This window comes from Sminthopsis crassicaudata, chromosome 3, assembly GCF_048593235.1.
Source record: "Sminthopsis crassicaudata isolate SCR6 chromosome 3, ASM4859323v1, whole genome shotgun sequence".
Taxonomy (NCBI): Eukaryota; Metazoa; Chordata; class Mammalia; order Dasyuromorphia; family Dasyuridae; genus Sminthopsis; species Sminthopsis crassicaudata.
The window spans coordinates 593,021,751-593,092,780 of NC_133619.1; the positions used below are offsets into that span (position 1 = coordinate 593,021,751).

A 71,030-nucleotide genomic window follows, 5' to 3' on the forward strand; every position below is an offset into this window, starting at 1 on the left:
AGGTAGTGAAAAGATATCCATAGAAACAGCCAAGTGATACAGTGGATAAAATGCCAGGAAGATCTGAATTTGAATCCAGTTTCAGACACTTACTAGCTATATGACCCTGGGTAAATCCCTTAACCCTTATTTGCCTCAGTTCCTTCATCTGTAAAATGAGTTAAATAAAGGAAATGACCAAAATCACTTCAGTATCTTTACCAAGAAAACCCCAAATGGGGTCATGAAGAATTGGACACAACTGAAAATGACTGAACAACAACAACAAAAAGATAGTCACTGTATCCCAAGACTTTTGGATCACTTTGCATAAACAGGAATCACTATTGGTATTATTTGTTCCAGAGCCTAGGAACACAGATGAAGGATTCCATTTCAGCTCCACCCCAGAGGGTACCCTCCCTATCCATCATAATAACTAAGAATACAATACCATCCTTTATATTGTGCTGGAACCTTACCCAGCAGGCTCTCTAGGGTTTTCTCTAAGATCCTGAGACTTTCTGGCATGCCTGGCCCATCCACTTCCCTGCCCCTAGTAGGGTCTAGCCCCAGACTCACCCTCTCCAATGGCTTCACTCACTTTCTCTGCATCAGAAGACAGATAGAGGTTGGTGTGGTAGGCCTTGAGGTAGCAGATGGGACTGTTTCCTCCCGTCATACAGAACCTTTCAATGAACAGGTCTAGGAAAAAGAGTTAAAGGGGAGACTGAGACCAAGCCAAATAGCAGCAAGCAAGTTAAATCAGCTCCATCTGATGATAGAGTTGTGATCAAAATTTAGAACTTCATGGCCAAATCTAATGGGCTAGTGCTACCATCCTGGTTCCGTTGTCCATGAATCATAGAGTATTCTCTGGGTAGTGGAAGGAGAGAAAGGTTAGCATAATGGATCCACATGCAGAAGTTTCTCAATAAGATGGGTCAATAGCACCTTTCTCCTGATGTCCTCTCCTTCCAAGAGACAGCAAAAGATTTATGTTCAAATCTGGATCTTGAGGCTAGATAACCTAGACCAGTCTAGACAAGCTTACTAGTATGACCTTGCATAGTAATATGACTTTTAGTTTCATTTTCCTCTGCAATAAATTGGGGTTATATCAACTGTTGTGTCAGTCTCCTGTGGGCTATTTAAATGATCAAATGGGAAACAGATTGAAAGTGCTTTGTAAACATAAATAAAAGCTTATAAAATTATGAACTGTTATTATTATTGTATGAGGTTATGGGGGAAAGGGTTGGACCCAAAATGACAAATGTATAAAGATCATTCTAACCCCTTGTTCTCTTAGGGTAGGGCTTTGAAATGATATTCCTAGGGAACCTTGTGGGGATGGCATGTAGTTACTGAGTATATGGTATAATCATGCTTTAGTACCCTGATGAGAGGACTGTGGGAAGTGAGTAGAGCTATGCTAACACGAGGGCTCTTAGACTTTATCTTGCATTGTCAAGATCATTGTTACAGGAAGTCATAGATGACCACGGACAAGTCATTTAACTCCCATTTCTGGAGTTTTAATAACAATAATTCACATTTATCTCAATGCTTTAAAGTTTGCAAAGCACTTTATAGACTATCTCTCTGTAAGGTGGGTATTATTATTATCTTCATTGTACAGAGGAGGAAATGTATATGTGTATACATATAAACATGCATATGAGAATGTTAAATCCTATATATGCATACATATTTATACAATTATCTTGCTGCACAAGAAAAATCAGGAAAAAATGAGAAAGAAAATAAAAACAACAAAAAGAGTGAAAATGTTATGTTGTGATGCACACTCAGTACCCATAGTCCTCTCTCTGGGTATAGATGGCTCTCTTCATCGCAAGATCATTAGAACTGGCATCAATCATCTCATTGTTGAAGAGAATCATTTTCATCAGAATTGATCATAATACAGTATTGTTGTTGCTGTGTATAATGATCTCCTAGTCCTGCTCATTTCACTCAACATCAGTTCATGTAAGTCTCTCCAGGCCTCTCTGAAATCATCCTGCTGGTCATTTTTTTCAGAACAATAATATTCCATAACATTCATATACCATATCTTAATCAGCCATTCTCCAACTGATGGGCATCCACTCAGTTTCCAGTTCCTTGTCACTACAAAAAGGCTGCCATAAATATTTTTGCACATGTGGGTCCCTTTCCCTCCTTAAGATTTCTTTGGGATATAAACCCAGTAGAAACACTGCTGGGTCAAAGGGTATGCACAGTTTGATAGTCCTTTGAGCATAGTTCCAAATTGCTCTCCAGAATGGTTAGATCTGTTCACAATTCCACCAATAATGTATTAATGTCCCAGTCTTCCCACATCCCCTCCAACAATAGTCATTGTCTTTTCTTATCATCTTAGCCAATCTGAGAGGTGTATAGTGGTACCTCAGAGTTGTCTTAATTTGCATTTCTCTGATCAATAGCGATTTAGAGCACCTTTTCATATGACTAGAAATGGTCTTAGTTTCTTCACCTGAAAAATGTCTGTTCATATGCTTTGACCATATGTCAATTGGAGAATGGCCTGAATTATTATAAATTTGAGTCAATTCTATATATATTTTAGAAATGAGGGACAGCTAGGTGGCTCAGTGGATAGAGTACCAGCCTTGAATTCAGGAGGACCCGAGTTCAAATCTGGTCTCAGACACTTAACACTTCCTAGCTGTGTGACCCTGGACAAGTCACTTAACCCCAGCCTCAAAAAAATAAAATTAAATTAAAAAAAATAAAAATTCTGATGATTTATGTGGATTTATTTTGTATCTTATTTGCTAAAGTTGTGAATTGTTTCTAATAGTTTTTTAGTTGATTCTCCAGGGTTCTCTAAGTACACCATCATATCATCTGCAAAAAGTGATAATTTGGTTTCCTCATTATCTACTCTAATTCCTTTAATCTCTTTTTCTTCACTTATTCCCAAGGCTAACATTTCTAATTCAATATTGAATAGTAATAGTAATAGTGATAGTGGGCAACCTTGTTTCACCCCTGATCTTACTGGGAATGGTTCTAGTATGTCTCCATTAAATATGATGTTCCACATGCTGTCTCCTTATGACTTTTTTGAGACAGTGGGATTAAGTGACTTGCCTAAAGTCATATATCTAGTATCTTTAGTCAGATTTTACCTCAAGTCTTCCTATGTGAGTGATTATCCTTATTTTACAGAAAAGTAAGAGCCAGAAAGATTATCATCATCATCATCATTTAGTCTTATATGTTACAAGGCCCCTCCTACCTCTGACATTCTATATTCTAATCTTCTAGTTCTAACCTTCTAAGATCCTTTCCAGATCTTCTATGATCTAAACTTCCAGGTCTAATATTAACAATAGGAGTAAGAATAAGCCACATCCATGTGGTACTTCTAGGTTTATAGAGTACTTTTCTCATGACTGTTTTCTGAGTTAGGCAGCATAAATATAATTAAATCTCCATTTTACAAATGAAGAAACTGAGATACTAAGAAAGTTAGTGAATTCTCATGATTACACAGCTAGTAAGGGTCAAAGCTAGATTCAGAACCAACAGGGCTCTACTGAATACAAATCTGGCACTTGTGTCTATTACCCTGTGCTGCTAAGGTCCCTTCCAGCTGAGTCTTCAGTGTTCTATAATCTCAGGTCACTTTCAATGGGGAGTGACATTCCATATTCTCAGGCCACAGAACTGGTAAATCACAGATTTGGAAAGGTTTTTGAGGAATTGAATGAGATGCTTCTTTATAATAACTTCAAGAAAGGGTCATCCAGCATCTGACAGTGAAAACCTTTACAGTCTAGAATCAGCTCAGGACAGTCCCTGTCAACCTCCCATCCTCAATGTTCTGAAATCCTATCCAGTTCAGACATACTGTGTTATGATCTCTTACATCTCTAATGTTTTATGTTCTATAGTTTATTCAAAAGGTGCTTTCATATCCCATTATTCTATATGTGCAGAGCAAATTCAGAGAAGTCTTGACTCTAAACGATGGGAATTCCCCATCATGCTCTTTCCTTGAACAGAATATAACTCAAACTCGAATTCCCTCAAATCCGACCTTAATCCTACCCTTTTCCCTCCTCAACAGTCTCTCTGACTTGATCTCATGAGATCCCATGAGTTCAGTGAACATCTCTAAGTAGATGACTTCCCATTTTACAAATACAACTTTTTTTTCTGAGCATCACCAAAAAGATTACCACCTGTTTTATCCCTGAAAGTCCACTGGTCCTTCCTACTTGAATGTTTCTAGATGTCATCTCAACTTCAAAATTTCCAAAACAAACATCATAATCTTCCATACATGTGTAGGTACACAGAGAGGAGAGAGAGAGAGAGAGAGAGAGAGAGAGAGAGAGAGAGAGAGAGAGAGAGAGAGAGAGAGAGAGAGAGAGAGAGAGAGAGAGATGGGAGCCTTCTCTAAAGCTTCCCTATCTCTGTCAAGGATCCATTAATTTTCTACACACACAGGTTCACAATCTCAGTCATCTCAACTCTTCCTTCTCCCCTTACTTACTTACCATAGCCAATCAGATGCTAATTCTTTTCCTATTCTGTCCCCATAGAAGTGCTGTGCTCCTAATCATCACCTTCTTCTATTAATATGGCCACTACCCTAGTTAAGACCCTTAACATCTGTCCCTTGAAAGAGTGCAACTGCCTCTCAATTGAACTCCCTCTTCCAATTCCTCTCTAATACTTTCTCCACATAATTGTCAAAACAATCTTCCTAAAAGCACAGGTTTAACGATATCACTCTCTACTCAAGAAATGTCAGTGGTTTCCATTTTTTTCCAAAACATACTGAAGGCCGTCTGAGGTTGACATTTAAACCTTTTCACAGTCGGGCTTAAGTTCACTTCTTCAGATGGACCACTCCACTTCATGCACTCTGTGTTCCAACCAAACTTATTTGCTATTCATTGAACTCATTCTGTAATCTGGAATATATTCCTGCTCCCATCTGGCCTCTTAGAATCCCTATCTTTCTTCAAGGTTCAATAAGTACTGTGTACAATTACTATGGAAAACTTTCCGTAATTCCTTATTGATTATTATTGCTCTGTCCTTTCTCCCCAGACTATCCTGTACTTGTATTGTTTTGTGTTGTGTTCCCTTTTCTCCACATCCCGGAGATAGGAATTAATTGCTTTTTACTTTGATTTTCTATCTCTGTGCCTGGCTTAGCTCCTGGAGTGCAGCAGATGCTCCATCCGTGTTTACTGGGCCCGACAGTTTGTGGGGGAGTCCTGACTACATTTTCTCCCTCACACTTACTGTAGTGGTTGATGCTGTTGATAAGCCGGACCCCAACTTGCGCGTGGTTGTTGGTCATGAGGACGATATCGAAGAGGTCTTCGCTGTCAGGGTACAGCTCCCGAAGCTGGCTGTTCACAGCCTCTAGGGCCTGATAGAGGAAGAGAGAGGCTGTAGCTAGTCTGTAATAGGGTCTCTGACCTCAAGAAGCCCCTCAACTTATCTGGGCCTTCCACAGAACAGGGTCACTGCACACTAAGGTGGTAACAGAAACAGGATCATTTCAGCTCCTCTCTGCATCCAGGTCCCAATCTAGTCACATTGGGAACAATCTTTCAAATCCTATTAATTAGGTATGTGAACATTCCCGAAGCCAAGTGGTACCCAGTGGTGACCCTCCCTAAAGAAACCCTCCAAAATAAAACCCAATCTGTTTATTCTGTCCTGAAAGTGACTCTAAAATCTCCCTAGTTCAAATAGGTTTTTGTTGTGACTTTTTCCCAAGGTCTAAACTCTGAAATTAAAGTGCCTTGTTTATTCTATCATCTGTTTTAGACTTTATTCCCCCTCTAAGGTCTTTGTTAGATGGCAGCTTTCCTTAGCTGATCTTCTAGGGCCACCCCTACAAGACACTAGGAGAGCCGCATCCTTTCTGTTGTACAAAAAGAAAACCAGAGATCCAAGGGCACACAGGGAGTCTGGGTTAGAGTACAGAAGGTTCCTCCACATCCCCCATCTATGACCTGTGGCCATCACAAAGTGAACGCTCGGTGAAGTCTTTCCTGATCTCTGTCCCTCTCCTCCTCCTGACAACAACTTTGTCTTTTCAATCTCACGATTTTTGGGTGCTTCTCCAATGTACTTGTCATGTAATTTTATGCATTATGGTTGCCTATATTGTGTCTTATGCTCCTGCTACACCATGAGCTCTACTGTGCCTTACCTAAACTAGTATCTCCTCCCAAATCCACTCATAGGGCTCTTCACACCATAAGATTATCTAGCCCAATGATTTCATTTTCTTCCTTCCTTCCTTCCTTCCTTCCTTCCTTCCTTCCTTCCTTCCTTCCTTCCTTCCTTCCTTCCTTCCTTCCTTCCTTCCTTCCTTCCTTCCTTCCTTCCTTCCTTCCTTCCTTCCTTCCTTCCTTCCTTCTTTCTTTCTTTCTTTCTTTCTTTCTTTCTTTCTTTCTTTCTTTCTTTCTTTCTTTCTTTCTTTCTTTCTTTCTTTCTTTCTTTCTTTCTTTCTTTCCTGAGGCAATTGGGGTTAAGTGGTTTGCTCAGGGTCACACAGCCAGGGAGTGTTAAGTGTCATATTTGAACTCAGGTCCTCCTGACTCCAGTGCTCTATTCACTGTGTCACTGAGCCGCTCCTGGTTTCATTTTCTAGTACAGGGAACTGAGACCTGGAGAAGGGGAATTATTTCCCCAGTTACATAGATGGTAAATAGCCAAGTCAAGATTTAAAGTCTTATCCTCTGATGTCACATGTGGGGTACTTCAGTCTTTGCTGATGGCTTGGATGAAGAGAACTTGGTATTCCAGTCAGATTAGAATTACCTCTGTATCCTCCACATTTGCAGCCTTTTATGCCTTCCCTCAACCTGTTCCATATTCACAATTTTATTTCTTGTTGTTTAGTCATTATTTGCTTAATCTTCTTGATTCAGGCCCAACACTCAATCTACTGTGCCACCTTGCTGCCGATACCTTGTTATGGTATAGAGCTGGCTCTGGCTTCTCAATGTACAAGTTCCTGTAGGTCCTACCAATCTGGAAAGGCTTGGGTATTGGTCCAATAAGAGACTATAATATATGCTACCTAAGGACCAGTGTAGCTCAGTGTAGGGATAGCACACCTACACCTATGGGCTACCTTCAGGGGTCTTCATTTTTTGGCCATACATGAAAGCTATCCAGGAGACAGCATAAAGGGGTCAGGATATTTGTCCATGGAGCGTTTATAGATATAAAGTAACTGCTTATGAAGCACTGAAATGATGTGTTCCATTATCCATCATCTCATATTAGACTTGAAGTTCTATGAGGGCAGGTATCCTGTCTTATTTAAGTTTTGTATCTTCAGTGCCCCCAAAAATGTTTTGCATACAGCAAGTGATTAATAAATGTTTGCTACACAAATGAGCCTCAGTTTCCTTCTTTGTATCATTAAACTAGATAAACTCTGAGGGCTTTCCCAGCTCTAAATTCTAGGACCCTAGAATGAACCCTCCCCACTAATTCACAATGTGGGATTATATTGTCTCGCTCCAAGTTGGGAGAAGGGAGAAATGAACCGAGCTCATTCACACTTACCCTCACGAAGGGAAAAGCAGGACCTGGACTGAGTGGTTCACTTTCATGCTCCAGTTGGTACCGAACGTACTCCTCCACCCCCTTCTCCTTGTAGATGCGCTGTTCCTCCTCCATTCGGAAGAGGGCCCTGGATGACACAGCAATGGTGATGGCATTTTGGGGTTTGGGCTGCAAAGAAAGAGAGAGAAAGTGACTCACTAGGCAAAGAGCCCTACTATGTGCTGGGAAGACAGAAAGAGAAGACAGGATTATTCCCATGGGGACCTATCAGCCTCAGGGAGAAACAAGACTGCCCTCAGAGAACACCAGAACAATGCCCTTCTGGAACACCATCCTCCAGGATCTCTACCTCATCCAGAAATAGATACTATCTCTTCCACCTTAAAGGGAGAAAAAGGCCAGAGCCTCCTTCTTTAGGCAATTAAATGACACAGATAGGTCACTATCTGGAGTCAGGAAGAGTTGAATTCAAATCTGTACTTGGACACTTGCTAGCTATATGATCCTGCCAAGTCATCTAACTCCTGTTGCCTTGGATTCCTCAACTGCAAAGTATATATTTTTGATTAATAGTAACTACCTCCTATGCTTGTGGTGAAGATCAAATAATATAATATTTATAAAAGGTGTTTAGCACATAGTGGTGCTACATAAGTGCTTATTTCCTTTCCTCTCCTCTTATCTCAGGAAAGACATACTTCTGGCCTCAGGGGGCCTCAAGTTAGAAGTTGTATCTTTTTTCTCTTCAAGCTAAAATAACATCCAAAATTTACATAATGCTTTAAAGTTTGCAAAATATGTTATCAATGTCATCTCATTTTATCTGCACGGCAACCCTAGGAGATATGTGCTATTAGTATTCCAATTTCACAAATGGGGAAACTGAGGAAGATAAATAACTTGGCCACAAAACTAATAACGATCTAAAACAAGATTTGAACTCGGCTCTTCTTCATTCCAAGTGACACACTCTATTCACTATACCATTTAACTGCTGGGAGAGGAGATGACATATATTCAGGCTCAGGGTAGGATCCTATCTCTTCCTTCCTAATCAGGGTCTCCCAGGCTCCCCTTTGGTACATCCTGATTTGGAGGAAAGAACATAGACATATATCATATTTACACACATGGAAGCACATGTTTGCTCACATGTATACAAGAGATAATAACAAGCCTAATTATATTTATGTAACACTTTGAGCCTTACAAAGCACTTTTCTTATAGCCGCCCTATGGAATAGGTAGTCCAATATTATCATCATTTTATAGAGGAGGAAACAGACCTAGGGAGGTAAAAGAATGTGACCAGAGTCACATAACTTGTAAGTTTGCTTTGAATTACTGTCTCCTCATGTAGAATAGGTATCATATTGTAAGTCTTCTCAATGAGTTAGGGAAGGGGACAAGAATTTAATCTCAAAATTAAAATGCATATTAAAAATGAAAAAGAAAGAAGAAAGAATTACTATGTTCTCTGGCCAGCTGACAAAAGTAATACACTAGTGGGGGCTCATGAAGTACTACTGAGTATCAGAAAAATCCAAAATGAGTTTTCTGGGGGCTCACATATGAAGGGATGAGCATATATACATATATTCATATATCTATAAAAATACATATATACATACACAGATCACTTGATTAATTTTTTTCTTTCTCTGTCTCTGTATCTCTCTTGTACTTCTGTATCTCTGTCTGTCTTTCTCTCTCCACTCAGACATGATAAATGGCTCATTTGAAGAACAGGTGAAAAGCTCCTGAAAAGCTGCTTTTCTCATGACAATACAGTGAGAAGAGGAAAAAGGAAGGAAGCAGCTGGACCAAGTGTCCAAAGAGATGTCAAGGAGTAGCTCGAGTTCCCCCACCCTATTCAGGTCAGTTGGTCTCACATGGTTTCTTGGTTCTTCTCTGGAAGGTGGGAGGTGGGTTATTCCCCAACTGTCTCTTGCTCTGACTAGATCTGGGATTATGCTGTCTTCTCTTACTATTTGTCCCCCACAAAACTTATTCCAAGTATAAGAATTATTTGTAACAGTCCTGGGAAAGAGATTCCAGGTTCACTCTTCATTTACCTTCTAAAATCCTTCTCTGAGGTGATTAACAACAAACTTGGGGCCTTAGGCCAGAACATGGTCTTAGGCTGGGCCATGAATTTGTAGAGAGAAAGGAGGATCTTGCATATAGAACTGGACTTGAAGGGCTCTTTAGGAGAACTCAGCCTCCTGTTCTCTTGTGAGGTAGAAGAGAAGGAGGTGATAGCAACAAGAGCCCCAGAACCCTTCCTTTCAGTCCCCCTCAGGGCTTGGAGTGGGAGAAGTGGAAGAGGGACGAGGCATCAGGAGCTAGAGGATAATACTATTGGAGGGAACGCGAGACATTCCCAACTCAGGGAGTCCTGGGAGACAGCACTGGCCAGGAGCCCAGAGGGTTGAGGTCTTGGGAAATATACTGAAATCCTAGCCATGGGTCTTCCTTGGGCCCCAACTGAGCACGGCTGGTCCAGGAGGAGTTCCAGGGCTAGGTTGGGTCAACTGGGGGTGGGGTCTGTGGGCCTACCCTGAGAGCAAAAGGAAAGAAAAGTAACAGGGGCAGGGGGACGTGCTCTGGGCTCTGACAAGTCCCTGAATGATGGATGGTCCTCTAGATGTCCTTAATCCCTTATCTGTTCCTACTCAGTATCTGCTGTCTGTCAGAACTGTTTTCATTTTGGACCATATTCAGTCAACTGGTCAGTCAATAAACATTTATTAAGTGCCTATTATATGCCAGGCCAGTACTGTGCTAAGCATGGGGATGCAAAAAGAAGTAAAAGACAGTCCCTATCTAAGGAACTCACTATCTATCAGGGGATAAATAGGAAATAATTAAAGGGGAAAGCACTAGAATTAAGAAGGGTCAAAAGGCTTCCTTTCCATTAGAAAAGGCTTCTCTCATCTTTAGAAGATAAGATTTTAATTAGGACTTGAAGAAATCAAGGATGGGCACAGAATGGGTGATAGCCAGGAAAAATGCTGAGAATCTTGTAGAAGTTTCAGTAAGAAAGTCAGAGTTACTGGACAAAGTCTATGAGTTGGTCAAAGAGTAAGTATGAGAAAATTAGAAGAAGGGGAAGGAAGGTAGGTAATGAAAGGCTTTGAATACCAAATGGGATTTTATATTTGATCCCAGAGGCAACTGGGAGCCACTGGAGTTTATTGAGATGGAAGATGACATGGTCAGAACTGCAGTTTTGGAAAATCACTCTGGCAATTGAATGGAGATGGACTGAAGTGGGGAAAGACTTGATCCAGCAGACCCAGCAGCAGGTGACTGTAACAGTCCATTCCTAAAGTGCTGAGAGTTAGCACCAGGATGGTGAAGTGTCAGAGGAGAAAAGGGGGTATATTGGAGAGAAGTTGAAAAAATTGATAAACCTTGGCAACAGCTTGAATATGGAGAGTGGGCATATGAAAGAGTGTTCCAAATCACTACTGATCAGAGAAATGCAAATTAAGACAATTCTGAGATACCACTACACACCTGTCAGATTGGCTAAAATGACAGGAACAAATAATGATGAATGTTGGAGGGGATGCGGGGAAACTGGGACACTGATGCATTGTCGGTGGAGTTGTGAAAGAATCCAACTATTCTGGAGAGCAATCTGGAATTATGCCCAAAAAGTTATCAAACTGTGCATACCCTTTGATCCAGCATTACTGTTATTGGGATTATATCCCAAAGAAATACTAAAGAAGGGAAAGGGACCTGTGTGTGCCAAAATGTTTGTGGCAGCCCTTTTCGTAGTGGCTAGAAACTGGAAGATGAATGGATGTCCATCAATTGGAGAATGGTTGGGTAAATTATGGTATATGAAGGTTATGGAATATTTTTGCTCTGTAAGAAATGACCAGCAGGAGGAATACAGAGAGGCTTGGAGAGACTTACATCAACTGATGCTGAGTGAAATGAGCAGAACCAGAAGATCACTATACACTTCAACAACAATACTGTATGAGGATGTATTCTGATGGAAGTGGAAATCTTCAACATAAAGAAGATCCAACTCACTTCCATTTGATCAATGATGGACAGAAATAACTACACCCAGAGAAGGAACACTGGGAAGCGAATGTAAATTGTTAGCATTACTGCCTATCTATCCAGGTTACTTACACCTTTGGAATCTAAATACTTAACGTGCAACAAGAAAATTGGATTTGCACACATATATTGTATCTAGGTTATACTGTAACACATGTAAAATGTATGGGATTGCCTGTCATCTAGGGGAGGGAGTAGAGGGAGGGAGGGGATAATTTTGGAAAAATGATTACAAGGGATACTGTTATAGAAAAAATTACTCATGCATATATACTGTCAAAAAATTTTATAATAAAGTGACTTTGTTTTCAATTAAATAAATAAATAGATAGATAGATAGATAGATAAATAAATAAATTTTTAAAAAATAAGAAGAAGAATATGGAGAGTGGGGTGAAGAATAGTGAGAAATTCAGATGACTCCAGAGGGACTGAAAGCATGGTGCTGCTTTGTATAGTAATGAGTCCTAAAGAAATCTTTAAAAAGGGAAAAGGACACACACGTGCAAAAATGTTTGTAGCAGCCCTTTTTGTAATGGCAGAGAGCCAGAGCTTACGTGGATACTCATCAGTTGGGGATGAATAAATGTATATAATGTATATTATATGTATGTAAATGTAATGGAATATTGTTGTTCTATAAGAAATGAGCAAGCTAATCTCAGAAAATCCTGGGAAGATTTAGGTGATGCTAAGTGAAGTGAACAGAATCAGGAGAAAACTGTACACAGCAACAAGATTATATGATAATCAGTTATCATAGACTTAGCTCTTCTCAGGAGAAGGTACTATTGAGAAAAAAGAAAATTAATGAGTTCAGTTTTGAACGTGTTGAATTTGAGATGTCTGAAGGCAGATTGGAGAAACTGGTGAGATTGGAGGCCAACAGAGAGGTTAGGGCAGAATGGATAGATTTGAGAATCATTAGTACAGATTAACTTAAATCCTTATTAAATCCATGGGAGCTGAAGAGATCTCCAAGTGAAATAATATAGAGGGTGAAGAAAAGAGGGTCTAAAACAACCACAGCTTTTGGGAATAACTTGGATGAAAATTCAGTAAAGGAGACAGAGAGGGAGAAATCACTTAGCTAAGGAGAGAATGTTGAGGAGAGAGCGATCAACAGTGCTTTGAAGAAACCAAGGAGAAAGGATAGAGAAAAGCCATTAGATTTAGCAGTTAAGAGAACACTGGTGACTTTGGAAAAAGCAGCTTTGGTGGAATGATGAGGTCAGAAACTGTAATGTAAGGGATTAAGAAGAGCGTGAGACAAGAGAAAGTGAAGGACCTATTATAGAGGCTTTTTCAAGGAGTATGACCACAAGGTCAGAGGAGATAGTGGGATGATAATGGGGCTAGAAAGCTGGCAAGGTTTCTTGAGGATGGAGGAGACAGGGGCTTGTTTGCAGGCAGCGGGAAGGAGCCAGCAGACAGGGCCACTCAGCCTCTCCTCCAGATCGGGAAGCAGGCTTGGCTCTGATAGCCTGGATTCCAATACTGGATCTGCCATTTATTCTCTATCAATTCACCTCCATTTCTTCATTTGTAGAAGGAGGTGATTGGATTAAATCACCTTCTACTTTAAATCAGAAAATAAATCTGTCTACAGTGTGAGGGTCCACAGTCTGAGCCGCTCCCTTCCTAGCCCAGCTGCCTAACCGTCAGTGCCCGCCATGTTACACCAGGGCTCCATCCAGACCTAGATTCTGGAACAGGCAATCTGGAATGGGAATCTCAATGGTTAGAGCCCCCAGTGAGCCTGGATTCAGGCTGTATGCTCCAGAGAGCCTGGGGCCATGAGTCTGGACTGGGAAGCCATTCTCCATTCCATTTATTTAGATTTAATTCAATTGGTCAAACGTGTGCTTTGAGACTCAACTGCAAGAAGCCGGTTGTGACCAGGGGCTGGGGGCTGTTAGCAGGAGGGAAGGGGAGGGCACTCTGATGGGGAAGAAGAGAAGCACAAAGCCCAGGCCAGAACTGAAATAAACACCCAGCCCCTGCCAGAGACTGGGAGGGGATAGGAGGGAGGGAGAGGAGGGAGAGAAGGAGGAGGAGAAGGAAAGGGGAGGGAGGGAAGTAGAGATTGCACTCTAGCAGTTTTTCTGATTGGGGAAACGAGGATTCTTCCACCTCCCAGTCCCTCTCTCTCTCCCTCATCAGGGTTTGGAGTCCCCCTCTCTCAGGCTCACACAGGGCTGCATCTTACCGATTTGGGCTTCTTTTTCGGTGCCAGGCTGTCATAGAAAGTCTTGGCTTCCTGCCAGTTTGGTGGTTTCCCCCCAGATTCTGGGGTCCCCGAGGGTCCCCGTGGCCCAGAGTCCATGATGAGGGACCAGAAGACTCTAGAGGAGGAGAAGGAGAGAGTGAGAAGAGCAGAAGAGAAGGGGAGGGGAAAAGGGGAAGAGAAGATGGAATGAAGGAAGGGAGAAGAGGACGAGGAGAGAAAGCAGGAAGAAGAGAAGAAGAGAAGGGGAGGAAGCAAAAGGGAGAGCTGAAGAGGAATACGCACAAGCCCAGGTCCGGACCAAAGCCAGCTGCTCTGTCCCAGGGATAGCTAGGAAGGTTGTTCCGTAGCAAGACAGCCTGTGGTGACAGGAGGGAGGGAGAAGGGGAGGAGCTGCTTTATTTGTGGGGGGCGGGACCTGGGCGCTTGCGCACCCAGCCAGGGGGTGGGTTTCTCCTCGCCGGTGAGCCCCAGCCTCCTGTCATCCTACTCTGGGAGATATGGAAGGACATATAGAATACATAAGCATATTATGCATTACAGATATATACACATAAACATGTGTCAAAACATACATATAGACACACGATATATGTATTTGTCATGCAAATACATGCAGTTCAACCATACGTGCATACCACGCAACATATCTATTCAATGCATGTACAAGCATGTGTATCGATTTGTAGGTGCACACAATCTGTAATGGCTAAAGGGCGAGTCTTCCTCCTGACCCTCTCCCAACCTAGAGCTATCCTAATCTGGGCAACTGAAGGACCCCCCCTCCCCACTGTCACCCTCTCCCTCCAAGGACACCCGTCCTTCCCAGCCTGAGTGGACAGCTGAGGGGAGGGGGAAGCAGAGTGGGAGGGGCTGAAGAAGGGAAGAAGAAGAGGGAATCACAGGCTCCGGATCCTCTCCAGAGTCTTTAAGGAGGAAGGGGAAATCCTCAGGAGAAGGGAAGAAAAATGATTTTGCAGAGAGGATGGAAGGAAGGGAGCCGACTGGAGATCGTATTATAGATGTCCCGTCCCCTCTCCCTTGCCGGGCAACCTCAGGGCCTCTGGCCTGTGTCCCAGGGAACTGGCAGAAACAGCTGAGGGAGGGGGGTGGGCCCGATGGAAGGGAGGGGTATCTGGACAGAGCTGAATCCTGGGATCTGAGCCCAGGAGAGCAATACTGAAGGACTGCAGCTTTTTAAGGCCTCCTGTGAAGAGCACAGCTACAAACCAGGGTCTAGGCTTGCTTCTACTGGTGACCCCTGGATTCTTTCCATTTTGGGCCTCAGCTTTCTTATTTCTAGTATGGGGGTGCTCAAATTTCCAGGGTACTCAACACCTCCTGCCCCTGAAAATCACTCTGCTTTCTTTTTTTTTTCTCCATAGCACATCTATATCTTCTGTTTCTGTTTCTGCCAGATCGACATTTCTTGGGTGAATCATCTCACTCCCTACTCCCAACATCCCTTGGATTTCCAGGGGAGGGACCTGAGTCCACCCCAATCCACTCAGAGTCTGTGCTGTGACAGAACACCAAAAACCGTTGATAACCATTAACAAGCAGCCTGGTCTCACAGAATGAGCCCTAGAGAAGTGCCATGGATAAAGGGAATCTCTATTTTACTAGAAATCAGTAAAATCTGAGGTCTGTCTCTGCCATTTTGGAATATGTTAGACATTGGCCAATTCAGGTAATTGTCTAAGATTAAGTTCTAGACTACAAATTTGCTTTGCTGAAAGGAATTTATATAACAGGAGTTCCCTACAATGATAGATTCAGCAAATTAAAAGAAAGAAGCTTGAATTTGGAGTCCCAAGTTTTTGATTTTGAGTGTTAGCTCCTTACTAGACTCTGAACTTTATTAGGCTAAATAATACTTCTCTTTTTAAAAATAGTATTTTATTTTCCAAACACATGCAAAGATAACTTTCATCTTTGCAAAACCTTGTGTTCCAAATTTTTTTTCCCTTTCTCTCTCTTCCTCTCCCCTCTCCAAGAGAGCAAGCAATCCAATATTGGTTAAACATGTGCAATTCTTCTAAACATATTTTTGTATAGATCATAGTGCACAGGAAAAATCAAATCAAAAGAGAAAAAAACACAAGCAAACAAACAACGACAAAAAAAAAAAGGTGAAAATATTACATTCAATGTTCACAGTTCTCTCTCTAGATGTAGATGGTACTTTTCATCACATCACCTCATTGTTGAAAAGAGCCAAGTCCATCACAGCTGATCATCACATAATCTTAAGAATATCTCTTTACCTTGTATTTCACCCAAAGCCCAGCACAGGACCCACACACAGTAGGCATTTAATGAACATGTGTTCATTTGACAATTACAAGTTATGTGACCTTGAGAAGCTAATCTTCCTTTCTCAGTTTTCTCCTTGGTAAAATGAATGAACGAAAAAGAATTGACTGAGCTCTTCCTGCATGTCAGATATGGTGCTAAGCATTTGGAATTACAGACACAGAAATCTAGCCAGTCCCTGGTTCCAAGAAATTAACTTTCTAATGGGGGAAGACAACACTTCCAGGAGACTGGCAACCAAGAAGGCATGCTTGGCTCTAGCAAATGGCAGGGATGGTAAGGGATTAAACAGTTCCTTCCAGGAATGGTGGTGAACCATGCAGTTCCCAGAGCCAGAGGCAGGAAGAGGTATAATCACCTTATCGTGTTATTATCAGGAAAACGTTCGGGCCCTCTGTTTATCTGCTCCATATTTCATTCAACAAGCATTTAGAATGTGCCTACTATGTGCTAGGCACTAAGTAGGTACACTAGATACTAGGAAGGCAAAGATAAAAATGAAAGTTCCTGTTGTCGAATAGCTCACATTTCCTGGCAGAGTGGCTGTGATCAGACTGTCCAGTGGACTGGCCACTTTCAGTTCTCTATTACAGGGGCAGCTAGGTGGTGCTTTGAATAGAGTGCCAGCCCTGGAATCAGGAGGACCTGAGTTCAACTCCAGTCTCAGATACTTGATACTTACTAGCTGTGAACCTAGGCAAGTCACTTTACTCCAATTGCCTTGCCAAAAAAAAAAAAAAAAAAAAAAAAAAAGAAAAGAAAAGAAAAAAAGGAAAATTCTCCATTACCACCACTTCTCCTTCCTCTCACCCCATCAGAGCAAGGATCGATGTGGGTTGGATGAATCACCCCTTCCCTAGGCCTCACTTTCCTCCAAGAAGCTTGGCCACAGTACTCCAAGCAGTGATTTGTTAGTGCTAATGTTATTTGTTCTATGGGTGATGTATCTTCCCATCTCAATTCTTGCTCTATAAATATGAATTTCGAAAGTGCTTTCAGATTTGCCAATCACTTTCCTCACATCAATCTTTTTCTTTTTTAAAAAAAAGTAAATTTTAAAAATTTGTTTACTTTTTTTAATAATAGCTTTTTATTTTCAAAATACATGCAAAGATAGTTTTCAACAGTCACATTTGCAAAACCTTGTGTTTCAAATTTTTCTCCCTCCCTTCTCTCCACCCCTATCCCTAGATAGCAAATAATCCTATATGTGTTAAATATGTAATTCTTCTATAAGTATTTTCACATTTATCGTGCCCCACAAGAAGAATCAGATCAAAAAGGGAAAAAATGAGAGAAAAAAGCACTTAAATCATAACAAAAAGATGAAAAAAAAATATGTTGTGATCCACACTCAGTTCCCACAGTCCTCTCTCTGGATGCAGATGGCTCTGTCCATCACATGTCTATTGGAACTGGCCTGAATCACCTCATTGTTGAAAAGAGCCACGTATGTCAGAATTGATCATCACATAATCTTGTTTCTGTTACAATCTCTTGTTCTATTCACTTCACTTAGCATCGGTTCATGTAAGTCTCCCCAGGTCTCTCTGAAATCATCCTGATGATCGCTTCTTACAGAACAATAATATTCCGTAACATTCATATACCATAACTTGTTCAGACAATCTCCAATTGAAGGGCATCCACTCAGTTTCCAGGACCTCACCACTACAAAAAGGGCTGCCACAAACATTTTTGCACACTCACATCAGTCTTTCAACAAAAATTGTAGACTACACAAATGCTTCCATTTTGCTGATGAGGAGTTGAGAAGTTAAATGATGTGTCCAAAGTCACACAGATGGCATGTGTCAGAACTGGCACTAAAAACCAGGAGTAATTTTGATTACTTTGCTTCTTCAGAATGAAGGGTGACCTTTACTTTGGATCCCGTGATTTCTCTCATTCAGAATCCTGAGGCTCTGAGTCTCTTCTAAGCATTTGAGATTCTCTACAATTTGTTCCCAGCAGTGTCTTCTACTTCCCATTATTCCCCCAAAACCAGATCACTCTATGCTGCCTTTTTTCTTACTCCATTCACTTCCTGGAAATTCCACCTTGACCCCTAGTTTGCCATACTTAGAACCCATCCTTCAAGGTCCACTCCAGGATCTGGGAGAAGGGCATCCAGGTCTTATAATCACTCAGCTGGGTCCCTCACCCTCCCTCCCTAAAATCAGACAAGATGGTGGAGACAGGGCAGTCTCCCCTTCAGGAAACCATCCCTCAGCATAGGAGAGCAGTTAGTAATGGTCTTGCTTATTTGGAGTCGTCCACCCAGAACCGGCCTCTTAGCTGGACGAAGGCCAACTGACCTATTCTCAGTCCTGGGTCATCCCCCTCCCCACCTTAATTACTTCCTGCCCCTGGGAGACTCTTGCCCTCTGAGAGTCCTTGGTGAAGCTGTTGGCAAACAAACCAGCTCCATCCCACCTCCATCTCCAGCCTCAGGGGGCATAGGTTTGAGTCAGGCTAATGAGCTGGGGAGAGGAGGAGGGGGGGAAGGCAGAAAAGGTGCTGTTTTCCAACCATGCTCCTGCTGGGTAGGGGAATAGATCTTTAGAGCTGGAGGGGGTTTCAATGGCTCATTTTATAGATGAGGAAATTCTATGAGGCTCGGAATCTGACTGTCACACTCAGAAGACATTCAAGAGAATAATTTTACAGATGGGGAAAAATGAGGCTGAGAAGGAAGAAACTCTCCAAATGGTGGGCTCTTATGACTTGGTACACTCTACACTGATGTCTCCCATTTCTCCTTTCATTGCACAAATACTGAGTGCTGAGAATGAACTCCTCATATTTACAGAGAGGGTAACTGAGGTACAAAAAGGAATTAGGATTTGGCTGAGCACAAGTCTAGATGGCATTCAGGAAGTCATGTGGGATTAATGGGATGGATACTTCCCTGCAGAAGGAGTTGATTAGATTTCACCGACTAGGACTGACTCTTGAGCAATGGAAAGTCTGGGAAGGAGGCTGGGGGGGCAGGGTGTGTGAATAGGGACTGGACCGATCCGCCTTCTCCCTTCCTTCTGTCAGTGTCCCCTCCCTTGATTCCACTTGTTTCCCTGTCATCCTAATACTGTTCACCTCCTGCCACCATACCCCTAAGCTCATGGGTCTCCTCCCCTCCTCCCCCCCCAAATCCTATCTGGGAGGCCATAGTAGGACCTATCAAGAAGCCAGCATTATTACACAGGCACTGTTACACTTTTTATTATTTGTCTGTTAGAAAAATATCACACTGCACATGGTCTACCAGTTAGGACAGTCACTCTCACATAGACACAGCTGGAAACTTCACATCTGGCTGGGAGGGGACCTGGGCACGTGGGTCTGGTGCTTTGGAGTAGAGCGGGGAAGGACAAGCTGGCACCCTTCAATCTCCAAGCACCCCAATCCCCCACGGCTCCCTGAAAGAGGTGAGGGAGGAGAGGCATCTTCTGGGGATTTCTGATTCATGTCCCTGCCGTAGCTGGGGGAGGAGGGAATGAGGGAACCATGGCCCGTTCCAGTCTCATCTGGCCAAGCCCCTTGGAATGGGCCTCCAACCCAGCAGGGTGAGGCTCTGAAGCCCCTCTACTCCTAGGTCTGCCTTTGGTGCCCTGGGCCCCTGTTCCAGGCACAATCTCTGAGTGATATCAAGACCATTCTAGAGAGACATATTGGAAGGTCCCCAAAGAAAAACTAATGTGTTTCAGAGGGAGAATTGTTGGGGTTTTTTTTTTTTGAGGACTCCAGATTTCACCTTCTGGAAAAACCAAAAAATATTGTACTATGATTATTTTTTACAAGTATACTATTTAAGATGAGGTGTTCATGTCTTGCCATCTAGTCATTACATTCCTAGAATGAAAGTCTAAACAACGATGCACTAGGAAAATTTTCATGTAAAAAGATCCCTGTTCTGAGATCATTAGGGTCTCTTTCCCTGGAGGACAGAGAAGTTGAAGACCAAAGGCAGGGACCTTCCTCTGATCTGAAATAAAAGGATTCAGTACCTTCCTTACCAAGTGGGCTTCCTTGTGATTAACCTGGTCTAGAGGTTCCTGGGTATACATCTTGCCCTCCTGACTGGGCCTCGGAGAAATGGAAATAGTTTGGACAGTGGCAGTGATATCCCTTTGTTTCTATTCAGATAAGATTCAAGGCAGAGACGAGGGGCAAGTCTGGTGAATTTGGGACTGGAAGGCAGCCTGATAAGGTGCCCCTTAACTCTGGGACTTATAACTCCCTCAAAAAGGGAGGAAAGAAAGCTGGTCTAAAATGCATCTAAATTCTGCAAATTAAAATCTCTTCTAGCAGCATCCCGTGGTGATGCTTCCTTCCCTGTTACCCCAAGATAAGGATTTGGAGTTCTTGAGGGAGATGCTAGAAGGAGAGAAACTCTGGCAAATCCTACCGAGGAGGAAACATTTCAAGTTGAAGGTCCATGATGGATCCTGTAAGTCATTTGATAATCAGTCTGGCTAGGAAATTTTTCACCAAGAGATAAATTATTTGGACACAACCACTTATGAAGACAATAGAATAAGGCAGGGATATATGGGATCTTCTCTGGAAGATGGAAGATCTTAAAAAATGGAAGTCAGTGTGTAGTACCTGGGTACAAGAAGAAGTAAAGTAAGGGAACCTGTGAAGAAACAGGAAGAACTTTGCTTATTCGTGTGATGGCAGATTTCTGATTTTGAGATTCTCCACAAGTGAATGGATCTGTTGGATGACAAGAGGATTATCTAAATTCAGCTTGGCCCCAAAGGGCAGAAGTAGGAACACCAGTTAGAAACTTGGGGAGGAAGATTTTGGCTTCATAAGGAGAAAAAACTTCTTAACAATTGGAACTGGCTTAAAGAGTAACAGATTGCCTTCAGAGGTGGCAAACTCTCCGTCATTGGACATCTTCAAGTAAAGCGTAGATGGACAACCTGTTGGGGATATTGTGGAGGGAGAAATCCCATTAGTTGTGGGGATTCTTCCAATTAGATGTGCAGTTTCTTCCATTTCTGAAATTCTGATATTCTTCAATATCAATAATGAGGGACTTTCCTTTCATTTGACTGAGTTTTAAAATATACATCAAGCTTGATTTTTGGGAAGATCCTTTCCCAAAAAGAGAACATCGCAGATGTCTGGACTGGGAATGAAGGCTGGGGTTCTACCAGGAATATCCATCTTAGAACAGGGGCCACGGTCTTTGCTCAACCTAAGTTCCTCTGTTTAGGAAGTTTTGCTGCATCTTTTGCAGCACATCAAAAGAACTCCTCCTTCTCTCCCTCCTGTCTCTTTCTCTCTCCTCCTTTCCTTTCTCTTTTCCTTTTTCCCCCTCTGTCTCTTCCCTTTTTCTCCTTTTCTCTTATTTTTCTTTCTCCTTTCTTTCTCTCTATCCTCTTTCCTGTCTCCTTTCTTCTCCTCTCTTTTATTTTTCTCTCCTCTTTCTCTTCCCCCTCATATACACACCTCTCTCTTTTCCTTCTCTCCCCCTCTTTCTCTTCCTCCCTTTAGCTCCATCTCCCTTTCTCTCATTTTCCTCTTCTTCCTTCTCCTCTTCTTTCTTTATCCTTTTTATCCTCCTCCTCTCTTTACGTTTCTTCCTCTTCTCCTTTTCCTCTCCTTCTTTTTCTCTTTTTCCTTTTTCTCTCTCTCTTTTCTTTTTATCTCCTTTTCCCTCTCCTCTTTCTTTCTATCCTTTCTCTGGTTTCCCTTTCTTTTCTCCTTTCTTTTTCTTTCTCTCCTCCCCTTTTCCCTCCCTCCCTCTCCTGCTTCCTCTCCCTCTCTTCCTCTTATCCTTTCTTTGTCTTTCTGTCTCTGTACCTCTCTCTCTCTTTCTCTCTCTCTCTCTCACATACAGGCCTCTCTTCTCCTTTTTCCTTTTCTTTCTCTTTCGATTTCCATTTCTCTCTCCTCCTCCTCCTCTTCCTTTTTCTCCTCCTCCTCCTCTTCCTTTTTCTCCTCCTCTTTCTCTTCTTTTTTCCTCCCCCTCCTCCTCTCTGTCTCTTTTTGTCTCCTTATCTTTTCCCCTCCTCCTCCTCTCCTTTCTCCTCCCTTTTTTCCTCTCTTACTTTCTTTCTCCTCTCTCCTCTCTTCTGTCTTTTTTCTCTTCTTTCTCTCTTCTTCCTTCTCTCTCTTCCCTCCCCCCTCTCTCCCATACACACTTCTCTCTCTTCTTCTTTCTTCCTTCTTCTCTGCCCCTCCCTCAATCTTCATTTCTAGCTCTCTCTCCCTCCTCTTCTTCCTCTTCTTGTTCTTCCTCCCCTCCTCCTCCTCCTCTGCTTTCCCCTCCACCTTCCCCTTCTCTCCCTTCCCCTCCTCCCCCTTCTCCCTCCTTCCTTTCCCCCTCCCCCTCCTTCTCCTCCCTTCTTCCTTTTCTTCTTCTTTCTCCTTTCATCCTTCTCCTCCCCTCCTCCTTTCCCTCTTCTTCCCCTTCCTCCTTTCCCTCCCCTCCTCCTCCTGTCTTCTTCCTCTTCTCTTCCTTCTCTTTCTCTCCTCTTCTTCCTTCTCCTCCTCCTCTCTATCTCTCTTTTTGTCTCTTAATCTTCCCCCTTCCTCTTTTTCTTTCTCCTCTCCTCTTTCTTTTTCCTCTCTGCTTTCCTCTCTTGCTTTCTTCCTTCTCCTCTCTTTCTTCTGTCTTTTCTTTTTCTCTCCTCTTTCTCTCTCCTTCCTTCTTTTTCTTTCCTCCCTCCCTCTCTCTCACTCACACTTCTCTCTCTTCTCCTTTCTCCCCTTTTCTCTCCCCTTCCCTCAATCTCCATTTGTAAGTCTTTCACTCTTCTTCCTCTTCTTGTTCTTCCTCCCCTCCTCCCCCTCCCCCTTCCCCTTCTCTACCTTCCCCTCCTCCACCTCCTTCTCCCTCCTTCCTTCCCCCTCTTCATCCTCCTCCTTCTCTTGTTTTTCTTCTTCCTTCTTCTCTTTGATTTTCTGTCTCCCATTACCTCTCTTCCTCTTCTCCTTCTCTTTTCTCTCTCGGCCTTTCTCTCCCTTCCTCCATCTCTGTTTCTGTCTCTCCCTCCTTCTTCCTGCTCCTCTTCTCTCTTTCTCTCTCTGACCCTCTCTCCTTTCCCTTTCCTCCTCCTTCCCTCTCTCCCTCCTTCTCTTCCTCCCCTCCTCCCCCTCCCCCCTCCCCTTCTCTACCTTCCCCTCCTCCACCTCCTTCTCCCTCCTTCCTTCCCCCTCTTCCTCTTCCTCCTTCTTCTTGTTCTTCTTCCTCCTTCTTCTTTTTGCTTTTTTGTCTCCCCTTACCTCTCTTCCTCTTCTCCTTCTCTTTTCTCTCTCAGCCTTTCTCTCTCTTCCTCTGTCTGTTTCTCCCTCCTTCCTCCTGCTCCTCTTCTCTCTTTCTCTCTCTGACCCTCTCCTCTCCTTTCCCCTTCCTCCTCCTTCCCTCCTCCCCCTCCCTCTCTTCCTTCCCTCCTCCTCCTCCTCTTCCTCCTTCTTCTTGTTCTTCTTCCTTCTTCTCTTTGCTTTTTTGTCTCCCCTTACCTCTCTTCCTCTTCTCCTTCTCTTTTTTCTCTCAGCCTTTCTCTCTCTTCCTCTATCTCTGTCTCTGTTTCTCCCTCCTTCCTCCTGCTCTTCTCTCTTTCTCTCTCTGACCCTCTCCTCTCCTTTCCCCTTCCTCCTCCTTCCCTCCTCCTCCTCCCTCTCTTCCTTCCCTCCTCCTCCTCCTCTTCCTCCTTCTTCTTGTTTTTCTTCTTCCTTCTTCTCTTTACTTTTTTTTCTCCCCTTACCTCTCTTCTTCTTCTCCTTCTCTTTTCTCTCTCAGCCTTTCTCTCTCTTCCTCTATCTCTGTCTCTGTCTCTCCCTCCTTCCTCCTGCTCCTCTTCTCTCTGGCTCTCTTTCTCTCTCTGACCCTCTCCTCTCCTTTCCCCTCCCTCCTCCTTTCCTCTCCTCTCCTTTCCCTCTCCCTCTTCATCTTTCCCTCTCCTCTTCCTTTCCCAGTCCTTCTCCTTCCCCCTTCTCCTTCTCCCTCTTCTTCTCCTTCTCTCTTCCTTTCTCTGTCTCTCTCTGACTCTGTCTGTTTGTCTCTCTCTTTTCCCCTCCTTTCCTCTCTTTCTCTCCCTCCCTCAATATAAATCTATTGCCTGTTTCTCTCCTTTGTGAATTGCCATTATTTCTGATATCAAACATCTGCTGAGTCCTCAATGGAATGAAAGCTCGAGGGCAGGAATGGCAGCCTTTTTTGCCTTTCCTAGAACCTTTGTTGAATTGCTTGAGTGGTGTTCCTATGGGCCTCCAAGAATCCAGGATGTCTGACTGTCATTGAGCAGCAGCAACTCAGGCTCCCTCCATTGTAATAAAAATGCCCATTGACTAGCAGATTCACTGTGGTGGTGGCAGTGAGTCAGCCTCTGGGCAGCCTCAGCTTTTTAACTTAATCTGGAAACCAGAATTAAGCAAATGTTTCACAAGAGACTTTCACTTAAAAGAATAAAGTGGCTCTGGATCAGAAAAAGGAGAAGTGGGTCTATTTAAGTTTCCTCCAGTTTTCACTTAATTCCTCAAAGTGGAGGAAGAATCTCACTGATTTCCTACCTCCAAATTGATTTCTACATCTCCAGATGTCTATGTGTGACTTTCTTGGCCATCAAATAAGCATGAATAGGTCATCTTCCTTACATGTGATCCATCTGGAACTGTGTTTGTACCTACCATAACCCCGCAAGGCCCTGTACCTCTCCTCACTTCTTCCTTTAAATAAATAATCCACCCCATTGGGTTAGAGCCAAAGAGAACCCCCCTAAGGAAGGTCTAAGCCAAAGCCTCTGCCTTTGAGAAGTATTAGAACCTAGAAATGGAAGACCAGGGATGTCACCTCCATCTGGGAAATTGAGCTTTGGGCTTTCAGAGTCATTTGCTATTGGATAAAACTGCCAATGTTTAAAATAAAATGTGGGGAGAAGTAAGAACCTGTACCTACTGCTCTTCCCAGCATTGTCAGCATTCAGGCCCTTTAGAGGGTCCAGGCCCATCCAATGAAGGCCTAAAACAAAAATCAGAGACCTGCCTTGGGGGGAAGGGAAGTGTCATCGAGATGGGAACAGATGTTCAGTTCAGGCCCAGTTGGTCCCATTATCTTCTCCCCACCTCCAATGGGTTCAGTCAGGAGTGAGCAGGTCCATTTGGTTTAGGATTTGGGGGGTTTCCCATGGGAAGATGGGAAAGGAAGCACTAGAAAAGATTCTTAGGCTAGTAAGATTGAGAGCTAAAAGTCCCTTAGGGATCATCTAGTCTAACCCCCTCATTTTGCTGATGGGGAAACTGAGGCTCAGAGTGACAAAGTGATTTGCCCAGGGTCACATAACCAGGAAGGAGCAGAGTCAGGTCTTAAATCCTGGCCCCTGTCTCTGAATCAAGGACTCTATATTATACCAAAGTGTTTCCTGGGGGGATTCCCTTACCAGGATCAGGGACATCTCCCTGGGAAAAAATCTGGCCAGGGACCCAGTAATAGAGTATTGGATCAGGATGTGATGGACTGGGGCTAGGAATATCCCCCTCCTCAAGGCCTGCCCCTAAGCTCTGCCAGCAAGTTCAAAAGGAAAGGAGGGGGAATCAGGGGCAAAACTGTAGGGTTGGCAGAAGAGGTAACAGTAGGAAGGAGCCCAGGGCTAAGAGGGCTGGGCCTCTGGAAGATCCCAGGATGAAGGGGACCCATAGAAGGGGTACTGTACACCACAGCCAAGGCCTAGGAATCCCTGGGGAGAGGGAGAGCAGAGGTGGCCAGAGGCTCCAGGGAGGGGAGGTGGAAAGGCTCTGAGGTGGGAGAAACCTGGGGTAAAAAGTGTGGGAAATTGGAAGACTGTGGGGAGAAGAATGTCCAGGGCCAGGACAATTAGAAACAGGGTGGCTCTGAGGAGGGGGATGCCCTGGGCATGGGGTTAGGACCCAGAAGTGCCCTGGAGAGGGTGGAGGGGAGGACTTAGGTATAGGAAGTTAGGATACAGAGATGCCTTGGACAGAGGGTTTAGGACCCCAGAGACAGGGAAGCCCAGGGTGGGACACAGGGACCCCAGAAACAAAAAGGCCCAGGGTAGGATATAGGGACAGAGGGGTTTAGGACCCCAGGGAGAGGGAAGCCCAGGCTAGGACACAGGGATGCCCTGGACAGAGGGGTTAGAACCCCAGAGTCCCTGGGAAGGGGGAGGGCCAGAACAGGCCCCCCCTTACTTCTGCATGTCACATTGCAGCAGAAGCACAATGGATGGATCACTCTTGGCAGCCTCCTTGAATTCCTCCAGGGTGATCTGGTCGTCCTTATCCTGATCCATCTTGGTGAAGATCTTGTCCACACGCTGCTGAGGGGTCAGCCCATCCTGGTTCATGCGCATCATGATTACCGTACCTACCATCTTGTAGATAGCCTGGAGAAACAGGAGAGCAGTGAGCCCTGGCCTTTCAGGGAGGGGGCGAGACGTCACTCAAGGCATCTGGATCAGCCCCTCATGGCCATGCTGTCCAGCCTCCTGGACAAGGCCCTTGGATTCCCTGAGATTACCCTTCTCACTATCTGACCTCTGACCTCTAACCTCTCCGGTCATCCAGACTCCTAGATTTCACTACTTCCCCCTGATATCTGACCCCATGACCTAGGGCTTCAGGGTCACATCACCTAAAAACTGGCCAAAAGAACCAGGGATGTTTAGCTTTCATGGAGCAAAGGGACTAGCCTTGTTCTTGATTTAAGAGGGCAGAACTCGCAGTAATATGCAAAAGTTGAAAAGACACAAATTCAGGCTTGACATAAGGTAAAAGTTCCTAATGATTAGGGCTGTCCAAAATCAGAATGGGCTGCCCCTGGAAAGAGACACTGGAGGTCTGTGAGCAGAGACTCAGTGACCACAGGTCAAGCACGTCATAGTGGGAATTCCTCATTCAGAGATGGATTGGAGCAGGAGGCCACAGATCCTTTCCAACTCTACCATTCTGTGACTTTACTAACTACTCTGACCTCTGATCTAGAACCAAACTGATCTCTGAGCTCTCCAAGTTTCACCATCCTGATCTGACCTGCAACATGACCTCTAAAATCTGACCCACTATGACCCCCGTTTCCCCAATACTCAATGCTCCTTGCTTTAATCTTTGTTCCCCAAATCTTCCTACCCCTGACCTCTCTAAATTGGCCTTTCTTCTCTGACCACCCCAGCCAAGGGCGGGCTCATTCTTTGACCTCCAAACATGACTTCTCTTTGGCCCCTCAGTTTCTCTCTTGCTTCCCCGCTCCAACCCACGGCCCCTCCAAATATCCTATTCGGATGCCTGATGCCCCCCTCCCCGCCAGCACCTCAATGATCTCCAGCATCTCCAGGCGGGTGATGCGTCCATCTCCATCCAGGTCATACATCTCAAAAGCCCAGTTGAGCTTCTGCTCAAAGCTGCCCCGAGAGGTGACAGACAGAGCACAGATGAACTCCCGGAAGTCGATGGTCCCGTCCCCGTTCTTGTCAAAGGTGCGGAAGGCATGCTGGGCAAACTTAGAAGCATCCCCATATGGGAAAAACTGGATGGAGAAGAGAGAGAAAGAGGTGGGGGTGGGGGAGGAAGGAAGAAGGAAGAAATGGCAGGACCACCAGGATGATTTATATATTATAATATAATCGGGCCCGATATAATATAAATCATTATAGCAATAACATTGTAAAGATGAACAACTTTGATGAAAGACTCAAGAATTCTGATCATCGTAAAGGGCAGCCATGATTCTAGACCAAGGAGGAAAGAACCCACCCCTGAAAGACTGGCGATGGATGTAGGGAGCAGAACGAGTTAGTGAGATGTTTGTGGGTGACCAATAAAGGAATCTGTTTTGTTTGAATATGCATATTTGTTACAAGGGATTTGTTTTTGTTTTTTCTTTAGGGCTCGGGAGAGATAATAGATTCTGTTCATTGAAAAAATATAAAATAAGTTTTTAAAAACTGAAATCCAGGGTCCTGGTGGGAGCAATCTGAAACTAAAAGTCCAGGTGCCAGCAGAAGTTCCCTTCCTCTTTGCCCTCCACCCAACCTCCTAGGGCACAGTGGAGGTAGCAAGACTACCTCCACTTCCAAGGCAGGGAAAGGAATGCTGCATTGGAATCAGGATGGATCTTGGCTCAGAGGAGAAGGGGGAGAGTAGAGAGGGCCTTCCTTTCAGATTCCATAGGTATACGGCACTGGGGATTTAGACTTTGCCCCAGCTGACTTTGTACTGACTCCATCTGTGGCCCAGGAGCCAGGCAAGGAGAGGTGGAAAGGAAGGAGAGAGGAGGCTTACCTTGACATAGAGCTGCTGAAACTCCTCCAGGTTGAGGATGCCACTGGGACAGTCCTTCAGGAAGCCCTTGTACCATTGCTTCAGCTCCTGTTCGCTGAACTCCGTACTCTGCACAAGGTCCTCCAGCACCTCTGGGGCCAGCTTGCTGTTTCCTTTCCCCATGGCCCAACCTTTGGGCACAGAGGCAGAGAGAGAGCTCAGGCTCTGCCTTGGCAAAGCAGAACTCCTTCCTTGGGGATGTCATCGAGTCCCCTCAGCCCTTGTGCATCCCGAATCACCTCCTTCCCCAGGCTGGGCCCTGGGACTCCCCCCCAACTTTCCTCCAAGTTCTTTCTTACCACAAAAGGTGCTACTGACAATAATTGTGTCTCTATGGGGTCTTTTCCTTTTTTACTCCCTTTACTCCCTATACTCAGGAGCAACATTTCTGATATAGTATAGCACAGTGTCGTTACTTTTTGGATACAGATCCAAGTCCTTTTCCTGAATGGTTGTACTAATTCACAACTTCATTAACAATGTATCAGTGAACCTATCTTTCCACAGTCCCTCCAACATTTGCCATTTTCATCTTTTGCTATCTTTGCCCATTTGAAAGGCCCGATGTAATATCTTAGAGTTGTTTTAAAATTCCCTCCTTTCCCTGCCTTTTTTTTTTTTTTTTTTTGGAGGCTGGGGTTAAGTGACTTGCCCAGGGTCACACAGCTAGGAGGTGTTAAGTGTCTGAGACCAGATTTGAACTCTGTCCACTGCGCCACCTAACTGCCCCTCTTCCCTGCTCTTTAATGTCTCAGAATCTTACTTTCCTCATCTGAAAAATAGGAAAAATCATGATTGTACTATCTACCTCTCAAAGCAGTAGTAAACTTTAACTTAAAAGTGTTAGAGAAAGATTGTCTGTTTAGAGGTAGTAAGGTGGTACAAAGGAGAGAGCTCTGAGTTCAGAATTGGAAACATTCAGCTTCAGACATTTACTGCCTGTGTCACAACTGGGCAAGTTGTTCAATGTTTGCCTCAGTTTTTTAAACTGTAAAATGGGGTTAACAATGGCATCTACCTCCCAGGGCTATTGTGAGTCTCCAATGAGACACTACTTGTAAAATGCTTAGCACATATCAATGCTTATACCTTACCAATCCCCTCCTTGAAAAAATCATTTCCTCTCTAGGGGAGTCTTTCTCTTTACATAAAAAAATTAGCATAGTGATGTCTGAACTGTATTGTGTTTTAATCTCAGCTCTATTCTTTGCTGTGTGACTTAGGGGTCTAACCTCTCTGTTCCACAGCTTTCTCCTCTGGACAAGGTGACCTCTAAGCACCTTCCCCCAGAAGTCTCTGATTCAAGATGGCAGAGTGAACTGATTCACTTGAGTTTTCCCCGCCAATTCCTCTAATTTAATTTGAAAATCTCTGATTCTCTGATAAAATACTTTCTGTCCCTTTAAAAAATATTTTTCTCTGTCTTACTGACCTGGAATGGCTTCCAGCCTGAGATCAGTGATGGAATCCGTGTCTATGGTCCAAAGACCAGCCTAGCTAAGAACACCATCATCGGGGTGGAGGGGGTTCTGAGTTCTATAGGTTCTATATGTCAGTCCTGATAAGCTTGTTGTTGTTCAGTTGTGGCAGACTCTTTGTGACCCCATTTGGGGTTTCCCTTGGCAGTGATCCTAGAGTGCTTTGCCAGGGATGAGTAGAACAGTGTTAAATGGCTTTCCCAGTATCCCCCAACTAGTGACCATCTGAGACTGGATTTGAATTCAGGTGATCCTAACTCTAGTCTCTGTGCTGTGCCACCTAGCTGCCTGAATAACATGTTATTCTTGAAGACTTTCACCCAGACAAGATTACACCTTCTTTAAGAAGCACTGGGGTCAGAGATTAAGGAGCAGAGACTTTAGCTGGTCAAGCAAATGATGACCAAACAAGGAATGAAAAAGGGAAGTGGTTTGCCCAAAGCCACACAGGTAGTAATCGGCAGAGCCAAATATTACTATTGCTGCTGCTGTTATCCCTTCTTCTGGGGGGCCCATCTTCTTCAGGCAGCCTCCCGTGCTCACTCTCCCCAGAAGACATTCAATGTCAGAGTTCAGAGATTTCACAGCTGGAAAGGGTCGTGGAGGTCATCGAGGCTGCCTCCCCTCATTTTCCCATAGATTTATGGATTTAGAGCTAGAATGGATCATAGAGGTCAATGAGTCCAACCAGTTCATTTTACAGATGAGGAAACCGAGGGCAGAGAGATCCTACAGATTATAGGTTTCTGAGGCAGAATTCAAACTCAGGTCTCCCTGACTCCATCCATTACAGCACACCTGCTCTACTAGGAGGAAAGCTAAGGAAGCTAGAGGGGAGGGATTGGCCCAAGGTCTTATAGGCAAAGAGATTTGATTTCTTGACCATCACAATGGTGTCCTTTCCACCACAGCTCTAGCCAGTTGTTCTGTCCCTGTCGGAGTCCATCTAGATGGAGATCTTCCCGAGGGCAGAGCCTGGGTCTCACCCATCCCCATGTCCTCAGCCCAAGCAGTACAACCAAGTCCCCTACATAGGGCAGAGACTGAGTAAATAGACCCCAGGGAGTGGATAAATTTTTTAGCAGTCTATGAGTCCTCCTCCAACTGGTGGCAAGGGAGGCTCACATCCCCATGAGTTCAGTAGCACCTACCTGAGGGCCCTCCCCCATCTGTGGGAGTCCTCTGACAATACAGGGTACCGGGGAATCTGACAGGGGAGTACAGAATCGGGGGTGCATAACCCGACATAGCCACCAGAGGGAGACAGAGATACCCCCAAGAAACAGGCATTTAGCTATGGGGTGAGGAAGTGATGGGGTGAGAGGTAGGAGAGGGGGACCCCTGGGAATTATCAAAGGGTTTGTGGGAAGCACTCGGGGTGGATACAGTGCTGAAGAATCAGTGAAGTGTATGGAAAGGGCAGTGGGAAATGTTGGGGATCAGTGAATTGTGTTGGGGCAGTGGGGATGTTGGGGGTCAGAGGGAAAAGGCTGGAGAGTATAAGGGTCAATAATGAGGAAGATTGGGGCAGAGGGGCTGTTGGGGATCAAGGAAGGGTATTAGGGACTATGGGAAGAATATTGAGAGGCAGGGGTGGTATTTGGGGTCATTAAAGTAGGTTAAGGCAATGGGGAGCACTGGGGCTCAGTGAGAGGGGGTGGAAGTTGAGGAACAGTAGAAATGTTTAAGGGAAGCCCAGTTGACCACTGAGAGGTTCCTTATCATCAGGAGCGATCCTTTTACCCTTCACAATATCTGAGGAATAGAGAGGGCACAGAGAGGGGAGCTAATGTACACTCACAGGAACATAGAATTATAGGATTTAGATCTTCCATTTTATAGATCTATAAACTGAGGCCAAAGAAGGAGAGGAATTTATTCAACACCCAATAATGAATTAATAGCTCCTCTGAGAGAGTCCTTGCTCAGCCAATGGAGTTGAGGGGGAGGGGGGGCAGGATGTGGGGACCTTGGAGAGAGGATTGTTTTTGGACCAGGCTAGTCCCCGGTCTTGTTTTAGCTGCAGAAAACCTAGAAGGCAGATTTTGAATGGTTGGAGACAGTTCTGTATCTGGCTTATACTTGTGTAACAGCTTCAGGGCCTCAGCTTCCCCAGAAGCATTTCAAATTGAGAGTCGCTCCCTCCCTCCCTCCCTTCCTTCCTCCCTCCCTCCCTCCCTCCCTCCCTCCTTCTCTTCCTTCCTTCCTTCCTTCCTTCCTTCCTTCCTTCCTTCCTTCCTTCCTTCCTTCCTTCCTTCCTTCCTTCCTTCCTTCCTTCCTTCCTTCCTTCCTTCTTTCCTTCCCTCCCTCCCTTCCCTCCTTCCTTCTTTTCCTAGGCTTCTGGGAAGATGGAGGAGCTGTGGGGGTGGTGTGGGGAGCCTCCTGGCACTTGTTATCACAAGAGTGTGATGAATTCTCTCTGGGGAATGATTTTGGGGTAGTTTCCTGGGAGACTGGTTTTCAGGAGAAGGTGCTAGTAGGGGGTGGGGGAGACTGAGAATAATTGGCTCCCATTTCTGTTTCCTTCATGGCAAGTCGGGGTCTGGGTATCCAAAAAGGGGGATGTTGTTATTCAGGGAATTTGACCTGAAGGCCACTTTTGAGAGTTGTGCCCAGGATGCATCTGTGTAGGGATTTAAGTGTTTCCCAGAAACCAAGGAGTCTGCACAAAACCACTTCTACTCCCTCAAGGGCCAAAGAGGCTAAGGAAGCTGAACTTGCCTTTGGATAGAAGGAATGAGATCGGACACAGTGGAAATACTGTGGATGTATATTCAGAAGGCCCAGGTTCAAATTCCAGAACTACAGTTTAGTAATTGGGTGACTTTGGGCAACTGGGCCCTAAAAGCCTCTGAATGTTACAATGTGGGCCTCAGTGACTCTCATTTTTCTTTTCTGGAAAACAGGCCTAACCAATCCTTGTCCCAGGGTGAGAATTCATCAGTATTCTGATAAGAAGTGCCAGAAAAGTGTGCACTCTCTCTCTTTCTGTCTCTCTCTTTCTCTAATTTTTTCCTCTCTTTTTCTGTCTGTCTCTCTTTGTCTCTCTCTGCCTTTCTATTTCTCTCTCTATCTCTTTGCCTCTGTCTCCCCCCAAAATCTCCTCTCCTCCTAAGTTTCCTGTTGAGGATACCACTATCCTCTTAGACTCATCTGATTGTCATTCTTGATCCCCCCTCTCTCCCTCTCTCTCTTTCCCTCCCTCTCTCTGTCTCTGTCTCTCCATAGTAAAGCACTATAGAAAAAGCATCTTTTTCTTGCTTCTTTAAAAGTCTAAAAAGAACTGTAGCAACTGGAAGGGGTGGATGGGCAGTACTAAAGGCAGGTCTGGGCAGGAAGGAAACAGGACTTTCGAGTTTTTGCTAGTACTTACCTAGTCTGTGTCCAGGGTATCCGGGGCGTGAGTTCACACAAGCTGGGGGCAGGGAGAAAGGGGAGCTCATGAGTGCCAGGGGCTCCTTTCCCATCTGGGTTGTGGAATCTTTCCCATCTGCTTCCTCCCACTGCAAGACTCTGGCTTGGCTCTCTGTGTGTGCACACTGAGCCTGAGGGCCACAGATCCCATGGACGTGGATGGATATTATTGTGGGGGAGCATCCATGAATATCTGTGTATCCATGTGTGAACGTGTGTTCATGTGCATTGTAAAGGCACGTCCCAGTGCGTCTGTGTGTAAATGTATATGGATCTGAACCTGTACATAGCTATATCTCTAACTGCAGAGCCAGGAAAACCTGGGGTCAAGTCCCCGCTGTGACCTGTACTAGCTGTCTGACCCAGTGCTCAGGACTTAGCACAGTCCCCAAAAGCATAGTAGGTATTTCATAGATGCCTGTTGACTGATCACCAACAATTAATTATTTAACATGCTAAGACTCCAAATTACTGAGATGGTTCCAATCTGTATTGATTACAGGATATTTCCTCACCTGGAAGTTCCCTCTATCAAAGATATCACAGGTCCATGCCTTACCCCTATCACTATACCTTTGTGTATGTGTATAAAACACAATATTATATATGCACAAATGCACACACACACACACACTATATATATATATATATATATATATATATATATATATATATATATATATATATCTTCCAACTGCTGCATTTCAGCCTCCCTTTATCTCTTGATCAGCTTGCCTTTATTAAACACTTTCTATGTGCCAAATGAGAAGTTAAAAGAAAAAGGCAGTTCCTGCCTTCAGGGAGCTTACATTCTAATGGGGCAGAAAAGGCCAAGGTCTCCCATTGCATCCAGGGCCATCTTCAGGATCTCTATCTGGCCACTGGACCCAGATGGCTCTGGAGAAAAAAGTGAGGCCGGTGACCTGGCACAGCCCCACTTAAATCCAATTCACCTGTATGTCATGGTGTCACCTCCCCAATGTTACAATCATCTTCGAGAATCAAGGATAAACAACAGCACTATCTCCTAGAATTTCTTATGTGCTTCTGAACTCTGCTCCATGATATCTTCCCTGATGCCTCTCTGGTTGCTGGAGCCTTCTCCATTCAAATTCTCCTTGCACCTGACAGGTGAACTGACCAGCAGTGTGTGAGCTCCTTGAGGGCAGACTTGGGTTCCTTTTGGTTTTTCTTTTGTACCTGTAGTCCTAGGCACAGTTCTGGACCCCTGCTACATGCCTGTGAATGAATGTGCTTGAATATAACACGTATAATCACATATGTTCAAATGCAAAAAGGTGCGCATGTGTGTGAGTGTGTCTTGCTTCTGTGTGCCCACAGATGCCCAGGATGTACATTTGTGTGCTTGAGTGTATATGAATGAAAGGGGATGTGCCAGTGCATGAGAGTGGGGCCGATAGATGTGTTTGGAGGTGCATAAATAGACAAGGGGCTCACATGTGTTGTCTCTATGAATAGCTATGAGAACATTTGTGTGCCCTGTGTGGGGTGCTTAGGCATCTGTTTACATTGTGTGTCTATAAATATATATATTCGTGTGCATATTCAGCCTTAAACATTCAGTATAACTATGAATATAGGATTCCTTCTATCTCTGTCTCTGTCGCTCTATCTCTGTTTTTGTGTCTCTGTCTCTCTTGGTCTCTCAGTCTCTCAGTTTCGCTAGGTCTCTCTCTCTCTCTCTCTCTCTCTCTCTCTCTCTCTCTCTCTCTCTCTCTGTGTGTGTGTGTGTGTGTGTGTGTGTGTGTGTGTGTGTGTGTGTATGTGTGTGTGTGTCTCTCTCTCTTTCTCTTTCTCTCTCTCTGTGTCTCTCTCTCCCTCATCCTCTCCTTCTTTCCCTCTCCGCCCCCTCTGCCTCTGTCTCTGTCTTTCTCAGTCTCTATCCTTCTCTGTCTCTCTCTCACACTCTTTCTCTCTTTTCTCTGTCTTTCTATCTCTGCCAATTCCATCTCATAAATACAACTCCCACCCATCCCTTCGTTATTTTCATAGCTTCTGACACGGTATAGGTTCTCATTAGCATCTGCCCAGATGACCCTAAAAGACCCTTTTGCTTCTCCACATCTTCCCCTCCAATCCATCCTTCATTCTTATCCATAAATAGACCAGTCAGTCAAACATTTATTAAGCATCTCCTATCTATCAGACACTTAATTAAATGTTGGTCCATGTAATTTCTCTGCTCTTAAGTCTTCAATGGCTCCCTATTGCTAACCAATTAGTCAACACTCTTCTGCATGCATTCACAGACCTCTATCACCATTCTATCCTTCCAATATTATCTCATATTATTCATCTCTATTCTTGTTATATTCCAGCTGGACTTATCTACTTTTTGTTTCCTGACTATGCCCTGAGTTACCCGCTCTGTGTTTTTACTGACACAATTTCCTCTACTGATCATACCCTCCATCCCTCTTTTCATATGTTGAATTCTTATTCATTAATTTTGTTACTTCCTTCAGGAAGCTTTCCCTGATCTTTAGATTGGCAAATTCCTTCTCCTTGAGATCTCCACAGTCCTTTATTTGTACTTCTGGATGCACTGTAACACACTCACCATGTAACACAGCTGCTCTACATGCGCACGTGTGTATGTGCATGAACGACTCACCAGAACCTCTCATCTTTCATACTTGGAGTTCCTGCTCTGAGCCTGGACCAACCTCTTCAGATTTTCCCCACTGTCACCTCATGACCATGACCATTTCCACATTCCCAATGCCTCCAGTCCTGTATCACAAGTTTCTTCTCCCTCCCATCATCTTTGGTGGCCTGAGCATGTCCCTGCCTCTTAGTCCTAGGACTAAAAAACTGGGCAAGATTCAGGGGACATGGGTTCAGATCTCAGTCACTACCTTGCTGTGTGTCATTGAGACTGTCATGTAGTTTCTCTAGCCCCTATGAGGACCACATGATCACTCAGGTCCCTTACAGTTCTAATATTTCATGTTCTCAAGACTCTTCTAAGCTCCAGATCTCCTGCCCTGCTCTTGAAACAATGAGTAACATAATTATGAGATAGACAGGACCCCAGAGATAATACCATCTAACCCCCACCTTCATCCCAAATAAACATTCATACAGACTCTGCTTGAGGACTTTCAGTGATGGGGAAGGAAGCAGTGAGCTTTTCAATAACTGGAGTGATCAGAAAGGTTTCCTTCAGATAGAGCCAAAGTTCTGGTTCAGGGTCCTCAGACATTTATTGGATGTTTGGACTGTATATCCCATCATTGCTTCAAGTTTCAACTTAACCATGACCAGGATTACCATATTCTGATTTCTCTACCCATGTTCCCAGGTTTCAAACTTTAAAGTCATCTTCCATGATCCCCCCTCCTTCACCACTTAAATACGACCCTCTGTTTTTGAAATCCCTCTCTCTTTTTTTGAGTCAATGGGGGTTAAATGTCCAGGGTCATACAGATATTATTAAGTGTCTGAGGCCAGATTTGAACTCAGGACCTCTTGACTTCAGGATCAGTGCCCTAAACATGGGCCATCTAGGTACCCTGATATCTATCTTGAATGTTCCTTCTCTCCCATTCCCATAGACACCATTTGAATCCAGGTCTTCTCTTCTTCTCCTCCCCTACTTGTGCCTTCCCAGCTTCAGCCTTTCCGTCTCTCATTCCTTCCACATATGATTCTAAATGAACTTCCTCAATGCCCAGCTTTTATCATATCACTCTTATACTTGGGACCCTTTGATGATCCCTTAGTATTCAACAAAATCCAGAGTCTGACTTCCCCACTCTACTTCCCATGTTTCCTCCAGGCACGTGAACCCTCCACCCTAGCTCTTTTCCCCTTTTTAGCCCAGACACATGCCATTGTTATTTCCACTTCCCCCATCTTCTTCCAGTCCTTGCCAAATTGTCCCTCACCTCCTTCCCAGTTTCTTTCCTCCTTTTAAAGGTACAGCTCAAATCCCATCTTTTCTGTGAAGCTTTTGCATATTACTCTAGTTTGCAGAGATTTTTTCCTTCCTTCCTTTCTTCCCTTCCTTTCTTCCTTCCTTCCTCCCTCCTTCTCTCCCACTTTCCCTCCCTCTCTCCCTCCTTCTTTTCTTTCCTCCCTTTCTCCCTCCTCCTCTGTCTCTTTGTCTCTCTCTCTCTCTCTCTCTCTCTCTCTCTCTCTCTCTCTCTCTCTCTCTCTCTCTCTCTCTCTCTCTCTCTCTCTCTCCTTCAATCAGGGTTAAATGATTTGCCTGGGGTCACACAGATAGTAAGTGTTTGAGGTCACATTTGAACTCAGGTCCTCCTGACTCCAGGCCTGGTACTCTATTCACTATGCCACCTAACTGCCCCAATTTCTCCCTTGTCTAAAGCTCACTGCTCTAGGAGGCAGCTTCAGCCACTTTAGTACTCAGAATCACAAAATCAAAGGCTATTACAAAAGGCAAGCAGGGTGTGATGAATGATGTTGGCCTTGGGATTAAGAAAAATCTGGTGCAAACCCGCTTCCAATGTTCTCCCTGAGTTGGTTTCCTTCACTTTTAAAATGATGATTCTAAGATCTCTCCCAGTTCTAAATCTATGATGCTGTGCTCCTGTGATGCTGGTTCTAAGAGCAAGAAGGAACACAGAATATTAGAGCATAGAATGTCATAGTGAGGAGGGACCTGAGAATGTTTGACCTGGAAAGAATCTTGGAAGGAACTTAAAAACAATGTTAAAACAAGGAAGGAGAATAAAACTTGGATTTCAGAACTGGAAGAGAGCTTCAGAATAAAGACTATCAAATCTGGAGGAAACACAGAATGTCAGAGTTGGGATGGCCCTTAGAACACAGATTATCATAATTGGAGGGAAGCTTGGAACATAGAATGTCAGAGCAGGGAAAGACCTTAGAAATAGAATGTCAGAGCTAAGATGGATCTTAGAACACAGAGTGTTAGAATTTGGAGAGACCTCAGAATGTGGAATATTAAAGCTGGGAGAGATGTCAGAACTGGAAAGGACTTTAAAACACAGAATGTTGAAGCTAAGAGGGACCTTAGAACCAGAATGTCAGAACTAGAAGGAGCCTCCATGAAGCCCCCCATCCTGAAGCTTCCCTCCCTTGACTGAATAATTCACCAGATGTTTTAAAGTTATCTTTTTGGCCCTCCACGTAGATTGGGGTCTCCTCCGAGATCGAGGGCAGATTGTACTTCACATCTCTATCTCTATGGGCAAGCGAGCAAGAGGCACATCTGATACCCTCCCTCCCAAAACTATGTTGGATTTAGGTCATGCAATGGAGAGAACACTTTGGATTTGGAACTAATGAAGTCTGAGTTGGAATCTTGTCCCAGTCACTTTGTAACCATGTGAACCTGTGCAACTCACTTAACCTTTGCCTCAGCTGTCAAATGTGGCGGATGAGAACATCCATCTCCCAGGATGCTATGAGGACCAAATATGACATGGCACAGAAGCTGCAAAGTACCCCATTAATGCATACTGCTACTATTATCAATGACACCTTCTCTCCATGGCCACTGTATTGTTAGAATACAAGTCTGATAAAGGCAGGGGCTGCCCCCTCTTGTCTGTATCACCAGCTCCTGGCCCAAGGCAGACACTTAATAAAAGCTTGCTGATGGATGGATTGAAGGCTGCCCTACCTGGGCTGCCCACGCTATCCCAATCACTCACTCATCCATTCTTCTGGGGAGAGAGAAGGCAGGTACTCAAGTGGAGTCACAGAGTGAGTCAGGGCTGGGCTGGGGGCCAGCACACTCACCTTCTCTCAGCACGCTATGATCCCAGATCTCTCTGAAGCTTCCCACCCATCATCATATTGGGCCACCATGCTTTCTCCCCAGCCCCTCCCCTTCCCCACAGCTGCCTCGCACACCTCTGTTCAGGTTTCATTTTCTATAGAGTCATCCCTAGTAGAAAACTGTGCTGGAAGGCAGGAACTGTCCTGTTTGCCTGTATTGCAACTGTCTATCTCTATTTATTTATGTCTCTATATCTCCATCTATCTATCTCTGTCTCTATCTCTCTCTTTATCTCTCTATTTCCATTTATCTCTTTCTATCTATCTCTATTTGTTTTTATTTGCCTGTGTTGTAGCTATCTGTCTCTATCTCTATCTCTATATCTCCATATATCTCCATCTCTCTATCTCTATATTTACATATATTCTCTTTCTATCTATCTCTATTTGTTTATCTATTTCCATTTATCTCTTTCTACCTCTCTCTCCCCCCTCTTCCTCCTCCTTTCTCTGTCTGTCTGCCTTCTCTCTCTCTCCATCTCTGTCTGTCTGTCTTCTCTCTCTCTCCATCTCTGTCTGTCTGTCTTCTCTCTCTCTCCATCTCTGTCTGTCTATCTGTCTCTCTCACCATTCAGTCATCTTTCTCATTTTAACCCTCCAAGGCTCACAGATCAGCCTCCTGACCTAACCCTCTGCTATATTGGGTAGACTACCCCCTCTTCCTCCCAGGCCTGGGTGGGCTGTGATCCAGAGCAGAGCAGGCAGCCCAGAGTGAGAGAAGGAGGGGGCGATTCCTCACCCTCGCCTAGCTTCAGAGAGAAGCTGGTGCTGAGGAGGTTGCCATAGCAATGGCAGTTTCCTGGTCCAGAGACTGTCTCTCATCTCTCTGCTATGGGCAGTGGGATTCCTGGGGTTGGGAAAGGTTATTGTTCCCTACACACAAACACACACACACACACACACATACACACACACACACACACACACACACAACTGCATCAAGGACTCCTCTCCTCATTAACAATGGAAGGAAATTATATTAAGGGTTGTCCAATTACTCCTCCCCCCACATCAAGAATGTATGAATCAGGGAAAGAAAGAGAAGTTGGGGACAGTGAGGGGGCAGTGAAGAGTCAGAAAGAATGCAGGAGAGGGAATGAGAAAGGCCAATGAGGCTATGGACTCTACACTAGCCCTGAGAAATCTCAGGAATGGAAACCCTGATGCCTAATGCCAGGGGAGAATCCCAGCATAATTGGGCTAAGTAGAATGGCAGCTGGATTTAGAATTAAAGGACTTATGTCTAAAACCCAGCTATACCATGGACTAGCCATGTGATCTTGGGTAAGTCACTTAATTATTTTTGGCCTCAGTTTCCTTAGTTATCAAATAAAGGAATTGAACTAGATAGTCTTGAAGGTCTTTTCCAATTCCAAATTGATGATCAATGGCCTCTTCCCTTTTAACTGCCTATAAAGGATTCCTGGTTCTACTTTGGCCTCAAACTACCTGAGGGTATCTAATGAGATCTCCTTCCTTAGATAATGGATGGGATGTTCACAGATATCTCTAGGTTTCTAGAACCTAGAGTGACATAGTAAAAAGGGAACTTAGAACATAGGGAAAGGACCTTAGAAATAATTTAGTTCAGGGGCAGCTAGGTGGCCCAGTGGGTAGAGCACCAGCCCTGAATTCAGGAGGACCCAAGTTCAAATCTGGTCTCGGACACTTAACACTTCCTAGCTGTGTGACCCTGGGCAACTCCCTTAATCCCAGACTCAGGAAAAAAAAGAGGAAATTAGTTCATATAACATAGAACCTAGAATGTCAGGACTGTAGGAGACATTAGCACATTGAATACTGAATCCTAGAGCTGAAGCTACCTTATAACATAAAATACAAAAGATAAAAACTAGAAGATAATTTATATATTTATATATAAGGGTCTTTGAACTTAGAATGTAAAATTCAGAGCAGGGAGGAATCTTAGAACAAGGAACATTGGCACTAGAAGGAACCATACAGCACAGAATGTCAGAGCTGAAAGAAACATTAGAACGCAGAATGTTGAAGCTTCAAGGGATCATAAACATAGAACATCAGGGTTAGAACATATAATGACAGATTTGGAAAGGACCTTAGAGTTCATTTAGTCCAATCACTTCATTCTGCAAGGGATAAGCCTGAGGTTCAGAAAGGAAAAGGGACTCAAGTCATTAGCAGAGATGAGACTCAAACTCAAATCTCTTGATTTTTCATTTCTGGGCTCTCTCCCTTTCATGTTTTTCTTAAGCTAGAAAGTGACTTGAATGGTCTCCAGCTAGGAGAGGATAATAGTACAAGAAGGAAGGATAGATCTGAGAAGAGAGAGACCAGAAGGACAGTTAAAAGGAAAGCATAGTGTGACTTACTAACCAGGAAAGAGGTGATAAAGCTGAAAGCAGGGGTCAGGCTGTGAGGGCAGACAAGAGGAGATGGATGGAAATCATCTTGCAAGGGAAGACTCAATAGATCTTATTAGATGGGGGACTATACGGGATCATGCAAGAGGCAGAGGGCAAAATCCAAGGAAATATCCTAATTCCCTAGTTGTGGCTCTCAGAGGCAAGAGAGAAGCAGGATGATTAGAGTCTGTAGCTTATGTTTTCTGCCTGGAACCCACTCTTCATCAAAGACTAGGAGCTCAGGGGGTTTAGGCTTGGAAGGTTCCTTAAAGATCACCAAGCTTCCCCCCTTTTACAGATGAGGAAACTGAGGCTCCCACTTATGTGGGAATCATAGTGCTGGATGAAAAATCTCTGGACCACCATTTTACAGATGAAGCTAAAGGAAGGTAAGTGATTTATCCAAGATTATATAAGTAATAAATTAGAGAGGTTGAATTTGAACTCTGATCATCTGACTGACTCAAGATCTGTTCGGACTCCACATCTGCAGTCTAGAATTGCAGCATGCAGCTGCCTGGTGGCTCTCTAGGAGTTAGGGTTTTAAATATGTAGAGATGGGTCATGTTTTAAGGGAGAGTGCTGAACTCAATAAAAGCCCTTGAAGATCCCTCCTGGAAGGCTCTGGTTTCAAAAAGCGTATAGGGAATTCTTGTTCAGGTGTGGTGTTCTGAGTCTCTTCTGGCTCTGAGATAATGTGATGCATGTGGCTGTGTGAGAGTGAGTGTGCAAGTAAACAAGAAGGAGGTACCTTTCTGGTATATGCAGGTTATGTGGGGGTGGGGGTGTGAGGTAGCTATACGGTATCTATATTTGGTATGTTTCAGCATATGGGAAGGGACAGTGTTTGTAGGGTCATGTAGAGACTATGGTGATCTGTGCTTGGTATATATATATATATATGGGGGTGGGATGTGAAGAAGGATGTGCCTTTGTGGGTAGTGTGAGGGATAATGTGGGGCCACAGATGTGTTGAGAAGTCACATGTGCTGTGTGTATAGGTGAGTTGGAGTTTGTGTTTGGTCTGTATGGAACGTGTGTGTGGGATGAGTAAAAGGTGTGTGTTTGGGGGAAAAGTGTGTGGGAGTAGCTGGAGGGGGTGATGTGGGTTGTGCATATTGGAGGTGTGGGTTAGGTGTTGGGTATGGGTGGAGTGGAAGTGGGATGTGTGTGGTGGGGAGGAGACATTTGAGAAGGATATGTATGTGGGGAGCTGTGTGTGTGTGTAGTGGTTATGAGCACCTTTGGTGCAAGGCACCTGGTGGGGGTAAAGCAGAGAGAGAGCTCACGTGGGTGAAAGAGAACCCCTTTCTTTCCCTCCCCTCCAACACTTCACTCTGGGGGCCAAGCCTGCTGTTCCTGCTCAGGGGGACCTTACTGCTGGCTGTAAAGGAGCCACTGGAGTTCCCCTTCTGGAACAATGGGATGGGTCTTGGTGGGAAGACGGGGTGAGTGGGGAACCTGTCCTGAGGCCCTGGCCTGTCCTGAAGCTGAAGGGACCACCGTGGTTCAGCATAGATGGGACAAGACACACTGAGCTTGTTCCTAATTGCCATCTCCTGAGTTAATGAGCTGGGACATAGTGGGCCTGGGAGAGAATGGGGAATTAGGGCAGAGCTCCCTCTGAAAGGAGGGGGAGGGGGTAAGAGGGGATGAAAAAATAAAGGATAGGAGATCAGGGAGAGGGAATAGAGGAGGAGGGGGGAAGGGATTAAGGATAAGGTGATGGAAAACGGTCTGCAGAGAAAGGGGGAGATGAGAGATGAGGGAATGAGGAGTGAGAGAGCGTGAGGAAATGAAGGTATGGGGGCGGGGATGGCAGTGGGCAGCGAGGTAATGGGTGAGGAGGGGGTAAGGAGAAGAGGAACGAGGATGTAAGGCTAGTGAGGGATGGGAGGGGAGAATGTGGGATGAGGAGGAGAGAAGATGAGGGGATGGGGGAGAGAGGATAAGGAGATAGGGAAGAGAAGATGGAAAATAAGAGATGAAGGATGAGAAAATGTGGACGAGGGGATGAGGGCTGGGGGATGAAGGGAAGCGAACGGGGGTTTGGGATTAGGGTTGCGGATTGTGGGAGCTCGGAGCTGGAGGCAGGTTTCCGTACCAGCCGCCAAGGGAAGAGCCAGAGCCGACGGGAGGTGGGAGGTGGGAGGGTACCCTCCCCCCGACTCCGGTCCCCTCCATCCCTGCTGCAGTACCTGGGGGGAGGGTGCTCCTCTTCCTCGCAGCTCTCTGCCGCTGGATCTGCGGATCCTCCCGGGGACAGGCCGCAGGGGGCTCGGGGCCCGGGGGGCAGTGAGGGGGCGGGACGGACGGACAGGCGGGCTGGAGGACTGACTGGAAGCTCCTGGTTCCCCGTCGGGACTGCCTCCGAATCCAGTATATCACTACGGGCCCCTCGGAGGAGACACAGATTTGCATGGACACCGCCCCAAGCATAGCGTCGAGGGTTCTGATTGGCCAAGATGGAGAAGAGTGACAGGAGTGGCCCTCAGGTGGGGTTGGGGAGGCGGGCAGTCAGGGATGGAGAAGCTTGACGAGGTTGGGGCCTTGAAGGCCGCTTCCTTCAGTATTAGGAGTCGGGCCCCATCGGAACCGGAGGAGGACTGGGTTCTGCTGCCCACAGATCCTAGACTCGGTTAGGAAGCGGGGAGATGCCCAGGGAGCTTAGGAGCCAGTGCAAAGTTCGAGGAGCCTTCCCCCCAGTTCTGCCCGCTTACAAGCGGAGAGGCGGTGGGACGGTCTGGAAGAAACGAGTTCCAGTTCTAAGCCGACGCAAACTGGCTCTCAAAGTCGGTCAGGTCCCGTAACCTCAGAGAGCCCCAGCCTCCCAGGCTGTGCAAGGCTGCAGATCGCTTGCCTATGTGCTGGTAAAATCCACAAGCCGCAGCAGGAGGAGGAGGGAGGCTGGGGGGCTGGGGGGCTTCCGTGGGAAGTAGCAGTGATGGGAAGCTGAGAAACGCAGGAGATGAAGGTTCTAATCCTGGCCCAGCCACTAACTCAGCTCCTAACTCCAAGCACAGCCCTGCCACTCCGTGTCCCTCAGTTTCTTCGTCCGCCGAAGGACAGGAGTGAGGCAATGATTTCTAAGTCCCTCTCCAGCTTCTGCCTCCTATGTTCTGGGGGCCTTCCCCTTCGGAGGTTCTAAACTGAAGGGCTGCTGTCCCCTGACGGGATGTAAGTTCTCCCAAGGCACCGAGAGGCATTTAATAAATGCTCCTTGAAGGATTCATTGTATCACCGGGGATCATCTCTGTAGCACATATACTGATTCTGTAGAAACAAAAAGGACATTGGCGGGGTCGGGGGTGGGAGCTCCCAGTCCCTGGAACTGTTCAGACTTCAGATGACTCTGAGCACCAGGGAAATGTCTGCAGGGCAGGGAGTTTGGGCTAGGTGACCTTGGAGGTGCCTTCCAGGCCTAAGATCTGGGCATCTGCGCTTCTGCTGCTGTGGCAAGTTCTCATTTTCAGTGTGTTCATAGCACACCTGTGATAACGTGGATGGGAAAAGCTCTGGTTTCCCAGCCGGGAAGAGTGTGGGAGACCTGGCTTATAGTCCCACCTACACCATACACTTCATTGAAGTATGACTTTGAGTAATCTTTTCCCTTCCTCTGGGCCTGGTTCATTCTCTATAAAAATAAAGGAGGCAGATTACGTCTAGTTCTAACAGTATTCTGTGTTCTAAGGCCCTCCTAGTTCTGACATTCTTCTAAGGCTCCTTCCAGTATTGGTATTCTATGTTCTGAGACCCTCCAACTCTGACATCCTGTATTCTAAGGCTCCTCCTACTTCTGACATTCTGAGTTCTAAAACTCTTCCAGTTCTGGCATTCTGTGTTCTAAGAGCCCTCCAAGTTCTCTCTTTTACATTCAAATGTTCCTTCCAGCTCTGTATTCTATGTTCCAACATCCCTCCTACCTCTAACGTTCTATGTTCTAATGTTCCTTCTAGCTCTGACATTTTGTGTTCTAATGTCCTTCCTAGTTCTGACATTTTGTCTTCTAAGAACCCTTCCAACTCTAAAATTTTAAAGGCCGTCCCAGCTTTTTTATTCCAAAATTCTGTGTTCTAAGATTCCTCCCAGTTCTAACATCTTGTGTTTTAAGGTTCCTCTCAGCTGTGACATCCTGGGTTCTAAAGCCCGCCCCAGATCAGACATTCCATGTCTGACAGTCTGAGTTCCAATAGATTTTCTAACACTGACATTCTATTCTAAGGTCCCTTCCAATATCAAGTCTTTAGGTACCACTTTAGATACTAGGAGCTCCCCGCTTCCTAGCTAAGTCTAAGATCTGGGGCTTAGAGGGGATTTCCCCCTCTGTCAGTGGGGAGCTGGAGAGCCCAGACTAACTACCCCCTCACTCCTATCTGACCTAAGGGCAGCAGCCTCCGCCCAGCTGGTGTGACAACTTTATCTTCCCTCTTTTCCTCACTGGTACTGCAGTCACACTCTCCCCCCCCCCTCATTTTTCCCAGTTAACACACACTCACCTTATTGCCCCAAAGGAGGAGCTGATCTATAGCTTTAAGAAGGGATAGAGATTCAAGGCAACTCCTTCTCAGAAACAACTGAGTTGTTGCTATGGAAACTGCCAGAGCCCAGAGAAATCTCCCAGTGACCTGAAGCCTTAAAGAGGCTGTGTGTTTCTTCTGCTTAGAAAGCCCATGTGTCTGGAGGTGGGAGTGTAGGTGGGGGGGAGAAGGGGGTGCAAAAAGATAGATGGGAAGAAGAAACCACTTCACAATTGCCCTGTATGGTTGGCAGTGCCAGGGTTTTTATCCCATTATCCCAAAAGGGAAAATGGGCTCTGAAGGGGAAGGGTCACACAGGTATGTCAGTCAGAAATCTATCCTGGTCTCTGGATTTCCTGATCCAGAGTTTTTTGCACTGAAGCCCATGTTGCCTCTGGAGAAAGAAGGGATTCAATCAATGTATCTCCTGGGTCCCTTCTTGAAGCAATTGGTGCAGAGGGAAGGACTCAGGGCAGCAGGGCACAGGGAAGGGGGCCTACTACATGCAGGATCAGAGAAAAAGAATTTGGAGAGCCAGAGGAGGCTAGAGGAGTGCGATTTCAGAATAAAGTCTGGTGGTATTAGAAGAATATAGGTTCCAGATTTACAGACTGTCAGAGCTGGAAGGCACCTTAGGAAAAAAACTGGTCTCTCCTGGGACTCAGTTTCCTAATTTAGAAAAGGAGAGGGTTAGCTTTTGGCTCTAGGTCCTTGAGGATGTCTTCTGCTTTATGTCCAGATCTGTAGCAGAGAGCGAGCATTTCTTTATTAGCATCCCTCATCTGTTGCTCTTCAATATCTTGCTTAGAAATCTCCAGTCTTGTCCAGCTTGGGAAGCACTGGGATTTGGGGAGTAGGGATGACTTCAGCTCCTTGCCTAAAGAGCTAGAAAGATGAACAGATGGATGGATGGCATGAAAGGTGGAGAGGAAGGAGCCTCTGGGATTTGTGGAAGGTGCCCGAATGTTTGTGGGTAGAATAGTGGTAGTCACATCCAATCAGTAAGTTGCTAAATATTTATTAAGCACCTACTGTGTGTCAGGCACTGTGCTAAGCCCTAGGGAGACTAAAAAAAGGCAAAATACAGTCTTTGCTTTCAAGGAATTCACAGTTTAATGGGAGAGACAGTATGCAAACAACTATGTACAAATAAACTATGGGCAGGATAAATTGGAGATAATTAAGAGGGAAGCACTAGAATTAAAGGAGAATGGGCAAGGCTTCTTGTAGATGGTGGAATTTTAGCTGGGATTTGAAAGAAAGCCAGGAAGTAAGACATGAGAGAGAGAGCATTTTCGGCACGGGGGATGGCCAGGGAAAATGCCCAGTTGTCATGTATGGAAGGACTCAATAGGGAGATGAGATGTTCCCAGATAAGAAAAGCTTTTCCCTCTTGAGACGGAAGGCAGCCTTTTGGAGATGCCCAGATGCAGCAGGAAAGATCCCCCTTCTTCCTTTCCTTCCTCAGGGGACTGGGGCTTTCAAAGACAGCAAACTGCCCAGACCAGGCTAAGCCCTTCCTTCCTCCTCAGGCCCTAAGGTCATCCATCCTCTCCCCTCCCTCCTCTTCTTCCCCCTCCCAGCACCCAGACGTCTGCATCCTGTCTGTCTCCTCTGGGGGAAGTGCTCGGAATGTTGATACAAGCAGGCCCTGGCGTTTACACTGAGCCCATCTGGAAGGTCTCAGACAGGGCAAGAGCCCCAGCCCAGACACCTGCCCAGAAATTGTAGCCTTGCCTGCACCCCCGGGGGATCTGAGCTTGGAGCCCTGGACTGGGATTCCAGGGAGGCACCCTCAGCAGGGCTGGGGTCCCAGGATTCGACAGGCTCAGATGCCGACAACATTGATGGCAATAACACGGGTTTTAGGCACTGAGAAGGGAGGTAGGAGACACGGTCCCTGCTCTATCTTGAAAGACTCACAGACCGGTCAGGAAGAGATAAGATGCACACACAAAGTGCCATAACACAAAGGAAGGTGATGGATGGGTGCATAAGAGCGGTAGAAACCACGCTCTTTGTGAATTCAAGGTCACACAGGGAGTTAATAGTTCCTTTGGGAGGGAGGGCTCACTTCCCACTGTGGGGATCAAGGAAGGCTTCTGGGATGGGATACATTTGAAGAAGAATTTATTACAGTAATTAGAGATTGAAGGGGTGGGCAGGGACATTCCAGACAGGGACAGGAGGGAGCCTAACTGGGTTTAAGCCACAGCTTCTCCATTAATTTGTTGTGGATTCTTGGGCAAGTGAAAGGGGTGAACATGATGATCTCCAAGGACAATTTATGGCTCTGAGCCTGTACTCTCAGAGTAAGGCTGTAACAAATGCTTATCGACTGCTGGATTAATTCTAGGAACTTTGCCTCTTCTTTGCCTCCCTCTTTGGGTCTCAAGGGGCTGGACATACAGTCACCCTCCCTCATGAGTGGATTCTGAGCTTCAGTTCTAACGGCCCTTGGAGGAATGGAGGCAATAAGGATCTGAGGAACAGAGAATGATGGGTCTAAAGTAGGAAAGGCCACAGTTCAAATCTTGCCTCAGCCATTGACTAACTGTGTGACTCTGGGTGAATCACTTCATCCTGTTTGCCTCAGTTTCCTTATATGTTAAATGCTCTGAAGAAGGAAATAATAAACATTCCAATATCTTTGCTAAGAAAATCCCAATTGGGTTATGAAGAATTGAATATGACTGAAAAGATTCAATAATAACAACAAATACTTGCATTTCTTCTATTCCACAAGATTGTGATGAAAACACTTTGTGATTTAAAAATGATAAATTATGAATGTCAAAGGCAGATTTGGACCCAATTGGATTCAATAAGCTTTTATTAATTGCTTACTGGAATAACTAGGTGGCTCAGTGGATAGAGCCCCAGCCCTGAAGTCAGGAGGACCTGAGTTCAAATCTGGCCTCAAACACAACAATTCCTAGCTGTGTGGCCCTGGGAAAGTCACTTAACCCCAATTGCCTCAGCAAAAAAAAAAAAAAAATTAAAAAAAAATATATATATATATATACATATATATATATATATATATATATAAATTTCCTACTGATGGCAGCTACTATGTTAGGTGCTGGGAATACAAAAATTAAAATGACACATTCTCTGCCTTTTCAACATTTGCATTTTATAGAGAGAGAGATAATTATATCTATCTACAATATAATATAATTACATATGAATATATATATACATATATATATATATACATATATATATATATACATATATATATATATACATATATATATATATATATATATATATATATATATATATATATATATATATATATATATATATATATATATATATATATATATATATATATATATATATATATATATATTAGAGATAAACCTCTAGACCAAACTGCTCATTTTACAAATTGGGAAACTGAAGTCCAAAGATCATATGCCTAGTAAATAGCAGAGCCAAAATTTAAACCTGGATCCTCCCACTCCATGTCCTTCCATTACATCATGCTATCTCTTAATCTCTTTGTGCTTCAATTTCCTCTTCTGGAAAAAAAGGATGTTTCCTAAATTTTATGATCCTTTTCCACTTTTTACAAACTGATCCTCATCCCCCCAACACACTTCTCTTCCCCATAATATCTTCCTTACAAGGGATAAAGAGACAGATTGGTATCATAACATCATAGATTGGGTGTGAGAAGATATTTTAAAGATCCCTTCATTTTACAGATAAGAAAACTGATTAAATGATCTAGTGAAACTCTTGGGGCTGGCAATCAGAATTGTAGATTTATTTCACAGCTAGTGTCTAAAGTTGAATTTGAACTTGGGTCCTTCTGACTCCAGGGCCAGTGTTCTATCCCCTGGACTACCCAGCTGCCCCTAGAATCATAGATTTAGGGGGCAGCTAGGTGGCGCAGTGGATAGAGCACCAGCCTTGAATTCAGGAGGACCAGAGTTCAAATCTAATCTCAGACATTTAACACTTCCTAGCTGTGTGACCCTGGGCAAGTCACTTAACCCCAGCCTCAGGGGAGAAAAAAAAAAAGAATCATAGATTTAGGGCTAAAAATGAACTTAGCAGCAGGTGGTGGCACAATGAATTGAATGCTTTATTCAAGATATCATTGGGAAGTGTGTAAAGCAGAATTTGAACCCAAATCTTCAAGATGAGTTCCATTTTCTATGCATTGTGTTTGATTCCTGGCTTCAAATACAGGGTTCTTTCTATTATATCACTCATTTTCAGAATCCCCATTCCTGGTATCATGTCTGCAGCATGGATTTTTTTTTTTTTTTTTTTTTTTTTTTTTTTTAGCAGATTACAGAATGTTCAGAGAGGTTGAACCCTCTGCAGTATTAACCTATAGACACAACCTATCCTGAAAGGGAATCCCGACTCCTCTACTATTCATCAAATGATCACCACCCTTTGTGTGCTGCAGAAGAGGAAGGAATTGCTTTGGGAGGTGACACACTTCCTCTTAGGGCAATGCTTTCCCACCACCTCCAAAGGCATTCAAACTGTTAACTGTCTCCAACATCAAAACTAAGGCTATCTTTGCTCCTTTCACTCATTGCGTCTAGTTCTGACCTTTGGGGCCCAAACAGAATAATGGGTATCTTTTTTTAATTAAAACTTTTTACTTTCATGGAATATTATTGTTCTGTAAGAAATGACCAGCAGGATGAATACAGAGAGGCTTGGAGAGACTTACATCAACTGATGCTGAGTGAAACGAGCAGAACCAGAAGATCACTATACACTTCAACAACAATACTGTATGAGGATGTATTCTGATGGTAGTGGAAATCTTCAACATAAAGAAGAACCAACTCACTTCCAGTTGATCAATGATGGACAGAATCAGCTACACCCAGAAAAGGAACACTGGGAAATGAGTGTAAACTGTGAGCATTTTTTGTTTGATTGTTTTTCTTCCCAGATTATTTTTACCTTCCAAATACAATTCTTCCTTTGCAACAACAACAACAAAATTCGGTTTTACACATATATATATTGTACCTAGGATATACTATAAGATATTTAACATGTATGGGAATGCCTGCCATCTAGGGGAGGGGGTGGAGGGAAGGAGGGGAAAAACTTGGAACAGAAGGGAGTACAAGGGATAATGTTGTAAAAAAAAATTACCTATACATACGTACTGTCAAAAAAATGTTATAATTATAAAAATTAATAAAAATATTCAATAAATAAATAAATAAAATTTAAAAAAATAAAAAAAACTTTTTATTTTCAAAATATATACATGGATAATTTTCAGCATTCACCCTTACAAAACCTGTGTTCTAATTTTTCCCCTCCCTTCCCTCCATTCCCTCCCCTACAGGGCAAGTAATCCAATATATGTTCTTCTCTGTGAGTTTCCACAACTATCATGCTGCACAAGAAAAATTATATCAAAAAGGAAAAAAATGAGAAAGAAATCAAAATGCAAGTGAACAACAACAAAAAGAGTGAAAATGCTATGTTGTGATTCACCCTCAGTCCCCACAGTCCTCTCTCTGGGTGCAGATGGCTCTCTCCATCACAAGATCATTGAAACTGATCTGAATAATCTCATTGTTGACAAAAGCCATATCCAGCAGAATTGATCATCGTATAATCTTATTGTTGTGTATAATGATCTCCTAGTACAATGACTATCTCTAACATGACAACCCTCAAATACTTAACAACAACTCTCATGTCCTTACTGAGTCTTTTCTCAGGCTTAATAACCCCATTTCCTTCTATTGATCTGTGTGGATTCTATACCTTCATTATCTTGTCCTCATTCCTCTAGATCATCAATATCCTCCTCCTCCTCCTTCTTTTTCTTCTTTCTTTCTTTCTTCCTCTCTCTCTCTCTCTCTCTTTCTTTCTTTCTTTCTTTCTCTCTCTCTCTCTTCCTTCCTTCCTTCCTTCCTTCCTCCCTCCCTCCCTCCCTCCCTCCCTCCCTCCCTCTCTCCCTCTCTCTCTCTTTCTCTCTCTCTCTCTCTCTCTCTCTCTCTCTCTCTCTCTCTTCCTTCCTTCCTTCCTTCCTTCCTTCCTTCCTTTCTTTCTTTCTTTCTTTCTTTCTTTCTTTCTTTCTTTCTTTCTTTCTTTCTTTCTTTCTTTCTTTCTTTCTTTCTTTCTTTCTTTCTTCCTTCCTTCCTTCCTTCCTTCCTTCCTTCCTTCCTTCCTTCCTTCCTTCCTTCCTTCCTTCCTTCCTTCCTTCCTTCCTTTCTTTCTTTCTTTCTTTCTTTCTTTCTTTCTTTCTTTCTTTCTTTCTTTCTTTCTTTCTTTCTTTCTTTCTTTCTTTCTTTCTTTCTTTCTTTCTTTCTTTCTTTCTTTCTTTCTTTCTTTCTTTCTTTCTTTCGCAATTGGGAAGTGACTTGCCCAGGGTCACACAGCTAGGAAGTGTTAAGTGTCTGAGACCAGATTTGAACTTGGGTCCTCCTGACTTCAGGGCTGGTGCTCTATCCACTGCATCATCAATACCCTTCTTAAATTTAGTCATTCTGAACTGTTGCATTTCAGCCTCAGAGGGAGCATTGAATGAGTACAAAATTATTTGTGAACAAACCCCCCCACACACACACACCAATTTTCCTTACACTTTTGTCTTGGCTTGTAGTCTTTTCAAGTTAAATAGTTTATCATCAGTACAGTAGCTCCCTTGATGCCATTTTTGCCCTCACAGAAGGCATCTGATGGCATCATGGGAAAAAAATCATATCAAAAAAGCATAATCACATAGTCCTGTTCATTCTGTCAGTGACTGGGAAAGCATCAGAGCAATGTCCTTCATCTAGAACCCAGGTAAGCATGTTGTTATGGAATGGGCATACAATACTGATGAATTTCCCCCAGCAACCAAATTTTGCCGTGATCTTCCACAAACCCTTACAATTGACAGTACAGGTCAGGTTGATGAGCATTATGTATAGTATATATAGGTCAATTCTCTGCCGCTGTGCTAATTTTGGTTTGACAGTAAATACAAAAAACAAAACAAAACCCAGCCATTCTTCACCAGCCAGCGCCACCCCATCCATACATGGAATCATTGGTTACAGTGAATGATGATATTTTGAACGCCGTGCATAAGCTCACTTACCTTGGCAGTAAACTTTCCAGAGATGTTCACATAGATGATGTGGTTGGTGCAGAGATTGCCAGCGCCAGCTGAGTGTTTGGGAAGCTCTGAAGGAAGATGCAGAAGAGAAAAGGTATTAGGCTACCGACCAAACTGAGTGTTTGCTGAGCTGTTGTGCTGACCTCATTGTTGGATGTCTTGAAACATGGACGCTCTGCCAGTGCCGTGCCAGGAAACAGAATCGTTTCCATCTAAATTGTCTTAGGAGACTCTGAAGATCATCTGGCAGGATGAAACACCGGACACTGAGGTCCTTTCTTGAACTGAACTACCAACCATTCAAATTCTACTGCAGAGACTCAACTCAGATGCCAAATGTAGATTTGCCAAAAAGACTATTTTATGGAAAACCCAGACAAAGAAAATTCTCACGCAAAGGGCAGAAGAAGCTGTATGAGGACGTTCTCAAGGTCTCCCTGAAAAACTTTAGTATTAATTGTGAGACAGGGGAGACATTGGCACAAGACCACCCAGAATGGCACGTGTGTATCAAAGAAGGGGCTGAGCTCTATGAGCAAAGCAGAATTGCAGTAGCTCAAAAGAAACTAGAAGGATCTCCATCCTGAATGGACTATTTGTGCCTGACCTGAGTTCATATCGGACTGGTCAGCCTCAGTCAAACACACGATAGTGTTTCCCCAACATCATGATGCCATTGATCCCGTTTTAATACAAAGGATCCACAACATCATTCAGAACTAAAAGCACTACTCCAGATGAAGTCTGACCGGAGAAGGATTCAGAGGAATGACAATTTCCTTATTCCTGGAAGATGTGCCTCTTTTAACAAAACTCAGGAGCACATTAGCTTCTTCTGGCTGCTCCGTCTCATCTATTGCCAAGGCGGTTGATTTGACCTTGGGGCCTTGTCTCACATTCACCCTTTTTCTCCTCTGACTCTCTCACTAGTTGCTCTAGAAAGGCCCTCTTCATTTCACACCTGGATTATTGCAATAGCTGCTGGTGGGTCTGTCTGCCTCAAGTCTCGCCCCACTACAATCCAAAGGGATTTTCCAAAAGCACAATCTTGTCATATACAGTCCTACTCAATAACCCCAGGGCTTTCCCATTGTGTCCAAGATAAAATACAAAGTGCTCTGCTTGGCACTCACAGCCCCCATAACCTAGCCCTTACACCGTACTCCCTGATGAATACTCTGATCCAGTGACATTGGTCTCCTCCATGTTCCATGAAGGGAACACTCCCACTCTCTACTTTTTCGTTATTTCTTCCTTGCCTGGAACATTCTCCCTCCTCCACTTGACTGCTGTCCTCCCTGACTTCCTTTAAATCTCAACTAAAATCCCACCTTTTCAACAAAGACCTTCTTAATCCCTCTTAATTCCTATGCCTTTCCTCTGTTAATTTCCTATTTATATGGTACATAACTTTATACTGTAAATAGTTTGCTTGTTACAGCTAAGTCATGCAGGGGGAAAGATGCTGAGACGAAACAAGAAGACCTGAGTTCAAGTCCAGTCTCAGACACTGTGGTGTGACCTTGGACAAGTAACTCACCCTGTTTCCCTCAACTGTAAATTGGGGACAATAATAGCACCTGCTTTCAGGGTTGTTGGGGATGAAATGAGGTAATAATTGTAAAGTGATTAACACAGTACCTGGCACATAGTAGGAGCTACAGAAATGCTAGTTATCACCGTTATTATTAATATCACCATCGTTATTGTTGTCTCCTCCACTAGGGGAGCTCTTTGAGGAGAGGGACTATCTTTACCCCTTTCTGTATCCCTGGCGCTTAGCATAGTACTTGGCACATAGTAGGTGCTTAATAAATGCTTATTGACTGACATACTTCTTGCTCATCTGAAATTTACAGTTCACTAAAAACTCCTGCATCTTTTTCTAAAAAACTGCTACCGAGCCATGCTTCCCCTATCCTGTACTCGTGAAGCTGATTTTATCAAGCCAAGTTTGGCGTGGCAGAAAGGAGGAAGGGAGCGGGGCACTGAGATGGGGGGCACGCTGCCAGGCATGGCAGGGAGAGCTCCCAGGCTGGAGCCGACCGCATGAACTGTGCAGTTATGGGCAGCAGAGGGCACTGTTGGTCACACTTTGGACAAAGGGGTCCAGGAAGTTGAAGAGAGGAAGCTTTTCCCCCAAGCAGCCTACCTTGGGGTGGTGAGCACAGCTGAGGGAGACAAAAGGAGCTCCTGCTCTAAGCTTCTACACGAGGTCTCAGCTGCCGGAAGGAACTTTACAGGGGACATCTAGTCCTGTGCCTCATTTACAGCTAGAGAAGCTGAGACCAGAAAAATGACATTTGTCCAAGGTCACCCAGCCAGGGAGCTGCAGAATCAGCCCCAGGCCTCTCGCCGGGCTACAGGCCTCCCATGCAACCTCTGGGGCCCCTAGACTAGTCAGGCCTGAGCGGGGAACCGAGGTCTCCAACGGAGTGCACCTACACGGGGAGCTGCCGGGGATTTGAAAAGGACCAGGGTGCCCCAAATTGCCTTGGACCATGCCCTGTTGTGTAAGAAAAAGTTCTGTGATTTTCTGCTGGCTCATTGTGTGACTCTGCCAAGTACTTTTCCCTGTCAAGGACCTCACTTTTTCTAGTCTATGATCTCTTTCCCCCAGCTCTGACATCCCGGGTTCTAAGGGTCCTCCCAGCTCTGACATCCCGGGTTCTAAGGGCCCTCCCAGCTCTCACATCCTGGGTTCTAAGGGCCCTCCCAGATCCGACATCCCGGGTTCTAAGGGCCCTCCCAGCTCTGACCTCCTGGGTTCTAAGGGCCCTCCCAGCTCTGACCTCCTGGGTTCTAAGGGCCCTCCCAGCTCTGACCTCCTGGGTTCTAAGGGCCCTCCCAGCTCTGACCTCCTGGGTTCTAAGGGTCCTCCTAGTTCTGACATCCCGGGTTCTAAGGGCCCTCCCAGCTCTGACCTCCCGGGTTCTAAGGGTCCTCCCAGCTCTGACCTCCTGGGTTCTAAGGGTCCTCCTAGTTCTGACATCCCGGGTTCTAAGGGCCCTCCCAGCTCTGACCTCCTGGGTTCTAAGGACCCTCCCAGCTCTGACCTCCCGGGTTCTAAGGGCCCTCCCAGCTCTGACCTCCTGGGTTCTAAGGGCCCTCCCAGCTCTGACCTCCTGGGTTCTAAGGGCCCTCCCAGCCCTGACCTCCTGGGTTCTAAGGGCTCTCCCAGCTCTGACCTCCTGGGTTCTAAGGGCCCTCCTAGCTTTGACATCCTGGGTTCTAAGGGTCCTCCCAGCTCTGACCTCCTGGGTTCTAAGGGCCCTCCCAGCTCTGACCTCCCGGGTTCTAAGGGTCCTCCCAGCTCTGACCTCCTGGGTTCTAAGGGCCCTCCCAGCTCTGACCTCCTGGGTTCTAAGGGTCCTCCTAGTTCTGACATCCCGGGTTCTAAGGGCCCTCCCAGCTCTGACCTCCTGGGTTCTAAGGGTCCTCCTAGTTCTGACATCCCGGGTTCTAAGGGCCCTCCCAGCTCTGACCTCCTGGGTTCTAAGGGTCCTCCTAGCTCTGACCTCCTGTGTCCTAAGGGCCCTCCTAGCTTTGACATCCTGGGTTCTAAGGGTCCTCCCAGCTCTGACCTCCTGGGTTCTAAGGGCCCTCCTAGCTTTGACATCCTGGGTTCTAAGGGTCCTCCCAGCTCTGACATCCCGGGTTCTAAGGGTCCTCCCAGCTCTGACCTCCTGGGTTCTAAGGGTCCTCCTAGTTCTGACATCCTGGGTTCTAAGGGCCCTCCCAGCTCTGACCTCCTGGGTTCTAAGGGTCCTCCTAGTTCTGACATCCCGGGTTCTAAGGGCCCTCCCAGCTCTGACCTCCTGGGTTCTAAGGGTCCTCCTAGCTCTGACCTCCTGTCTCCTAAGGGCCCTCCTAGCTTTGACATCCTGGGTTCTAAGGCTCTTCCCAGATCCAAGACTAAAGTCATAGACCCAGACAGGACTTTGGAGCCCCTCAAATCCATCTGCTTCATCCCAACTTCATCTAATCAGTGCAAAAAATGAATTATGGATCATAGAGCTAGTCATGATGCCAGATATTCCTGATTCCAAATCCAGCTCTTTGCTGCTTTGCCGTGTTGCTGCTGAGCTCTAAAGTTCTGTGTTCCAAGACCTTTTCCAGCTCTGTCTGTGTCCCTTCCAATTCAGCCATTCTAATTCATCCCATCTGCCCCTTGGGATGTAGAGGGGCTGGGATCATGGTAGGTGAGGCATAGATACTGACAGAACCGGAAATGCTCAAAGCCAAGTGACCCTCTCCCCTCTCTCCTCCTCCCTTCCTCTTCCTCCTCTCTGCCTTCTCTCTACCTAACACGGCCTTTAGGTCACAGCATTGAGAGGTATTTCTGTGTTTACCAAGCCCACAAGCGGGGTTCACAGATGTGCTGGGCCCACGCAGCTGACCTGTGTCCTCAGAGCATCATCTCCAAAGATCTCCTACCTCTAAGCCAGCCTTGCACCCCAGATCTGCTGCTGCGTGCTCCCTTTCTCCATTTCCCTTGTCTCAGCATATATTTTTTTCTGCAAGTTCAGCATGGCTCAGCCCTCCCCTCCCCCTGCCATCACCCACCTCCTCTTCCAGCCAGATTCTTAGAATGTTCCCTTACAATATCTCCATTCAAGGACTGAGGCCCATCTGCATTTTAAAAGTCACACCCATAGCCCTCCTTTCTATACTTGAAAGTACTTTTATATATTGAGCAGAGAAAACTCCCATCTCTCCCCATTCTGTGTTGAATTCCTCATGTTTCCTTGGGGGACAGTTCATAGAGATGGTTCTCTTCAGGTTGGCTTGGTTCTGCACCAGATTGGGGGAATCAGCCAAAGAGGGGGTATCTCTTTAGCAGGAGACTGGGACCCTGGGAAAGGCACTGATTCAGATGCTGCCTCAGAAATTTTATCTGGGTGACCCTGGGCAACCTGGAAAACCTATTTGGGCCACAGATCCATCATCTGGAAAAGAGCATGGTTAGACAAGATGAGGAGCAGCTGGGTGGTACAGTGATAGGCCTGTCAGTAAAACTTGAATTCAAATCAAATCCTTTCCTCCTCCCTTCCTTCTTTCTTTTTCTCATTCCTTCTTTTCTTGTTTGTTTCCTTCTTCCTTCTCTTCCCTTCCTTCCTTCCTTGCTTTCTCTTTTCTTTCCTTCCTTTCTTCCTTCCATCCTTCCTTTATTCTTTCCTTCCTTTCTTTTTTCTCCTTCCCTTCTTTCCTTCTCCCCTTTCTCCCTTTCCTCCTTCATAATTGCTTCCAGCTCTAGTCTATGATCCCTGAGACCCCTGTGATCCAACTTCTTCCCTGGGATCCAGCTTCCTTCCATTACCTCTAGGAGGTTTCCAAGCTTCATTTGCTTCCTGTTTCCTCTGGAGTCTTCCTATCCCTTTTGGATCATGGAATTGCACTTTAGGGCCGTAGCCTGTACCACATTCTTGCTCAGTGTAACCCAGAGCAACTCTCAAATAGGTTTCCCCATCTGCCACCAGCAGGGGATTAAAGGGCCCAGCTAAAACTAGGTTTCTGGCACCGGGACAAATTCAGTTTCTGGGTGAAATGGAGGGATATGCAAGGGGTGGGGGAGCGAAGGTCTGACCTCTCATGCACATGGCTAAGGTGGATGGAAACAGAAATCAAAGGAGTTAAAGCAGCTGAGGAATGGTAGCCCAGAATGTTCCAAGGTGGGCAGAGTTTGGGGGTGGAAAATAAAGTTGTGGGCCAAATTCTGAATTTATTAGAGAGAAGGAAGACTGGCCTGGAGGGCCATCGCAATGACTGCAGCATGGAGCTGGACAGGATGGAGTGAAGCTCAAAGGATGAAAGGTGGCCGCCCAGGGATGGCCAGCTCAGGAAAGGGATGAAGGGGGCCAGGGAGAGGGGCCCATACCAACTGTTCCTCCAGCCCTGGCTGAGGGAGCGAAGGAAGGGAGATAGAGAAGGAGCAGTCAGCCCTGGGGAAAGGGCCAGAGCTAAGGCAGGAAGGCTGCATTCCAGAAAATGCAGAAAAAGGAAGGCATTTATAAGGGAGAGATCTAGGATGCTGGAGAGTTTGTTAATAGAGGAAGGACAGCAGAGGGCACGGTAGGACCAGAAGGTGGAGGAAGCTAGGACTGAGCTTTTAGAGCAATTTCATACCTGATCCCATGATGATCCTGAATGGCCCCGAGTCCCAGGCCAGAGAAGGAAGGAAACAATTAGGCTCCCACTAAGTGCCAGACATTATAGTAAGGGCTTTGCAAATATTATCTCACTGGATCCTCACAACAACTCTGCAATGGAGGTATTGTCCTCGGTCACACAGCAGTGTCTGAGATATCATTTGAACTCAGGTCATTCCAAGGCTCATCCACTGTACCACCTAGCTGCTGAGAGGGAGGAGGTGGGGGGGGGTAAAAGCCTGACCACCCCCACCCCCTTTTTTATCAATACTCTGTCAGTTGTTCTCAAACATTTGTTCTCTATCTTTATATTATTGAAAATCAAAAAAAAAATTTCCAAAGAGTTTTATATGGGTTATGTTTAGAGATATTTATCATGGAATTAAGAACTATTTTGAATTTGTAGACCCTCTGAAAGAGTTTCACAGACTCCCAGGATTCTCTGGACTACACTTTGAGAACCACTGGGCTACATGGCCCTCTTTTAGGAATTAGTTGCATTATAATGCAGTAGCATTCCAGGCTCAGTTGCAGGGCAGGAAGTTTCTTTCCTATGGAGGGAATTCTGGGGTTCCAGAATTAGTCTCTGGGCTTCCTCTTCCTCATTGTGTCCTGGCTCTGCTGACCAGCATACACAGCTTGTTTGACTTTCCAGCAATGGTGGGAGAGAGCTCTTTAAACACAGTGTCACCTCCCAACACCTGCCAGCCCAAGGAGAGCACAGTCTGGAACCAGGAACAGCCCTATTATTGCTGCTCTTTCAGTCCCGAGTTTGATATTTAATGCAAGATAAAAATCTTATTTAATTTATATTTAATGCAAAGATAAAAAAAGATGATTGGTAATGGCTCGAATGCAGTGGATAGCCTTGGGTGTCTGAGATCTAAGCTCTAAGTGTCCCACAGTCCTTAAGACACCTTGTTTTCAACTGCTCATTCTTCCGGGAAAAATCTTCCATGTTTGGGGTAGACATCCCCCTAGCTCACCAATGGGTTTGAGGCTTGTGGCTCACCTCAGTCTGGTTTAGTCCATCTGAGAAGTTGGTTTTGCTGGGATGTGGCTGCTGTTCATGATATAGCTTCCTTTTTTTTTTTTTTACCAAAGCTTTTTATTTTTTAAACATATGCATGCAAATAACTGTATGGACATGTATACATATAGTATTTAATCTATACTTTAACATATTTAACATGTATTGATCAAGCTGCTATCTGGGGGAAGGAGTGAGGGGAAAGAGGGGGAAAGTTGAAACAAAAGGTTTTGCAATTATCAGTGCTGGAAAATTACCTATGCATAAAATTTTTGTAAAAATTAATTAAATTAATTAATTAAAAAAAAGACATGAGCTACTTGAAAGCAACAACTATTTTGCTTTGGTGTTTGAAGCTTCAGTTCTGAACTGTATTTTGTATGTGGTGCTTAATAAATGGAGTTTAATTCATCAAAAAAAAAAAAGAAATATGTGTATGCATGGATAATTTTTCAATATTGACCCTTGCATTGCCTTGTGTTCTAAATTTTTCCCTCCTTCCCCCCACCCCTTCCCCTAGATAGCAAGCAATCCAATATATATGATACATGTTAAACTATGATACAGCTTCTTGGAGACACAGTTGAGAGCTGGGAGGTGGGTGGACACCAAAAGTGAATGAAAAAGGGGCTCAGCAAGATCTAATATAGGAGGGGCTAGTTCTATCCACCAACTTACCTATCTATCCACTATCTACTTATCTACCTCTCCCTATCATCTATCTAACATCTACCCATAATTATTCATCCAACCATCACCTGTATCTTATCTATCCATTCATCAATCTATCTGTCCACTCACACACCCATCTACCCATCCATCCATCCATCTGTCTATCCATCCATCTATTTATCCTTATCTATCTATCCATTCATCCATCATCTGTCTTATCTATACATCTGTCATTCACCCATCTACCCATTAATCCATCTACCTACTTATCTATATCTATCATCTATCCCTATTTATTTATCTATTCATACATCCATCTGTCTATCTATTTATTCATCATCTATTCCATCTACACTTTCATCTATCTATCCATCTATCATCTACCTATATCTATTTATCCACCCACCCATCTATATATCTAATTATCTAGTCTTTTACTCTATCTATCCACACAGATAGAGAATTTTTTGGAGAGTGGGTCTCCCTACTGGCTGGAAATACAGCAGCTACTCACAAGCCTGATTTCACTTCCAATTAGCAAAGGGACCTGCTCTGTTTTTCAAACCCAGGTAAGTTGGTCTCTCCATAGGCAGCCTGGTGGGCCTCCCTTCAAGGGAGCTCACCATATTGGTTCCAGGCTCAGTGAAGACATCTGACTGGTTTTTGCCCTGGGGCAGCTCAGGATTCTTGAACTGCAGGGATCCAGCAGCTCAACCCCCTCTAGTAACAGGGATTACAGGCTTGCACCTCCATGCCTTCTCATAATTATATGAATATATGCTGGGTCCCTCTGATTATCTCATAAACTATTCGAAATAGGGTCTGTTCCATTTTTTGTCTCCCCAGAACCAAGTACAGAGTTCTACGTGTAGTAGGTACATATTAAGAGTTTGTGAAATTGAAAATATACTCAGTTGTCCAGTTCATTCTTTGGTGTCCTTTAGGCCTAAATTTGTGGAACATAAGACTTCTTTATTTGCATACAATACAGGGCAACTTAATTTTATTTAGGGAAAAGCAACCAGGATGACGCCCCTCCCCAACCAAAGCCCACTGCTAGTATCCCCTGCTCTCCCTCCTCCCTCTGTGACAGTAAGAGGATGGGCTAGAACATTTCTGCCCCAAAGAATTCCTTTCTTCATGAGACATCTTCTTTATGAGGATTCCCTCATCTCCCAACTGCTAAAACTATCCCTCCTTGTATCTATTTTTAATTGATTCTCTTTATGTTTATTCTGTATATAATTATGTTATATAATAATGGCTGTCTCAGCCATTAAAAAGGAAGCGCCTTGAGAGCTGGATTTGCTTCATTCTTTATTAACCCCAAATCTAGCAAAGTGCCTGGCATTTAGTGGGCACTTAATAAATGCTTTTTCTAGGATGCTAGAGTCCTGGGACTGGAGACAAAATAGGCCTTTAGTCTTAGAGAAAATGAAATATCTGGTGGTGTATGTGTATGAGACAGAGAGAGACAGACAGACAGAGACAGAGACAGAGAAAATAGAGAACAATTTACTAGAATCAGACAAGCTAGTGGCTTGGTCACAGGGGAATAGGAGAATTGAATATTATCAGAATTGGGGTACATGGGCAGAGTGGTATTTGACAAGGCTTACAACTACTGGCCAGGTGTCCTTAAATGTTTCCTATCTTGTTAGAGTCAGGAGTGTCTCCCAACAATTTTCCATTCCACATAGGGATAAAACTATAAGTGAAAAGTTCCCCTAGAACATCTAATAACCATGCAATAATCAGCTAGTCTATAAGCATTTGTTAATTTTCTACTGTGTGCTAGACACTGTGCTAATCAGATACAAATCTAAGCAAAGTAAGTATGCAATAGGCAGCCTATAAGCAATTATTGAGCTCCTGTTGTATGCCACTGTGCAAAACACAGATACAAAGTAAGCCTGCAATAGTCAGCCTATAAGCATTTATTGAGCTCCTGCTGTATGCCAGATACTGTGCTAAACACAGATACTGTGCTAAGTACAGATACAAAGTAAGCATGTGATAGTCCATCTATAAGTGTTTATTCAGTCTGTGTTAAGCTTAAATACAAAGTAAGCATCCAATAGTCAGCTTATAAGCATTTATTAAGCTTCTGTTGTATTCCCCTGTACTAAGCATAAATACAAAGTAAGCATGCAGTAATCTATAAGCACTTATTAAATTCCTTCAGTATGCCAGACACTGTGCTAAGCACAGGGGAATACAAAGAAAGACAAAAATAGCTCATAATCTTATGGGGAAGCTATGTACAAACAAGCTATATACAGGATAAACAGGGAAACAGCAGAGGGAAAGCACTAGAATTAAGAAGGATTGGGAAGGGTTTCTTGTTAAAGGTGGAATTTTAGTGGGGATTTGAAAAAAAAAAAGCCTGCAAGAGAATCCAGAGGCAGAGATGAGGAGTAAGATCATTTCAGGCTCAGGGGATGGCTGGACATGGAGGAATTTGTTCCAGGAGCAGCCAGGAAGCCAGTGTCAGTGGACCATAGATTACCCAGGAGAAGGTATAAGAATACTGAAAAAGTGGGGACAGGAATGGTCTGGGTTATGAAGGGCTTCAAATGCCAAATAAATCATTGATTTCAATTCATAAAATCACAGAATCACAGACTTCTAGAGTTGAATTCATAAAATCCTAGGGGAGTTGGAAGAAGCCTCAGAGCAAACTATTACATGAGATACCCATAGAGGAATCTCCTCTCTGTCATTCCTGACAAGTGACCGTCCAACCGCTTTCCCCCTAAGGGGGCCATCTCCACATCATGTTGCCTATTGCTCTAGCAGGGTCATCCTCCATCTCCCCTGCTTATGGTGTTGGGTTCTAAGCATTCACCTTGATTCATCCTGGTCTATACTGCTTCAACCCGGTGGTGCAGTGGATTATGTGCTGTCCCTAAAGCCAGAAGACCCAGGTTCAAATTCAGTTCTAGATATTTAACATCCATGTAATCCTGAGCAAATAACGTAAATCTCTTCTGGCTTTAAGTTTCCTCAGCTGTAAAATGAAGATAATTTAAATCTCTCCTGGTTTTAAGTTTCCTCAACTGTAGATAATAATAGCAGCTACCTCACAGGATTTTTGTGAGGATCAAATGAGATAATATATGTAAAGAGCTATATAACTCCTAGCTGTTATTGCTAGCTATTATACCACCCGGGGTGCACCCTCCTACTTCCTCCTCCCCCAAGATTTCTAACTCTAGCTCTGAAAACAGCAATCACACCAACACTACCATTCCTGGAAAGAACCGGGAACCAGCCAGTCATAGAGGACTCAAACTGCAGGTCCCAAACATCCTGTCCTGGCTGGTCCTGCAGCCTCAGAACTCAGGGCTCTTCTGGGCTGCGATGAGAAAGGTCGAGGATCCTGGAGAGCCACATCTACAGGGTGGTACCCCTGCTCTGGGCATCATATTTTAGGAAAGACACAGGCCAGCTGGGGCTTGATTGGGACAACCAGGCCATAGGGGAACCAGAGAAGCAAGGTGGACAAATGTCCTTTGGAGTCCTCAGGGATGCTTGGAGAAAATGCTGGGATGAGGGATGGCTATCACCGATTTTGAAAAGCGGTTCTGAGGAAGAACAATTAGATTTGTTTGGCTTGGACCCAGAGGACAGGACTAGGAGTGATGGGATGGAAAGAAGCACTGTTAGACTTGAGAAGCAGCTAGATAATACTATAGAACACTAGTTCTGGGGGCAGGAGGAGCTGAGTTCAAATTCACTTAAAACACTTACTAGCTGTGTGATTCTAGGAAGTTATTTAACCTGTTTCCATTTTCTCATCTGTAAAATGGGGACCATGAAAGCACCTATCTCCCAGGCTAAAATGAAAGCCACTTTACAAACTTTAAATTCACATATTATTATTAAAAAATCCTAAAATCCTACCCATATCCAAAGAAGGAACTGATTGAATGCAGAATGAAATATTCTCTTTATCTCTCTTTTTTAAAATTTAATTTTTCTTGAGGGTTTTTATTTTCATTAAGGTGGGAGATTTCATAGCTTGACTTTTATGGAAATGTTTTGTATAATTTCACATGTGGTTTCTTAACTATGGGTAGAGATAAGGGAGAACCTAGAACTCAATTTTTTTTTAAATATAAAAAAAATTGTTTTGAGTATAACTGGGGAAAATATTAAAATAAAATAAAAATTGAGAAGTAAAACAATTGAAATGCTAAAAAAAATCCTAAAAGTCAAAAGTAGAATAGGAAGCAAAGGGTTCCTTGAATTGTAGATTGGGGAACACTACACTGGGGATGTTGTAGAATCTGTGAATCTTCTTTTTCAAATTTTTTACTTTGTTTAAAACTTAAAATTTTAAAAGCTTTATTTTAATAAATTATTTAATTAATTAATTAAATTAAAAAGTTTGCTTTTAAAAATATTTTGATAAGTCATTTTAATAGCTTCTTTTGCAATCCTATGTATTTTATTTCTTTCTTTTTCTTTGGTGAGGCATTGGGAGTTGAATGGCTTGCCCAGGTCACACAGCTTGTAAATGTTACGTGTTTGAGGCTGAGGTTTGAACTCAAATCCTTTTAGGGTTGATGTTTTAATCCACTGAGCTTTCTTTTTTTTTTTTTTTTTAATAGCTTTTTATTTACAAGATATATGCATTGACAATTGCAAAACCTTTTGTTTATTGCTTCCCTTCTAATTTTGTCTGCATTAGTTTTGTTTGTACAAAAACTTTTCAATTTGATATAATCAAAATTTCTATTTTGTGATCAATAATGATCTCTAGTTCTTCTTTGATCATAAATTATTTCCTCTTCCACAGATTTGAGAGGTAAACCATCCTATATATATTCTTCTGATTTATTTATAATCTCATTCTTTATGCCTTGGTCATGAACCCATTTTGACCTTTTCTTGGTGTACAATGTTAAGTGTGGGTCAATGCCTAGTTTCTGCCATACTAATTTCCAATTTTCCCAGCAGTTTTTGTCAAACAGTGAGTTCTTATCCCAAAAGATGGGGTCTTTGGATTTGTCAAACACTAGATTATTAAAGTTATTGACTATTTTGTCCTTTGAACCTAACCTACTCCACTGATCAACTAGTCAATTTCTTAGCCAATACCAAATAGTTTTGGTAACTGCTGCTTATTATATAATATAGTTTTAGATCAGGTACAGCTAGGCCACCTTCATTTGATTTTTTTTTTCATTAGTTCCCTTGAAATTCTTGACCTTTTGTTTTTTCATATGAACTTTGTTGTTATTTTTTCTAGATCATTAAAATAGTTTTTTGGGAGTCTGATTGGTACAGCTCTAAATAAATAGATTAGTTTAGGTAGTATTGTCATCTTTATTATATTCACTCACCCTATCCAAGAGCTTTTAATATTTTTCCAATTGGTTAGATCTGACTTTATTTGTGTGGAAAGTATTTTGTAGTTTTCCTCATATAGTTCCTGATTTTCCCTTGTTAGAGAGATTCCCAAATATTTTATATTATTGGCAATTACTTTAAATGGAATTTCTCTTTGAATCTCTGTTGGATTTTGTTAGTGATATATCAGAATGCTGATGACTTATGTGGATTTATTTTGTATCCTGAAACTTTGCTAAAGGTGTGGAATCCACTGAGCTTTCTAGCTGCCCCCCCCCCCCGTTTTGTATTTTATTGTAGGATTTTAAAAGCATGATTCTGGAAAGGCTTCTTTCTATTGGCTTTCCCAGATTAGTCAAGGGGTCCAGGACACACCTAAGGGGCAGAATCCCTTTTGGAGGAAGAGTTCTTGGTCAGACATGGGTTGATCTAATTGCTCCCAAATGTCTTTTCTAATTTTTCAGACTCTCTGATTCCACAAACTAACACTTCCTAGCTGGATGATTTGGGGCAAGTCATTTTTCCTCTCTGTAAATGAGGGCTTTGGAGCAGATGCTCAGTAAACCCTTTTACCACTGGCATGCTATATTCTAAGGTCTCTTCCCAGCTCTGATATTCTAGGATTCTAATTCTGCAAGGAAAAAAACAAGTCCTGCCAGCATCTGACCTGGTTTTTCTGCAGTTTCCTGATAGGCCCCGGCGGCTCTGTCCTTCCCTCTGCTGTCCTGTGCCCCCACCCTACAAGGCCTTGGAGGAAAAACAGAGTGGGCTGGAAGAGTTCCTAATGAAAGCTCCTGTCGGTGGTCACAGCTTACCGGCTCCCACCCTCACTTTTCAGCTGTAGCCAGGGGCTCTCTCTGGCCTGCCTCTCATTACTAAGAGCTTCTCTCGTTCCTCGGGCATGAAAGAAGGGGAGGGAAAGGGGGGGCAGAATGGCAAATGCTGTGTCCAGAAGCCATCACCTCACACCTCCCTCCTGAGGAGAGCCCAGGCAGTGTGGAGGCGGGAGTGGACAGCCCCAAGAATCCTGACAGGGGACTCCTAGGTCAGAGATCAGAGCTGGAGAGGACCTCCAAGATCAGCTGGCTCAAGCCCTTCACTTTATACAGCTGAGGAAACTGAGAAGGGAAGTGATCTGATTTTGTAAATAATAGGACTGGGGTTTGAACCCCCAAATCTGGTGTTCTTCTTACTATCCCACAGTCATTGGACTGTGAGCAACTTGAGGGCAGGGGTTGTGTTTTTTATGTTTTTGGTATCCCCAATAGATGCTTAATAAATGTTTATTTTCTAACTCACTAATACTCTTCCCAGTAAATTTAGGAGCATAAATGTAGAATTGAAAAGGATTGAACTCCTCATTTTATTATTATTTGTAATAATAACAATAATATTTATAGAGCCCTTTTGCAGCATAATATATGAGACTAATAGAGGGAGAATGAGTCTTAGAACCAGGAAAGCCTAGATTCAAATCCTGCCTCTAACATATACTGATCCATGACCCTGGGGGGGCCCCCCTATTTCTAGTATTTTGGACAGTTCTCTAAGAGGATAAGTTTTAGAGAAGGTGTCAGCCTGCATGCTTAAAGAGAATTTCCTCCTCCAGGAAACTACCAGTATGATCATAGGTCCAGTCCTTTAAGGATTGTTAAAGCACTTTGAATCTATTAGAGGCAACTAGGTAATACAGTGAGTAAAGAGCTGGGGCTGGAATCAGGAAAACCTGAGTTCAAATCCTGCCTCGAGACACTTACTAGCTGTGTGAGCCTGGACAAGTCATTTAACTCATTTGCCCCAATGTCCTCATTTGTAAAAATGGGTATAATAGTAACAATTACCTTGCAAAGTTGTGAAAATCTGTAAAAAGTATTTGGTACATAGTAGGTGCTACATTACCTTCCCTTTTCTCTATATTTCATTAGATCCTTACAATCACTTTATGAGGTAAATAGTATTCTCATTCCCATTTAAGAGATGAGCAAATTGAGACTCATGTGACTTGTTACACATCTTTTCCACGTTTTCCTGACTCCAAGTTCATTGACCTATCCATCAAACCACATGACAGCCACATGACAGCAATGATCAATGGTAGTAATTGTATATTCTAATTGTGTTCTCCTGGTCCTGCTTTCACTCAGCATCAGTTAAGTCTCTCCAGGCCTCTCTGAAATCATCCTGCTGATCGTATCTTTCAGAACAATAATATTCCATAACATTCATATATCATAACTTATTCAGCCAATCTCCAATTGATGGGCATCCACGTAGTTACCAGTTTCTGGCCACTACAAAGAGGGCTGCCACAAACATTTTTGCACATGTGAGTCCCTTTCCCTCCTTTAAGATCTTTCTGAGATATAAGCCCAGTAGAAACACTGCCGGATCAGAGGGTACACAGTTTGATAGCTCTTTGGGCCTAGTTCCATAGTGTTCTCCAGAATCGTTGGATCAGTTCACAACTCCACCAACAATGTATTAGAGACACAAGGCTTACTAGTTGTATGACTCTGGGCAGAATAATTATAATAACTAATATTTTGGGGAGGATTCAGAGCTCTCTACTTCTTGCAAACTCTTGATTCTAAGTTCAGTTTCTAGAAGGACATTATTGATAATGAGACTAAATTAACTCTCCTGATCTCAGATTCACCCAATCTTTCAAGGAATTTAACCTAAGGTAGGAAGCCCCTTATGTTCCACTCAAGCTTGGGCAGAGACAGATCCTTTCATCTAGATAACCCAAGACTGGGAGTGGTCTGGTAGAGATATAATTGCTTGGTCCCAGGATGACTTGTCACTCTCAGTCTTCATTTTAATATAGTTCATCTTCCATTGCTGTCCAGTTAGAATTGAGTGCTTTTCTAAGAGTATGTAAACTGAGTCCACTGCCATGATGTTCTTTGGTATGAGAGAGATGGCCAAGTCAACATCCTTTTATTCTTAACCTGCTGCCTTATTAATAACATTATTACATTATGTAAAAACTGTGTCTCTGGAACCTTTTTTAACCATCACATCTCGGTTTTCATGACAGTCATTATTCTGGCTCTTCTTCTACTCATCCGACTATCTTTCTCCATCTGCCTTGCTGGATCTTTGTTCAGGTCATGTCTGCTGATGGTGTCTCCCTGGTCTCTACTCTTGGAGCCTCTTCTTCCTCCATGTTATTTTGCCTGATAATCTCAGGGTTTATATTATCATCTCTAATTCTCAGATCTATTCATCCAGTCCTGACCTCTTTTCTGACCTCCAGTCTTTAATCTGCAACTGCCCACTGGGCATCTCAACCTTAAACTCTAAAACTGAACTCATTATCTTCCCATCAGGAAAAGTTTTTTGTGGAAGGTGAGATTTTAGCCGGGATTCTAAAGAAGACGAGAAGCCGAAGGGAGGAGGGAGGGGATCTCGGCATGGGGAGGAGGGGGACAGTTAGTGGAAGCCCCCTAAGTCAGTGGAGAGGTTGGAGTGTCTTGTTATAGGAAGAGCCAGGAGGGTAGAGTTATAGGATGGACGAAGGTGTGTTGGGGGGTGAGATGAGGTGGGGAGTGTGGTATAAGAAGGCTGGACAAGGAGGCCAGCCTCAAGGAAGGCTTAGAATGCTTTAGGAAGATTCATGACTGAGAAGATGGACAGGGTGGGGAGAGATTTGAGGCAAGTAGATCAACCAGCAAACTATTGAATAGCCCAGGGATGAGGAGCTGAAGGACTTCACCAGGACTGTGGCAGTGCCACAGGAGAGAAGGGGATGGAAGTGAGAAATTGGGGAGGTAAAACTGATACTTTGGCAACCAATTGGATGGGGAGTGGGGTAAGGAGGTGAAAAAGAGGCAGAAATAGAGAAAGGAGAAGGAGGAAGAGAAGAAGGAAGAGGAGGAGGAGGAGGAGAAAGGAGGGAGAGACACATAGAAGGAGAGAATGAGAGAAAAAACAGAGAGACAGACAGACAAAGAGACAGAGAGAGGAAAAAAAAAAGAGGAGTTGAGGATAATGAGGTTTTGTCCTCAGTGATTGGGATCGACTTGAGCATTTGACGGCTCTCTCCTCTTTCTGTCCGAGCCATCTCCTCCTTCCTTAGTGCCCTGGTCCAGCAGAGTATATGTGATAAAATATATACTCCTAAGTCTGGGGAACCACTTGTAGTTACCCTAAATCTGCTTCTGCCCTTTTTTCCAACCTCATCTCTCATCACATTGCTCATATACTCTGGTGCAATCGGGATGACTGGCGGTTTCCAGCTTGGCCCCTGTGGATTCCTGCTTCCAAACATACTCCTGGGCCTGGACAGCATTTTCCCATGCCTGGAAGGCATTCTCTCACTCATCCCCACCTGAGAAAATGCTTCTTCTCTTTCCATGTTCAGCTTCACTATCACTTCCTCCATGAAACTTTCCTTGGTTCCCACCTCTCCCCCAGCTCAGAGTATTCTCATCCTTCTCAAATTTTCCTGGAGCATTTTTTCCTTGTCCTCCATTCCTCTCATATTTTACCCTGTATTGTATTAGACCTTCATTCATTCAACAATTCAACAAACATTTGTTAAATGTCTGTGGACCAGGGAATATATTGGATCTGAGGGATACAAAACTACCTTCAAGGGTTTGAACTCTACTGGAAGGAAGCCACTGATAC

At 44.2% G+C, this 71,030-nt stretch overlaps 2 protein-coding genes across 6 annotated transcripts in view; both read right to left on the reverse strand.

Annotated features, from left to right (window-relative positions):
- Positions 1-14,242, reverse strand: part of NT5C1A (5'-nucleotidase, cytosolic IA) — an 18,054-nt gene extending 3,812 nt beyond the window's left edge. The window contains exons 1-5 of the mRNA XM_074305239.1: positions 14,165-14,242; positions 13,862-13,997; positions 7,567-7,734; positions 5,275-5,404; positions 562-684 (exon numbers count right to left, since the gene is read on the reverse strand). Coding sequence (XP_074161340.1) covers positions 562-684; positions 5,275-5,404; positions 7,567-7,734; positions 13,862-13,978 — 538 coding nt within the window. The 5' untranslated portion in view covers positions 13,979-13,997; positions 14,165-14,242. The remainder of the gene's footprint in view (positions 1-561; positions 685-5,274; positions 5,405-7,566; positions 7,735-13,861; positions 13,998-14,164) is intronic.
- Positions 14,243-23,649: 9,407 nt separating this feature from the next.
- Positions 23,650-43,936, reverse strand: HPCAL4 (hippocalcin like 4). 5 transcript variants are annotated; one of them, XR_012488500.1, is made up of 5 exons: positions 43,754-43,935; positions 28,448-28,617; positions 27,477-27,692; positions 24,202-26,553; positions 23,650-23,786 (listed from the first exon to the last, which is right to left on the reverse strand). XR_012488500.1 is itself a non-coding variant. In XM_074305242.1 (5 exons), the coding sequence occupies exons 3-5, from the start codon at positions 28,607-28,609 to the stop codon at positions 26,356-26,358; spliced, it is 576 nt and encodes a 191-aa protein (XP_074161343.1). In that variant the 5' UTR covers positions 28,610-28,617; positions 33,338-33,379; positions 43,754-43,936; the 3' UTR covers positions 23,902-26,355. The 5 variants fall into 5 exon arrangements, 3 of the variants coding, with proteins under 3 accessions (XP_074161343.1, XP_074161341.1, XP_074161342.1); XR_012488501.1 differs by lacking the exon at positions 23,650-23,786 and adding an exon at positions 23,902-24,042; XM_074305242.1 differs by lacking the exon at positions 23,650-23,786 and adding an exon at positions 33,338-33,379 and having other exon boundaries at positions 23,902-26,553; positions 43,754-43,936.
- Between the last annotated feature and the right edge of the window lie 27,094 nt (positions 43,937-71,030).

Coding starts and splice junctions, on each gene's coding strand:
- HPCAL4 (XM_074305241.1), bottom strand. CDS start 33,431: ATGGGAAAGGAGCCCCTGGCACTCATGAGCTCCCCTTTCTCCCTGCCC. Junction 27,693..28,447: donor TTCAGCAGCTCTATGTCAAG/GTAAGCCTCCTC, acceptor TTCTCCATCCAG/TTTTTCCCATATGGGGATGC. Junction 26,554..27,476: donor AGATGCTGGAGATCATTGAG/GTGCTGGCGGGG, acceptor CTGTTTCTCCAG/GCTATCTACAAGATGGTAGG.